General features: G+C 36.6%; 2 protein-coding genes and 1 long non-coding RNA gene across 5 annotated transcripts in view; all 3 read right to left on the bottom strand.

The window, feature by feature from the left end:
• The window catches only part of LOC140160949 (uncharacterized), a 25,115-nt gene extending 12,317 nt beyond the window's left edge, over positions 1-12,798 (bottom strand). The window contains exon 1 of the mRNA XM_072184298.1: positions 12,721-12,798. Within this exon, the coding sequence (XP_072040399.1) occupies positions 12,721-12,789 (69 nt within the window). The 5' untranslated portion in view covers positions 12,790-12,798. The remainder of the gene's footprint in view (positions 1-12,720) is intronic.
• A 35,252-nt stretch (positions 12,799-48,050) lies between these two features.
• LOC140160948 (uncharacterized) lies at positions 48,051-64,458 on the bottom strand. Of its 3 annotated transcripts, XR_011860045.1 has the most exons (7): positions 64,113-64,198; positions 53,779-53,957; positions 52,777-52,830; positions 51,901-52,128; positions 51,451-51,544; positions 50,437-50,503; positions 48,051-49,701 (listed from the first exon to the last, which is right to left on the bottom strand). It is a non-coding gene; the product is annotated as an uncharacterized lncRNA (long non-coding RNA). The 3 variants fall into 3 exon arrangements; XR_011860044.1 differs by lacking the exon at positions 64,113-64,198 and adding an exon at positions 64,357-64,458 and having other exon boundaries at positions 51,901-52,830; XR_011860043.1 differs by having other exon boundaries at positions 51,901-52,830.
• A 2,704-nt stretch (positions 64,459-67,162) lies between these two features.
• LOC140160068 (uncharacterized) lies at positions 67,163-68,353 on the bottom strand. Its single transcript, XM_072183337.1, has one exon. It carries the CDS (start codon positions 68,351-68,353, stop codon positions 67,163-67,165), a length of 1,191 nt encoding a protein of 396 aa, XP_072039438.1.
• Between the last annotated feature and the right edge of the window lie 3,736 nt (positions 68,354-72,089).

Genomic DNA, 72,089 nt, shown 5'->3' with positions numbered 1-72,089 from the left:
TGCAAAAAAAAAATCAATGGGTGTAGTACCCCTTAAACATGCTAAACTTCATTACTTTTAGTATACGCAAAAACTCCAAAATCAGAGTTTTTGCGCCCGTCGCAAAACCTCCGATATTGCAGGGTTTGCACATAAAAACTAATGCTATATAAATATAGAACGATTTTAACTCTTGATCACAATACAAAATATTTACCTCCGAAATTTTCAGCTGTTGCTACTACAGCTTTCTTCAGCGGACTGACCCAATCGAATCGAGTTAAAATGCTGACATTACTTACAATTATTTATGATGATGTGCCTGATTATTTATGATGTTGTGTCTGATACTTTACCCTAAACCCACTCGGTCCATGGATACCAGTAACGACTGGTAATGTACATGTAGACTAAGCTATTTCAATCAACCACCCCCCTACCACGCGAATGGATGCAGTTAATGTTATTTTTAATTAAGCCTAACTCAAAAAGACCTCCCGGGTCGCGATATTTTTTTCGTGCATGTACATCGTGCAATTTTGTAAAATTAAATCAGTTGATTACAATGGATAACGACTGGTAATGTAGACTAAGCCATTTTCATTCAACTCAATACACCCTCCATGAGCCGGTGTATAACGACTGGTGATGTAGACTAAACTTTTTCCAATCCCCCCCACTCACCGTGGCGATGGATAACGACCTGTAGGCCTAGGCATAGTTAATATTATTTTTAATAAACCCCAAAACACCCTCCAGGGTCGGAATGTTTTTATTTAACAGCATGCAATTTTGTAAAATTAGCTATTTAAAAATGTTTAACGACTGATATTGCAGACTAAGCTATTTTTGATAACCCCCCCCCCGCCATGGATAACAACATGTATTTATGCCCGGTATTTATGTTATTTTTAATTAACCCAAAACACTCTCTTGGGTAGGGATATTTTTTAGTTAACCAAAAATATCACTAAAAATACAGGCTCAATGGTTTGTGGGGTTTTAGTCCTTTAGACAAAAAAATAAATAAATAAATAAATAAATTTTGTTGTTTTGCTTTTGATCATCATGCCGTTTCAAAAGAAACTACGCGCGGTAAAGTTTTGCACATTTTATTTCAAACATACCGCCAATGAATGAACCTACGTGAAAGAAGAAACTACTTTAGTCATCTTAAGGGTACATTCTCTTGGGTCATGACCTTGACATAGGGAAAATGTTTTTTTGTGTCAGTTCCTGCAGAACTGACACCTTTAGTACAGGTTTGACGATCACGTGACAAATTGAATCTGTGACGTCAATATTAATATCGATATCAATTTAAGGCTGTTCTAGTTAAATTACATACGCATTGGCATTTTAGCTGTTCCATTTAATTTACATACTCAACATTTCCTTGTGTACTTAGTCCATGAATTGATCCTGATTTGCATTGTCGTATAGAGTTATATTTTTGTACACAACAGGGATGTTACTATTGTTTTAACTAATGAAGCATGCTTTTGCTTTTATCTTTCTTTGTCCTTTATTAATTAAAAATTAGGTGATTTAATTAATATAGTTCTTTGTTTCAGCGACCCAGGGGTAAACAGACAAACAAAAACATAGGTCAGAATCCTTCAATTTCTGTGAAAATTGAACAAAAAGTACCCAAATCCCTACATTTTATATCTCCCTGTGTTATAGACAAATTTTATACGTCACATTTAAAATCATTTAAAATGACTTGTAAATTGCCTTATGCTATAATGGGGGTCTTTTATATTTGTATGCAGCCCTCGAATTAACCCACGGCACCCATGGCATTTTGCCGTGGGTGCCCAACCCCACTGCCGCAATGCCCTCAAAATATGACCTTTACCCAAGGCAGTCACTTGCCGTGCCCTCTAATGAAGTTGCCGTCGGTGCCCCAGCCCTGCCCCTTCTTTATAAAATCATCTACCTATGTTTGTGTGTGTTTTCTTCACTTTTGAGAAATTGCCTTGGTGCCCTTCTCAAATTTTCAACAGTTGCCATGATGCCCTCTTGAAATATTACAACCTGCTGTGCTGCCTTGCCATTTCAGTGAAAATTCAAGGCAATTATCAACTTGCCCTAAAAAGTTGCCATGCCCTTCAGATCCTTAATTCGAGGGCTGTTTGTATGTGAACTTTGTTTTTAAATGCCTTTGGCTTCCAGATTAGTTTCTCGGAGCTGGTGAGATGTATCTGGGTGTAACTTGGTAGGGTGGTGGTAAGTGGCTGCCCTAAGACTTGATGCGCAATTTTTGGCGCAAATTAGGTAGCTAATTTGCATATTTAACTTAAAAATTGTTTTTGGGTGTTTTTTTTTTGCCATTTCAAGAACTGGTGAGGCGATAGGGATGTAACTTGATGAGGTTGTGGTAAGCGGCAGTCGTAAGATCCGATGCAATTTTTGTCCCAAGATATGCAAATTAGTCACCACATTTGCCTTTTTTTTTATTTGTCGAATTGCTTTTGGCCATTTTTCGAACTGGTGAGGCATATAGAAATGTAATTTGGTGGGGTGATGGTTAAGAGCAGTCTTAAGATCAGATGCTATTTTTGTCACAAAATATGCAAATCAGCCACCTCATTTCACTTTTTTTTTCTATTTTAAAACGCTTTTTGCCATTTTTCGAACTGGTAGGGGGTATATATTTTATTTTTAATAGGCTTTTTGCCATTTTTTGGAACTGGTGAGGCGATAGAGATTTAACTTGGTGGGATGGTGGTAAGGCATTCTTAAAATCCCATGTGATTTTTGTCGCAAAATTTGCAAATTAGCTACCTCATTTGCATATCTTTTATTTTTAAAAACGTTTTTAGCTAGAATAGAAGGCTGACGCTGCGCCAAAACACATGTATAAGTGTATAATTATTTAATGATAAATGAACTGCCACTAAATGTTCCTGTCAGTGTTGCAGTGCAAAACTTCTAATGCAATTCCATCTTAAAGATTACATTCAAATAATAATTACATTGTAAATTGGAACTGACACCAATTTTTTTCAGGAATATCTTGTTTAATTTTTGACAAGACATACATACCCTTCATATAAAATAACATGAATCCTGAAAAAAAGTGCCGATGTGTAATTTCCCCCTATTTTGTCTCCCTTTGCTAATGAAAACAAACTCCGATTGTATTGCGTGAGGTCCATTTATTAAAAGCTCCATGGTATGCACCAATTTCTCTCTTAGTTTCGAGTCCAGACTGCATATTGTAAGGACGAACGACGTAAACCACAGCATAAACCGATTGTGAAGGAGACTAACTCTCAAGTTGAAGCGTTTCCAATTAGAACGTCAGTCCGGCAAACTCGTCAAATTGGGCATATAATATAAAAACGGGATGTACGAACGGGAATCGGGATATCACTGTGCTTGAAACCGTGCGCCCAGCAGGGCCCAGTAACTTGCAGTAGTGTTTTGTTTTGCATACAGCCCGGGCATGCAAGAAGTGCTATGAAAACATATTTATATGGAAGATATGGGCCTATATATTTGATTTACTGAAACCCGGGGCTCACAAAAATGATTATTATAAATGATCAACCAAATATTGTTGAAGGTCTATTGATCATTATTCAATGACAATGGACATGCCTATTGCCTCCGGCAAGGGGGAGGGGGGGGATAATCCCATACTGCCAAATGCATACGGGGATTGCGCTTTTGCAAATAATCCTTATAGACATGGGTCCCTATTTTTGCTGAAAATCCTTATGGGTCCGTTAAACCCCCCGTACCGTAAATCTCGATCGTTTCGGGGGAAATGGGTCTAGGCCTATAGGAAAGAAAATTTAGACATGGGTCTATATTTTTGAGAAAATCCTTAGAAATGGGTAGGCCCCTCCCTACCTGTCCACGGTCAAATGGCAATGGGTAGGCCTACGGGTTTCAAGTCTGGAGCCTCCACCCCGCCTAAAAATATCAACTTGTTCCCCCCGCATGCCTAGGGCCGGTTTTAGGTGTCACTTACCGAAACCATAATTATACGCCTAACGACCATACCCGTCATACGCGTAGGCCTATGGGGGGAGGGGCTTTTGGTGGCAAAAAAAGAAGGGCAGCAGAGGCGGCAAAGGGATAGCACGCAGTGGTGTAGATTTCTTTTTGACATTTGGGGGATGGGGGTTGGAAGGTTTTTTTTTAAGTAGGCCTATACGGTGAATCCAGCACCTTTTGACGACAGCATTATAAGCAAAAAAATACTAGAAGATAACTTGTGACATAGGCCTACTAGATGCAAAAGTGGAATAAATTACGTTGAGCGTGCAAAAATTTGCACTTTGGGGCTAGCTAATATGGCCAATGAGGTTAATTTGGTCAGAAACCCCTGGCAGAAACCCTATACAGGCATCAACATTGGGAGGGTGATTGTATGGAACATCTACCCTGGCAAAATATTAGTGGGATTTATACTCCATCCCACCAGGATCTACGCCACAAAAGGGATCCGAAAATCTAAACTTCAAAAATAGTCCAATAGGCCTTCTGATTAAAATACAAAATAACAAAAACACAAAATAACTTCCCATGACAATATGTCGGTTCATAAAATACAAATTTTGTATTAGATCCAACACAAAGGTTTTTACTGCTTTTGGAAGGGTGGTCCGAAATTTAAAAAAAGTTGGCGGCAATGAAATTACGACCCCCTTTTTTCGGCAACAAAAAAATTATGACCCCCTCCGCTGATTGGCCTACACCTTAGGGGCTGTGCAATAATTATGACCCTGGGGAGGGTAAGATTGGCGGGGGTGGGGGAAGAAATATTTGGCGAGCCGAAAAAGGGGGGCAAGCGATTTTTGGCACGCATTCATGGGGCGCCTTTTTAATAAAACTCTCTAAAATGGCTTGGGAAAACAGTACGGAAACGCTTAAATTTTCCTGCTCGGAGGGCTGATAGGCCTACATCTAACCATTTAAGGTTTGCAATTTGGGATCCCAAAAATTTGGCATGTTCAAGGGGGAGGGGGCAAAGAATTTTTGGCGGGGGCGATTTTGGCGGGCCGAGAGGGGGGGAAGCGATTTTTGGCGAGTCATTTGGAAGTTTTACCCCCCGGGGGGTAAATTGCACAGCCCCTTAGGCCTACCCCATAAACAGGCTAAAATTGTATTGAAATCATTCAAATCAGTCTTTTTGAATGAAATAACCACACTATCTGTCATCTTGTGACTCCCTACATCATCGAAAATGTTATGACCCCCCATATTTTTTATCCTTAAAATTTTTGAACCCTTCTGTATTATTTGGGACCCCCTTCCGAAGAAAATGATAGCCCCCCCCACCAGGCCTAATCATTATTTTGTTCTGGAGCAAAGATTGGTGAATCATATGATTTACACATGCATCGTTAAACCATATATTGTACTTTTGTTCTCAAAATTACAAAAAAAAAGTAAGGCAATTATCGTAGTAGGCTGACGATATCCATTCTTGTTCTAAAAGTGTTAATTTCGCCCTTGGTTTGTTCTGACTAGAAATATGAAACACTGGCCCTGTTCTGACCACAGCTTCTAACATTCAAACCCGGGATTCAAACATCGTTGGTCAATCATGTTCCAAACGGGATATACAACCGCAGCAGTCTTCTACAAGTGTGTACATCTCGATTTGCCGGATTGACCCATGACCTCATGAAACGTAAACACATGGCCGGGCGTGAAATATATATTTCTCTGTGTCTTCTTGCCAGGAAAATCAGGAATTTAACCAGTTGCAGTCATTTGATTGTGAGTAGCAAAGTACACAAGCAACCGGCCTTGTCGTGGCTTATGAGGGCTAATTTCGCTTGACACTTTGTTTTGGTGTTTTTGAAAAAAAATCCATATATTCAATACCAAAGGTCCAAATTTTCAATTGATCGTCGGCTTTTCATCCCACCTACATACATTTTAAGTATAAATCATCAGATTTATAAAGTTTACTTCGAGTACTGTTAAATATCAAAAATATCAATTTTTAATGATTTGCCATAAAATGTGTATTAAATTGAAAATTTCAAAAAATCTAAATTATTTGATATCAGAATGACATTCTTCGTATTCAGAATGCAATTCAATATGTCTGATGTGTTCTAATGTCCCAAAATAAATACTGTCCAAACGTTCATACCCCAGCCCTTAAGATGAGGTATAACTTTTATTTTTCCGATGATTATTTCTGGGTCAAATTTGATACTTAATGTGGCAAAATCATCCCATTTTTTTGCTCAAAACCTCAAAAGAGGCAGTAACCTTAATGCCACTTGTGAGAATTGATAATGGGAATATTCTAAGGATAATCCTGGGGCTTAAGACATCTTTTAAGATGTCTTAAGCCCCAGGATTATCCTTAGAAGCAATGTGCAAGTATAATGAGATGCGATTAAACATCCCCCTCCTTGCGCGTGTATCGACTTAAAATGTGTTTCCCATTGTCATACTTGGATACACACTGAACACAGAGTGTTTTCTTTACTGAATTACTTGTTTTGTTCTTTTGCGTTGAAGGACCATTGAAAGAATATCCAATTTAATAATTTTGAAGTCAGCTTTTCAGAAATCGCCCAATATGTATTGGATTTAGCATTGTTAAGCATGTTTAAACAATTATTATAACACTAGCGGGAGACCCGCGCTTCGCGCGGGTCCCCGCTAGTTGAGTAAACGGGAGCGGTTAGTAAACGGCAGTGGTTAGTAAACATGGTAAACGGTGATGATAATCATGGTGTCTTGGTGTAGATCATCTTATTCATCCAGTATAGCAATGATCATGTTAGCTTGATAATCATAAATATCCAGACCTGTGATAATGTTGTTACTCATTCAATCCATCAGATAACTTTTGAAACAGCTTGTGACAAAATGATTGATTTTAACTTTATCCCAACAAACATAAAACATTAAGGTTAGAAGAGGTTGCTAGAAAACGCTTTCAATTTCGGTTATAATCGTAAGCAACATTAAAAGTTGCTGCAAAACATTTTAAGCGATTCCGTGTTGTTAATAGCAAGGCTTATATTCTAGCCAGGATTTAATTGCGGCGGGGCCGCAGAATTTCCAAAATGTGGACATTCACCCACACCCTAACATTTAACCTTTTCGGGCTATACTGAACAGTTCTGTCCCTGTTGGCTACATTTTAACATTCCCTCTGAAAAGTGCACTTTCTTGCAAATCTGTCACCCAATGAACCCCTTTTCATCAGCTTACACCCATGATCCCCGAAATGGCTTCAAGGCCTTTACTCACCAAGTCTGAGGGGACACAATTCTGAGTCAATTCTGAGGGGACACAATTCCCCCTGCACGGCGCGCGACACAATGGTGCTTCGTGGCCATTCAAAAGGTGGCGGCAAAAACTTCGAGTGTGCACCCCCCTTCGCCCCTGCCTAGGCCTCCGCCGCGACGCCAACATTAAATGCGGCCATACCATGCGCGGCAATACGCGTGAAACTATGGTGCCGTGTACGCGCAGGTGCGTGACTCGCCACTTACTGCATTTGACGCGTTTGCTGTCATGACCTAATCCATAAGGTTATTGACCTCAACGGCCTAGCAACCAACCATTTTTTTTGTTATTTCCATAGTGATTGAATAGTTTTGCAAAAATGAACGCCAGATGGTTTAATGGCAATATGTACCCGATCAATGTACGCAAAAATCAGAGCTGAAAGTGAAAGTATCTCGCCTGCTTCTGGACAAGATTTAGCGACTTCCTTTTATTTATATAGATTAGTTTTGATGCGCACGACCGACGCAAAAACTCAGATTTTTGAGTTTTTGCATATACCGGTACTAAAAGTAATTAAGTTTAGCATGTTTAAACAATTATTATAACATTAGTTTTGATGCGCAAATTCTCCAATATCGGAGGTTTTGCGACCGGCGCAAAAACTCAGATTTTGGAGTTTTTGCGTATACTAAAAGTAATTAAGATTTAGCATGTTTAAACTATTAGTATTATTATAACATTAATTTTGATGCGCAACTAGTCCTTTCGGACTTATCTTACTTAAACTTGAATGCACCTTTATACCAAATTTGAGCAAAATCTAAGAGGTATGGTGCCAAAATTATTGAACTGGGCTGGAATGACTCAAAAGTAATTAAGATTTAGCATGTTTTTAAACAATTATTATAAGATTAGTTTTGATGTGCAAATCCTCCAATATTTGATATCAGAAAGACATTCTTCGTATTCAGAATGCAATTCGATATGTCTGATGTGCTCTCATGTCCCACAAAAAATACTGTCAAAACACTCAAAACGCTCATTCCAGGTCCCTTAATAGTCTGGTATCTACCAGGTTTTAATGTGCATCCCCCCAGAACTCTACCAAACCAACTTTTTTAGCTTCCTTTTATGGTCTATAACACATTCAAGATGTTAACAAAAAATTTGAAGCATCAGCATTCTTTAACCCACAAGCACACCAAATTATTCCTCTCATTGCAAGGATTCAGAAAAAGTATAGTTTGACCTACCTATGACATAACGTTCTTGAGTTATAAGCAAAAATGTCCCAATTTTGGGCGATGGTCAGTTTTTTTGGCCACAGAGGGGCCAAAAATTATAAATGCTCCGATTTCAACGCAAATGCTTTGTTATTGACAAAATTGGCCATAAAGGTCAATCCCCCATTACAGCCTATTGACAACAACCTCTGTTATGATGTTTCCTAGGTAACGAAACATCCTACATGGTTACAACTATTCCTTATTTGACTTATTTTTACATAACAAGTAATTTGAGACCAATTTCGTTCAAATCGGAGCATTTTTTAATTTTTGGCCCTTGTGTGGCCAAAAAAAACTGACCACCACCCAAAGCGGAACGAGCGTAGCGAGTGAAGCTCTCGCCCCTCACGGCCGGGGGTCCAGGGGCCCGCTTAAGTGCCTGTGGTGGGGGCCAGGGGCGAAGCCCCGGCAGGGTCGAGGGGCGGAGCCCCCGAAGCCAGAGGGCTTCTACACTTTTTAGTACAATGTGAGTGAAAATCAAATACTTAACCTCACTTGTTACTTATTACAGAGGGTTTCTAGATGGTCCGTTAAAGCAATTCTTCCCTTGGATCCATAAGATATCATGTCCCCACACAGTGAGCAATAAGCTTTACCGGCGACAGCAATTTTTTTGATACCATGTTCCTCCACCGTACAGCTCAATTCGCGACCATCTTTAACATGTATTACTTTCACTTCATGATCCAGCCAGCTCCAGCTGAACTTGTTTTTCAGATCTTTATCAACTACGCCGACGTTCGCGTCATTTTTCTGAAGCGTTTTCATCTTGATTTTGGTTCGATACCGATAAACAAATCCTGTCAATCACGCAATATCAGCTGTCAAAATTAAAGATGAATATCCGAACAATGTTGATAGAATGCAAGCTTGTCAGTGATTGGTTTATATCGGCAAGTGATGTCATGATGGACCAATTATAGAAATCCTTACTAAAATTACAATAGCGTTTCTTTGGGCGACTTTTAAAATAGTAATTCATGAATAATCGGCAGTTTTTCCCCTCAGGTATAATAGTCTCAGGTTTTTCCATTCATGTTCGCAGGAAAAACACATTGGGCGAATTTGTGCGTGTTTTTTCAGCAGGTATTTGCCTTACGACTTGGCAACCACGGCGCACACAGCCGAAACAAGAAGTTTGTTAAAAAAGAGAGAGGAGTACCTTTAGAATACCCTACCACATCGACGGCGCCGCGAAGCTGCACCTTTTTTTTGTTAAACTACACCGACGTCGGTAGCTAATTTATACTTATTAATGGGATAGATTTAAATTAAGTTAGAGGTATATGAGTCAGGTGTTTAATAAAGTATGTCGGCGTTTGACTTAATGAAGTTTGCATTCATCAAGGTAATAAGTGTTAGTATGATTAAATTATTGTGGTTACTTCTAGATAGTAGATAGTAATAATGTCATTTGAATTTAATTTAAGCATAATGAAATAACTATATTGCATTATATAATGGCTTAGAAGTATTAATTATGCGTAATAGATTTTAATGTATTCAAGTAATGATGACCGCATCAAAAGATGATGTTAATAAGCATGATATAATTAGTGTGACGTATAAGGGGCCGATTGTAATTGGTTATGAATGATTATATAATTCTAATTATTATGATGGATTAGAGGGCGATGGTAGTTAATTAATAATTATGACATAATAATAATGAGTGTGAGGGATAAGAGGGTTGTTGTAAGTAATTAACAATGATTGTTAATAGTGATTAAAGTTATATTGATAAGAGGAATGTTAATTGTTAATGAGTGGTTTGATTAAGAATGAGTAGCATTTATTTCATGGAGTAAATACGTTAAGTATCATATATTGAATAATGATGTGATGGTGAATGAAGGTATCGTTGTTGCTGTGCTACAGCGACGGTATAAAGCTAGACCTTTTACAGGACTACACCGACGGGCGCGAAGGTATCGCTGTTGCCGTGCTACAGCAACGGCGCGAAGCTAACCTTTTCAATGGGCTACACCGACGGCGCGAAGGTGTCGTTGTTGCCGTGCTACAGCGACGGCGCAAAGCTAGACTTTTCGAGGGGCTAAATCGAGGGCGCTAAGGTATATCTATTTCCGTATGCTAACACCGACGGCACTGAGATATACCTTATTTGGTCATGTCACCAAATGGAGGTAGGTATCGCTGTTGCCGCGCTACAGCGACGGCGCGAAGCTATACCTTTTTACTGGGCTACACCGACGGCGGGAAGGTATCGCTGTTGCCGTGCTACAGCGACGACGCGAAGCTACATCTTTTTACTGGGCTACACCGACGGCGCGAAGGTGTCGTTGTTGCCATGCTACAGCGACGGCGCGACGCTAGACATTTTGAGGGGCTAAACCGACGGCGCGAAAGTATACCTATTTCCGTATGGTAACACCGACGGCACTGAGGTATACCTTATTTGGTCATGTCACCAAATTAATGTAGGGGAGGAAGGTATCGCTGTTGCCGTGCTACAGCGACGGCGCAGAGCTTGTCCTTGTTGCAGGACTACACCGACGGCGCGAAGGTATCGCTGTTGCCGTGCTACAGCGACGGCGCCGGTTATACCTTTTACTGGGCTACACCGACGGCGCCGGCTATCGTTGTTGCTGTGTTACAGCGACGGCGCAAAGTTTTTTGCGCATTTTGTAATGACTTGATCAAATAAATGTAATGAAGAGGATGAAGGTATCGCTGTTGCCGTGCTACAGCGACGCCGCGAACCTATACCTTGCCATTGGGTGAAGGTACCGCTGTTGCCGTGCTACAGCGACGCCGCAAATGATTTTTTTTATTATTTCATTATTTAAAGATTAAAAATAAATGACCAGCTTGGTTTTAGGATTAAGCAACACATGTTTATTTACGCTTCGCACGCCCGGGCCCGACTTAAAAGCCGTTAAAAAACTGATCCCTATTATTCAACATGCACGTATTGAATCATATATTTGCATATTGATACAAGTGATCGTTGGATTGTAGATGATTATGCTTGGCGATATACATATGATGCACATGTGAAATGGGGAGTTGCTTGTTTGTTGACAAGAGGAAATATTAAGTTAAGTTGTCATTGGTTAGCGCATAATGCACATAACTTAGTTTGCACCTGGTTGTCACTGGTTGGGGCATTTTATGAACAGCATTTAATACACTGGTTTATGTGATTTCATAATTTCCAGATATTATAAATAAAAACAGGACCGTGACCACTGAAAAGTAAATTAAGAAGAAACAGAACTTTTGCACCTGGTTATCACTGGTTGGGGCCTTTTATGAACGACGTATACACTGGTTTATGTGATTTCATACTTTGTAGTTGTTAGTTGTTATAAATAAAAACAGGACCGTGACCACTGAAAAGTTAATTAAGAAGAAAATGGTCATACAGTCCCGACTAATTAGGTGAAAAAATAAGCATCATAAGACATTTCTTTTACAAGTTCAACAAAACATTGTGAATGAAACAGAACTGTTATTTTCCATCTTTATTCAGATTTGTATTGAACGTAAGAACGCGGTCAATGTAAAGTAAAGCTTGTGAGTGGTAGGGGCATTTTATGAACGACGTATAGTCATGATAATTTTTATCATTTGTCGGTGTAGCAGGGCTAAAACTAGGGTAGCTTCGGTGACGGCCAAATGTGGTAGGGTATAGTAAAGCTTAGCCAAGAGAGAGATGCTCTCTTTGCCAAATGTTCAGGAGCTTAGTTAGAGGGGGCCCTAACCCCCAAATGTCTCAACGGATTTACATTGATCTCAGAGACTCAGGGGGGTCGGATTTTGGTCTCAACCGCGGAAAAATCACATGTCTGGCTTGTTAACCAGATTTGAGCAACTTTGAAATTTGACCACTGTGTTGACCTTTGACCTTGAATATGGCCAGAGACTGCTGGGAATGTGTTACTGTTATATAGGACCATAAGGAAACATTAAAACCTGGTAGATACCCGACTATTTAGTCAGTAAGAGTGATACCATGATACACCTAGTCCGAGGAGCTCTGACGATATAAACACTTCGATCGCCAGTAGGCCAGTGGGACAACGAAACCGCTGCGTGAACGAGCTATGATACACACATGTTGAACATGTTGAATGTACAGGCTTGCTGCACAGATAATACGGTGCAATTTTGGAATGGTCCGACACGTTCAGGAGATAACCAAATCGCCCAATAAATAGAGAATCATAACATAAATCCTGTGAGTTTGTTTAAATTATCATTACATTACCTGGTTTTGACTCAAAAGCCGAAAATTAACAGCACAAGTCTTACACACACTCCTCATGTAAGTCGCCATCTTGTTTGACTACTTTAGCAAGAGGGCGCTAGTCCACTAAAAAAAACTGGAGTCCAGGCACCTGCTAGACAGTTATTTAGCCTAAATAACTTTTCTTTTTATTATTAGGGACCGTTCACAAACACTTGTAAGGGGGGGCCTGATGCAAAAAAAATTTATCGCAAAAATTTTTCGGGGCCCTCCTTTACAGACCTCAAAAATTTCAGGCCCCCCTTTTTGACATGAAAATTATGGGTCAACCCCCCATGGAAAAGCATATAAACTCAATTTTTCCAGGATAATTTGTGGTCATTTTTTTTCAGGGCCCCCCTTAGGAGGGTCAAAAATTTTCAGGGCCCCCTTTTTGCATCAGCCCCATCAGCCCTCCCCCTTACAAGTGTTTTTGAACGGTCCCTTAGGCCTATACTGAAAAGGTTATTATTATCTTTTATTTTTGTCAATTATACCAATGTCAGGTAATTTACATGTAACTCAATGACCAGAAAAAGATGTGTTTCCCGCACTTCAATTTTTCAATTTGTATCATCAACAACTCTATGCTGAATGTGGTGATGTACGTCCTCATCCGTCATTATCTACAAGCGAAATTTGACTTGATGATTCTGTGACTGATAGTGGAATAATAATAGACGGCTACTGTGTTATAAGAAAAGACAGAAAATGGGGATGTGGTGGGGTTTGCACTTTTATCAAAAATGGCATTGCCTTTTTCCAATAGAGATGACTTGACCGATGATAGTTTAGAAACCCAACGGTTTGAGCTTTTATTACCAAAAACCAAACTAAGGTCATTCCAATCGGCTTGAGTGACCATTTTATAACATTTAAGAAAAACAGTCAAAGGTCCAGATCACTGAAAACTTATGATGCTGTTTCATTTATCTCAGAACTGTCAACTGTAAATTTAGCAAGACATTTAATCTATTAGTAATGTTTTTACCAATTTTAGACAATTAAGTTGCTAAATGTTAATTTGTCAGATTATACTTTTCCTTTTCAAATTTTTCTCTCACTTCGTGGTCAGGTAATTTGAAAAATAGTTTCAGAAATTAACAGGTTTAATATAACTAATTTAGCTTATTTTATTTACCTTGCAAAATGAGAAAATTTGGGGTCACCTGGCCTAAAGTTGATTTTGTAAATTAAAGGAGTATTTCGTGATCCTAGCATCCTCTTTTTATGACATTTTTCTGTACATATCCACGAAAAAAGCATATTCCCAAAATTTCAGTTGATTCCGATTTTGCGTTTGCGAGTTATGCATGATTATGTGTATTACACTGCTCCATAGACAATAGGCCTACGTTGTAGCCTAATTTCGTTCTGGTGCACCAGAACGAAATTCAAATTTCGCGATATCTTTGCTAAACGAATTAATCTGCAAGAAATATTTTGTACATAAACATTATGTAGCCAGAATATTCCAGTGTTATAAAAATCTCAACTTTTTTTTTGTGAAAAGTGGGGGGAGGGGGGGATGAGGCTGTGGATCACGAAATGCCCTTTTAAATATTGCATTTTTGAAATTGTGACTATTCTGATATTTTCATGAGCATGTTTGTAGATTTTTAATTGTGCATGTTAGCATATTTATGTCAGATAATTATTGTAAGGATAGTGGCATAATAACTTTCATATTTGATACATTGTAACAATTTTTACCACTGTTTTATGGTAAAAATTCTGAAAACAAATGTGTTAAAACATGAAAATTGTTGAAAGAAGTAGGCCTAATGTGTTTTCTGAAATTTGGTTAATTATTAAAATGACAAAGAAAATGTTTTGTATGTTGGTATACGACAATTGTATCACTAGGCAGTGCATATAATCATATTTTACGAAAAATGGTGTGGGAATGAAAATGTACCATGTTTTGATTGAAATCACATTAAACATGTCACATGTTCAAGATCAGGTATGTGATTGAAAATAAATTCGAAACACTTCTTGGCTAAACACATTGTCCATAAACATGTCATGTGTTGAACAGCATGTTTAGAAACTAAACACTATAGTGTCTAGGTCAACTAAACTTTATAGTGTTTAGTTCAGTTCTAAACATGGTGCTGACTGCGGTAGAAACTAAGCGTGTCACAGTGTGTAATAAGTGTTACAGGTGATTAAACATGTCACCATGTTTAGTTTGTAAATGCTGCGACATGTTTAGTTTTTACAGCAGTCAACATCATGTTTAGAAACTAAACACTATAGTGTTTAGTTGACGTGGACACTATAGTGTTTATTTTCTAAACATGGTGTTGACTCGTATAGAAACTAAACACTGTGACATATTTTGAAAATAAATACTGTGACACGTTTCATAAGTGATACAAAAAAGTGTTTAGAATCTAAACGCTTGAATTTTGCAGTGTAATAAAACAACACAGAAAATATTTCACAAACTTAGAAAACCTCTGTTAGGAAAGTTTGTTTTGATGTTTTTTGTTTGTTTGTTTATTTGTTTGTTTGTTAGTTTTGCCGTTATGATAGTCCAAGCGACTGAACTTCGAGGCTTGCCCCACGTACCTAGGAGTGAAACTGGACAGAGCCCTCACCTACCGGCGGCAGCACTTGGTTAACCTAAGGGACAAGGTCACAGCAAGATGCGCATTGATTCGTCACCTAGCCGGCACCAGCTGGGGAGCAAGCGCCAAGACCCTCAGAACATCAACCCTGGCCTTGGTATACGCACCAGCAGAATACTGTGCACCAGTATGGAGCAGGAGCTACCACACTCACCAGGTAGACACAGGTCTAAATGAAGCTATGCGCACTGTGTCAGGATGTCTGCGACCAACTCCAACTGAACAGCTTCCGGTTCTAGCAGGAATCCCTCCGCCGGACATCAGAAGGAAAGCAGCCTCCGTAGCTATAGCACTCCGGTCTGAAGAACCAGGACACCTCCTTCACGACACCCTGTCAAGAGCTAGGAACAGTGAGGGTGAAAGCAGGAGATTGGATCTAGGAAGCCGTTTGCTCAACAAGCAATAGACTTGATGAAGACAACACAGTCTAACCAGACAGCCAAGGAATGGACAGCTAAGACATAGAAAGACCAATGGCTTCAGACTTCCTCACCACTCCAGCGCTTTGTCACAGACCCAACAGACACCATCCCAGGCTTCAACCTACCCAGGTCTGCTTGGACAAAATTAAACCGCCTGAGAAGTGGAGTTGGACGCTTCAATGCCAACCTGTTCCAATGGGGCTTAAAGGAAAGCCCAGCATGCGAGTGCGGTAGGGAGGAACAAACAGCCGACCACATCATCTCATCCTGTCATCTCCATAGACCACCGAATGGTATCTCCGGCCTGATTGAAGTCGACGAAGCCACCAGGGACTGGTTGATGCGTACTGGGCTTGAAATTTAATGAAATGTCTTCATCAAGTTTTGGCTTTTATATCTTGTTTCTTCCTGACATACGCAAGAAGAAGAAGCCGTTATATACTTAAGATATAGTATTTATTTATAAAATACAATGAAACTGAGAAAGGATGAATATATTTTGTTATTTACTGATGAAAGCGTTTTGAACCTAATGAAATATTGAAAAAAATGAAAGAAATCACAGGTTTAGCATGAGATGAATCAGAAAGGCCATTTGGTATATTTTTATGTATTTCATGTTTGTTTGTCTGTTTGTTTGTTATCTACTCAAGATAGCATTTACGGTGCGATTTCCCAATCATTATAGGCCCGTTGAGACATGCATCATCTTCTGTGAACACACGCAAGCATATTATAGCCGGCCCACTTACGGCCTCCATCATTTTCTCGGAACGCGCAAACAGCTATTCTGAAGATAGCATTGCGGACCTAATAAAACAACAGCAAATATTTCACAAATTTAGAAAACGTCTTAGGAAAGTTTGTTTTTGGTGGTTTTTTTTTGGTGTTTTTTATCTACTCAAGATAATAGCATTTACGGTGCGATTTGCCAATCATTTAGACCTGTTGCGACACGCATCATCTTCTGTGAACACGCGCAAGCATAACCCACTTACGGCCTAAATCATTTTCTCGGAACGCGCAAACAGCTATCTTCTGAAGATAGCATTGCGGCCCCAATAAAACAACACAGAAACTATTTCAAAAATGTAGAAAACGTCTGTTAGGAAAGTTTGTTTTAATGTTTTTAGTTTGTTTGTTTATTAGTTTTTCCGCTATCTACTCAAGATAGTATATATTTGTAAAATACAAATAAATTGAGAAAGGTTGAATTATTTTGTTATCTACTGATGATAGCGTGGATGAAGTAATGCAAAAAAGAAAGAAATCATAGATTTAGCATGAGACGAGTCAGAAAGATCATTTGGTATATTTTTTATATTACATGTTTGTTTGTCTGTTTGTTTGTTTGTTATCTACTCAAGATAGCATTTACGGTGCGATTTGCCAATGCATTTAGGCCCGTTGCGACACGCATCATCTTCTGCGAACACACGCGAGCATAGCCTGCATCATTTTCTCGGAATGCGCAAACAGCTATCTTCTGAAGATAGCATTGCGGGTCTAAGAAAACAACAGAAAATATTTCACAAATTTAGAAACCGTCCGTTAGGAAAGTTTGCTTTTGATGTTTGTTTTTGTTTGTTTGTTTGTTTGTTTTTCTGATATCTACTCAAAATAGTATTATTTGTAAAATACAAAGAAATTAAGAAAGGTTGAAAATATTGTTTTTATCTACTGATGATAGACCTAGCATTTGGAACCTTATGAAATCATTAAAAAAAATCATAGATTTATCATGAGACGAGTGAGAAATTTAATTTAGTACATTTTCTATATTACATGTTTGTTTGTTTGTTTGCTTGTTTGTCTGTTATCTACTCAGGATAGCATTTATGGTGCGATTTGCAAATCATTATAGGCCCTTTGTTTCATGCATCATCTGCCGTCAAACACGCGTAAAGCACACAAGTTTACGGCCTGCATCATTTTCTCGCAACGCGCAAACAGCTATCTTCTGAAGATAGCATTGCGGCCCTAATAAAACAACACAGAACATATTTCAAAAATTTAGAAAACGTATGTTAGGAAAGTTTGCTTTAATGTTTTTTGTTTGTTTGTTTATTAGTTTTTCCGCTATCTACTCAAGATAGTATATTTTGTAAAATACAAAATTGAGAAAGGTTGAATATATTTTGTTATCTACTGATGATAGCGTGGATGAAGTAATGCAAACAAGAAAGAAATCATAGATTTAGCATGAGACGAGACAGAAAGATCATTTGGTATATTTATTTTATTTCATGTTTGTTTGTCTGTCTGTTTGTTTGTTATCTACTCAAGATAGCATTTACGGTGTGATTTGCCAATCATTTAGGCCCGCTGCGACATGCATCATCTGCTGTCAAACACACTCGCGCATAGCCCACTTACTGCCTGCATCATTTTCTCGGAACTCGCAAACAGCTATCTTTTGAAGATATCATTGTGGTCCTAATCAAACAAAACAGAAAATATTTCACAAATTTAGAAAACCTCTTATATAGGAAAGTTTGTTTTTATGTTTTTTGTTTGTTTATTTATTTGTTTGTTAGTTAGTTTTTCCGCTATCTATTCAAGATAATGTTTATTTATAAAATACAAAGAAATTGAGAAAGGTTGAATATAATTTGTTATCTCCTGATGACAGCGTGAACCTAATGAAATAATACAAAACAAGAAATGTCTTTAAAAAAGACAATGCCTCCAAGATATCAGTGGGCACCTTTTGTTATTAGTTAAGGAGACACTTATAATGCTAGCTTTAAGGTAACGCCATTGGATATAGATTTTTGTCTGATTGAAATATGTGAGTCCATTCTCTCCTGATTACAAGACTGAAAATTTTATTTTAATCGGATATTCGGTTACCAAAATATATGGCCTGTCAAAATGGCGCGAAACCAAGAAGTTGGCAACAAATTTCTTTTATTTTTGTTATGCAATGTTGTCAGGTAGGCCTTATTTTCTAATTATATATGCAAGAATTGTACAAAGTAAAATGTTCAGATCGGCTACAAAATAAGATATAAAACCCATGGATGTTTTTTCATGCAAATTTCCATTTGCATAATTAATTAGGGCCTTAATCAACTTTTCTAAGTGGCCCTAATTAATTATGCAAATTGAAATTTGCCAAAACGCAACCGTAATTTTGTAGTAGGTCTACAGTGTGTGTTCTACCCATGTACCATGCCTCAGTAGGCCTAATATAGCTCTTTTAATTGTATCTGAAATCTTTACTTTGCATAATTCATGCATGTATTAGAAAATCATCTGGCAACTGGAATATTGTCAAAATATAGAAAATAAAAAGAGAAAGTTGTTGCCAATTTTTTTTGTTTTGGGTTCGCACCATTTTGTCAGTCCATATCTCAAGAACCGAATGTAATCTACAGGGCATAAGCTTTAACATATTATTTAAATAGAAAGAAAATCTAAATTTGTGCATTAGCCAATAGGGCCACGGTCACCTAAAGCCATCTTGCAATCTTGCAGATAATTCTGATGTATGAAATAAGACCTTCAAACTTTCAGATAGGCCTATGAAGAGTTCCAGATGCAGGCAGCCGTTTCTGTTTTTTAAATGCATATATATGCCCAAGTTGTATCAAGAGTCATTTCTATTGGATTTTTTGACTGAAAATTACGATTGTAACGTTTCAGAGTAACAAATTTTCGTATCAGATTTTTTATGCTTGTTTATTATATTTTGTATTCAGGACTAAAATAATATTAATATTATTATATTTAGGGGGTTCTTTTTATAGGCCATTACTCTTTTGTATGTGTAATTGAATAAAAAATCAAAAACATTATTGTTTTGTTTTGTTTCCTTCATTTGTGCTTTGTCTTGCATCGAAAGGGCCAATATCAACACCTTGTTTGTAAGAAGTATTGTGTGGGGAAAGATGATTCTTGCATTTCATTTTTATTTTTATCTTAACAAACAAAAAGCAAATTTCTCAGTCAAAGTCTTGAAACGGTCATGGGTATGCATGCAAAAATATTGTAACAGTACTCAGTAGAACATAAAAAACTGATACATGACCAACCACGCATGGGAATTGGGGAAGCAAATACTTTAAAACGAATTATTCCGAATTATTGCAATACTTTAGTACATGTATTTGAATAGCAATGAAGCCGGCCATAAAATTTTCAAGTTTATTTACTCTGTCCTTTAGCATCTGGTTTTCCTTCTCTGCGCTTGCTTTAAGTTCAGCAGCATTCAAAGCTGACCGAATCAAAGCTGATCTTGTAGGCTGCAATGATCTGAGGAGATTGCTGGCATAGATGTTGCAGTCCGCATGCTATTGAATGGAGTTAAAGTATGTATTGGCTTTGAATTTTGTATGAATGGAGTTGAAGTATGTAGTATTGGCATTGAATTTTGTAGCACTGGAGTTGATGGACACATATCCACATCATTTGATTGATAATTCGTGGAGGATGTTACAACCTTGTCTGCAAGTGATGGAAGTACCTTGTTAATCCACATGGCGTATCCAAAACCTTGAACACGTACTAACAAGGTTGACTTATAAAAGGTGACAGTCACTTGTACCGCATTCCCAGATGTATATAGCTAATAGTCCTCTATAAATGTTCCCATTATTGGCCATATTTTGAGGCGATCCATACAAATCTTTCACTTCCGCTTTGACTTTGAAGAAATGCTGTCCAACGTTCCCGGTGGGAATCAAGCGGCCAGGAATAGTGTGCGCCTGTTGTTGGTTACTTAGTCTTGCTTATATAGGTGGCTTGTAATTGCTGTTTTAAATGCTTGAGGTTCTTTAATGTTGGCTATGCTTTCTGGTATCGAGTTCCAATCTCGAATTGTTCTCGGAAAATATGAGTTCTTATAACAGTCTTCTGTAGCCGTTATTGTTGCAAATGCTGAAGTATTGGTATGCCGTGACGTACGTGGGGCGGGCTGAAGGAGGTTTCCGACAGGTAGGGATAGGTGACCGGTGATGGCTTTCTGCAATATGGTCAGTCGCTTACACTTCCTTCTAATCTGAAGTGACTCCCAATCCAGCTTCTGGAGCAACTCTGTCATACAACCTTGTGATTTATTATTGTAGCGGAACCGTCCTTCGGTATATATGGTAGCGATTTGCAAAGCGAGGCTTAGAATGTTGTGGGTGTACGAACAATATCGTACCTGACACTGGCAAATGAAATACTCTCAGACACACACAGATATGAGAACAATTGGCTCAACACCTTTATTGGGCTTTGGGCTGGTCCAAGATCGGAGTGGAATCAGGAGCGGAGAGCGGTGGTTTAGATGCGTTCGGAGCGAGAGAGGCTAATTATCTAGTCGCCAACCAACTGCACTCACGGCTACAGACGAACTGGCCACACTTGGTCTGAATGACTGGAACAGACGGTCCGGCCCGGGCGCACTGGCCCGGCCGACCTGGCGAGCTGGCTAAGAGTTTTTTGTTTGTTTTTGGTTGATTTGTATGGCGCTTTCAACTACTGAGGTTATTTGCGCCAGTACACACTCCTTTGTCAAGTTGCACCTGTATAACTCCATTCAGTCACAATACGTAGTTTTCTGCTTCGCTGCATCTTATTTATATCTATCCTCTTCAAGCCTAGCTCGTTGATATCTCCTGCTGTATCTGCTCGTACACTAATATCCATATTGTTCCTCAACCTGTGTGGTAAAAACCAAACGGTGTCTCTTCAGAGCCACACCAGGCTGAGTCAGCCGAGGAAGGGCTAAAACGTGGTCAAATTACTTTGCATGATCCTACGCTAGCTTGACTTCCTCGCATCCAAGCCTGTTCCCCAGAGCCCAAGTTAGCGTTATCCATCCGACACCACGTGGAGGTTTGAGTTGAGTTGCCCGCGAGCAAATACTTTGCCAGCTCTACGGGCCTTGTCGGACCATGACCACGGAATAGGCCTGGAAGCGGCACTAGAAATTAGCATGAAGCCGCATTCATATGTAAATAGCGTATTGTTATTTAAATTTGCGCCCAGACGTATTGAGGGCGACAGTCATGTTATCCGGCCAGACAGAGAATGTCTTGATGCGCCAGGCATGTCAAATTGCTGAGTGAATGTGTATAAATCCCCTTTCTGTATTGGTAATAAGCTAGTATATTTCGTGTTCCAGTTTGTTATAACCAAAAAATAAGTATTATATTAAATATATTAAGTGTATAAACTTTGAAGTTGACGTGAATTTGAAGTGCAGAGCTCCAAATCTAGCTAAATCGTGTAGTGTGAAATTATGCTGTGTGACCCCATCTGCGTGGTAGAATTATATTCATAAAACATTGAATTTAACATATAATATGGGCAGCCAACCACGATTTATCAGCATTTCAAAGATATATTAATTAGCAAAGATAAATAATCAATAATACAAATGTCAATTTAACTAGTAAACAAGTCTGAAATCTTAAAATGTTGCCACGTGATTTCCCGAACACATGATATTTCAACACGTGACCATTATTCAGATTTACCGTAAGTATTTAGAGTATGGTACACGGCTTGCAGGCAACTGTGTATTTCTTTACTTCCGTATAAAATCAATAATTCATGCAGGGAGCCAAGTAACATTCTGTCTGCTTAGTGCAGATTGTATTTTATTTTACTTGAGAGCATAATAGAAATACATAAAGACGAATAAGGCGCCATGATGGAAAGCTATGGAAGGTCAGGTCGGGTATCAAAGGTTATTTTAACTTCAAATACTACTTGTGTTTCACACCTTGCCTCTGTCACGTATTTCCTTCATATTATTGACTTCAAGTCCTAATTTTGACTTTGCTATTGCAAAATGTCATTTCATATCAAATTAGTAGACTTTCTTTGAAAGAACATATCACTGGTGCCTGATGGGAATACCCGTCCGCCATTTCATTAAACTGGATCGTTTTCGCGTGATTTGTGCCCAGATGTATTGGGGGCGCGCTATACTCTCATTGAACAGGCAAAGTTCGCAAAACTAACAACGTTGTTATTTGCCAATATTAATTAACATGATCCAAGGGGTCGAACATGAATTATTCATAACGGATCGATAACTGGCCTCACTTTCTAGCTAGTAAACCAGCGGAATTTTCCATAGGTTTTGCGTTGCTAATAGAACAACCGTGAATTTAGTGTCACCCCCTTGCCATGACACTGGCTAAGAGTGCTCTTGCACTCGGCTTATATAGCCAATGAAACCACGTGACTGAAGGAGGCCCTCTCTCGTCGATATCCATTTCCGCCACATTATTTAACACGTGTGTATATGGATCCCATGTGGGAGATGAGTATTCGACCAAAGGTCGAACCAGTGTCTTGTAGGCCGACTCTTTAACATGTTGAGGGCAAGAATATAAATTTCTGCGGATGAATCCTAAGGTGCGGTTAGCAGATACCGTTATATTATCAATATGTTTGTTCCAGGTGAGCTTATCAGTGATCGTAACGCCAAGGTATGGGTGACTGTCACTGTTTGCTTGCAAGATGGAATTTCCCAGGGTGTAATCAAAATGGAACACAGATCTTTTATGTGTGAGTCTCATAATAAAACGCTTAGCTGGGTTGAAATGCATTTGCCAGTCTTTTTCCCATTTTATGAGTGTGTTTAGATCTTGTTGTAAAGCATCTGCATCAAACTGGTTCTGTATTTGTCTGTATAGTACACAATCGTCTGCAAATAGACGGACTGTGGAATTAATGTTGTATGGAAGGTCATTTATGTATACAAGGAACAGCAGCGGACCAAGCACCGTGCCCTGAGGGACGCCCGAAGCAACGTTGGTCCATGTCGAGTGTTCACCACCGACTACGACCCTCTGGACACGATGCTTGAGAAAGCTGCTGATCCATGTATGTGTTTTGTTGTGAATACCATATCTGTTTAATTTGTTTAAAAGCCTATTATGGGGACTACATCAAAGGCCTTTGAAAAGTCCATGATTACCATATCCACTTGGGATTTATTATTCAATGAATGAGCTAGATCATGAGTCGTAAGAATTAGCTGAGATTCTGTTGAGTGTTTAGTCCTAAATCCATGTTGTTTTTCAGTTAAAACTGAAAACTGGTCAAAATGTCTCAATGTTAGAATGTATTATATGCTCTTAAGGTTTTGCAGCATATAGACGTTAATGAAACAGGGCGATAATTTGACGCCAACGTCCTATCTCCTTTTTTAAAGATAGGGATAATATTTGCCTGCAACCATGAATTTGGAAGAACCTCAGTGTCATAAGATCTTTGAAAAATAACACAAAGGGCAGGAGCTAACTCCTCCGTAGCCAATTGGAGGATACGCGCTGAGATCCCGTCTGGGCCACTGGCCTTTTTTGGATCAAGCTCCCTAAGTAATTTGGCTACACCTTCAGGCGAAATGGTGATAACTCGATATCTGGCATGGTTGGAATTTGAGGAATTGGCTCTTTGGGTGGATTATTATCTTCCTTTGTGAAGACCGATCTAGATTGCTCATTCAGAGTTTCAGCTTTACAAACATTGTCCGACTCAAGCTTACCATCTTTCTGTGTTGGAATTCCCGTAGCATCAATCTTGAGGCTTTTTATGAAAGACCAAAAGCTCTTAGGTGAATCAGAACAAACGTCAGCAATGTGTCTCCTGTATGAGTTCCTGGTTTCTTTTACAGTTTTTCTTATTTCGGTGAAATTCTCATGATTGCTTGGGTTTGGTGATTTTTTATGCTCTCTGTTTACGCTTATGAAGGCGTTTGATTTTCTTATTTATCCAGGGGTTTGGTTTCTCTTTGAAGCCATTTTGGATGGTATGTGTGTATCCATTGCTTCTTCTATAGCACACTGAAAAAGTGAAAATCATTGTCTGTGCTGTTGGAAACATTTTTACTCACAAATAAATCTGACCAATTTTTTAGGTCACATTAGAGAGCCTCTAAATCAGCTTTGAGGTACAAGAAAATACAAGAGATTTTAGGTTTGCAATTAACAATGATCAAGGGGATGCTGTCATGGTCACTTATACCTGGGACCACAGTAGATTTTTCAACCAAGGTAGGGTTGGTGGTAAAGAATAAATCAAGTGTGTTGTTCCCACGTGTTGGCTCACTCACAACTTGCTCCATACCAAACTCAGCCTGTATTTCCAATAATTTCTTGGAGAGGGATGGGTATTGGCCTCCTGGTTTGAATGAGTTATTTTCCCATTCAATATCTGGGAGATTGAAATCTCCCGCCAAAATTATTTGACCTTTGCATGTAGCTCTAAGCTTGGTCAATGAGGCATGAAGCTCATTCATATACTCAATTGAATTCCCAAATATCTGGGATCGGTAAAAGGCACCTATATGGTGGTGTCCCGAGCTCCCTGGATCTTAATAGTAACCCAAACCACCTCACAATTTGTGTCTAAGTCCACTCTGTGAGTTCCTATCAGGTCACTTTTCAGGGCAATCAAGACCCCACCACGCTTGGCACCTACCCTGTCTTTACGCACTATGGTGTAATTTGGTGGTATTAAAGAGCTCACTGCTGTTGATATTACTGTCAAGGTGAGTTTCAGTTCCAATAATTATGTCTGGTTCATAATTCTCAATACGGACTGCAAGGTCTGCAACTTTGCTACGAATACTGCAAAAGTTGATTACAAGTGATTGAAGAGTCTGTCTTGCAACTCTTGGAGCTTTGGGCTTAGATTTGTTTACACCTGCCTTACCGGTACTATTTTTAGGTCTACTTGAATTTGACCCAGTTTGTGAGTCACCTAATTTACAAGGTGAGGAGGCTGCCAACGGTGGACTGAGTGGCCCGCTGTAATCACTAGCAAGACTAGAGAAACTGTTACTGAGCTTAAAGGTTGAATTGGAAAAAAGACTGCTGGCAAAATTTGGTATGCCGCACTGGCAGCAAATCCAAGAAATCTGACTGCTCTGAAGAGCTTCATAAATTGGTGTTGACATGCCCATACACTCAACGTGGTACCATGAATCACAACTATCACAGCAAGTGGCACGCTCATAGTGCACTTACGTCCACGGCGAATTCACCGTGACCTTTCCAGCCATAAACCCGTTTATTGAAGATTAAACCGATATATGCAGTACTTAACCATTATATAGTAATCTATTGTCCAATGCAAATTTATTACCACCTGATAATACTGATCCAATGAGCGACCGAATTGTCCGCTACGGACGACTAATCCAATCGATAATGACTCTATTGACATGTACGATCGTATCTCCACTGACCGAGTTTTGGGATATTTTTCACTGGTTTCCCAGCAAACACAAAAACGTTTTAAAAACGTTTTAAATAAGTTATATTTTGGCTTTTGGTTTAGGTAAAAACGTTTTAATAACATTAAAATGTCGGGTTATATAAAGGTCATGATAACGTTTTAAAACGTTTTGTATGAAAACACACTACAACAATATTTTTAATGTTTTCAAAAAATGTTATAGTAAACTATTTTTGCAAACATTTTTGCCAAATATTGTGTCAATACTTAAATAACATTATGTTAAAATGTTTGAACCCAGCAAACACAGAAATGTTCTTAAAATGTTTTTTTCAAAACCTTTTAATAACATTTAAATGTCGGGTTATAAAGGTCATGAAAACGTTTTTAAAACGTTATTGAAAATATTTTGGGCAAACATTTTTCGCAAAATATTTTTTCAACCCCAAAATAACATTCTGTTTAGAATGTTTTGTATCAAGTTTTCAAGAATCTTTTTGGAATGTTATTAAAACGTTTTTATACCCTTTATATAACCCGACATTTAAACGTTTTCTGTAAAACATTTTTGTTTGCTGAGCAGTATATTATCAAAAAATGTTTTTTAAGGTTATGAAAACGTTTTATACTCTTAATATACCCTTTATATAACCGACATTTAAACGTTTTCTGACAACCTTTTATAACCTTTTGCGAATGATGTCGAAAACGTTTTGTGTTTGCTGGGTTGCAGCTGTTCGCTATCATTTACTCATCAAGGCGGACGACCGTTATTATAAGAACTATGCCAATTATTTAAAGATTGACATGTAGAGAATAAGCCATAATTGATTGACAGAAAGTACTAAATTTGTACCTATGACGGTTTTATGACACCAATCTTCAAAATACGATCAAAAATGGCTGCCCGGTGAAGTAAAATGTGCATTGGAATAACACGGCGAGTTTGGATAGATGGTAGGATTTCTTTTTAATAAAAATGTATGTTCCCCCGTTATTAAAGCTTGTACCGGGTTGAAGATTCAGATATTTGGAAAAGAAAAAGTAATTGAAACATAGAGAAAGTACTAAAATCATAGCTTTTATACTTTTTGATATATGATATAACTAGTTCAACCTGTATGGCTACAACACAGCGCTACCAGTAGGGTTCAATTGCCTATTGTGAGTGCCCTGTGTTGTGTGCATACATGTAGTTAACAATAACTGCATGATGCTGGTTCCACTTGGCAGCTTTCCCACATATTCCACAAGGAAATTTGGGTGTATAGTGCCCAGGGTTTGGGTGAAGATCACCCGCTTGCATCAAAATCAAGGTATAATACAACAAAGACCATGTTGAAATACTAGAACTACACAATTTGGTATTACTAGAACATTTGGAAAGTAATGATGTGATTTGATTTGATTTGAGTTTATTAAGCATATCATCGTAAGAGTCAAATAACATATTGCACAGAACATATATACAAAAACATAATTATTATAAAATACAAATTAAAACATAAAAATTGACACGATAATACGCAGGGGTCCTTATAAATAACAATGAAAATATATATATGTGACGTGTCATGTCAAAAGGAGACACTTTTGGGCAGGGTCGTAAATGGAGAAATAGTCAAATATCTGCTCGTGGGTGATTTTTTTACAATTTGGGTTTGTTGCGAATTTGTGATGTTAGTAATAGTAAAAATAGTGTCTGATAGTTTCAGACCGGAATATAACTGGCATCTTGTATTTTTTGAGACATTTTTCAAGATAATTCGTACTCTCAACATTGTCAATAATATTTTTAAAAGCCGATATCTCAATTTCTAATTTTATAATACCATAACTTATGACCTCAATATCTTCGCTTAGGAATGTCTGATTTCATTGGGGAAAACGGCATTGTGGGGCAAAATATCTCTATATTTAAGATATGTTAAAACCTCAAAATTGATAACCTGCCCAAAAGTGTCTCCTTTTGACATGACACGTCACATATGGTCAATTCCAGCCAAAGCGGGCCAAAATTCTCTCTGGGGGCCATTTTGAAAATGTTTTCCTTTTCAATTCTAGACTTATCAAATGAGACGATCATGTCTAGTGAATCATCAGGTGGAAGTGCCATCGGATTAAAAAATAACTTTTCTTGCTAGACCAAATAAAGTGTTAAATGCGCATATGCATGTTACCCACGAATTCAAGCATTTTTCACCTGTTGTACGCCATAAAATTTCACTTTCTTTAATATCTTTCAATATTTTATGTGTGACTCATATACACTAGAAATCGGTGAAGACTTTGAACGTAAAATAGAATTTTATTACATATATCTATACAGAAATATGTTGGTTATTACAAATTTTAAGAAAGAACCAGGTGTACAGTTAAGATTGTGTCAATTCTTCGAACCCTTTCCAAAGTGGCTGTCATTTAACATTACTGTATTATTTCGAAAGATTAGAATAAATGCTTCATATAAATATAAAGTTAGATTTTGTATCTCGTCGCAGGATGAGGATCTCGGATGGATTCGTGGGTAACAGCGTCTGGAAAATAGCAATTCCTATTAATTTTTTTAAATAAAAATAAAAAATACTTTTCAGTATGTCAATAATTCAGGCTGCAATGGCACTAAAATGAATTTTAATCAAAATACAGACTACATGGAATATTTAGAATGGATCATTATGGCATTTTGGGTATAAAAATTTTGAGAATAATAAAGTTGCCAAATTCAAATAGACAGAGCAAACAGTTTTATATTATTATTTTAGTAAAATCATTCCATATTTTCATGCAGCAATATTCTATTAACTCGTGTTTGACAGTTCCTATGAACTAAAACACTATCAATACATTGTTAACTATAATTTAAGTAGGGATTCGTGGGTAACCAAAATGTTCGTGGGTAACACATATTTGAAGGTATGTATTGGTAAGCGGCAAAATAGAAAATATTACAGAAGGTTGGAAACCACCATGCGGTTATTCCTCCATTGTGTTTCAATGATTCCCGTTTCTCTAACCAATTGCATTTATCCAAAAAATGGTAATTTAGGATAATCAATCAAAACTTCATGATGCAGCTTCAGTATACCTTCAAGAGGACGCTATTAAACAGGACTGTTTTGGAACCTATTTCGCATGTTTTCAAAATGTGAAGATGCATAAGAAACATATAATTTACGAGTAAATCCTTGGATTCGTGGGTAATGCCGAATTCGTGGGTAAAGCTATAAGTACTATAGTACCGTTTGGGGTTTGCGTTTCTTAGGTGTATAAAGTGTAAGTACTGTCAAAATTATAGCATACCCATGGCTTGAATATGTGCTGATTTAAACTTAAAATAAACAATCTCCTTATTTTTCAAGGTTAGCATCTATTCGGGATTCGTGGGTAACAAAAGTTTAAACCGTCGTAGATTCTTTTTTAAAGCGGTGAACGTATTTTTACGATTTACAATTTTAAGCGCTTGTCAAACTAAATTCAGTGTCCAAAGTCATTAAATGTTAATTTAAGTTATGGTAATTATATTTGCTGGACTCGTGGGTAACAGTTGATACGTGGGTAACGTCAAATTTGATTTTATGGAATTTTATGGGTAAAACGTATTTGCATCAAATAATCACTTGGACCTCAGAATTATAGAACGAAACTTCGTTTCATGATATAGTCATTTATGGCATATTCACTTAACATTTTTCAGAACGATCATTTTATTTTTGATACGCGGGTAACAAAATTATTAGCCAAATTGACTTAATGGCCTCTAGAGTCCACAAACTTTGGTGGAATTCAATCGTTTTACATATGATGAGAGATCATGCAAACGTCTTTCTAACGGTAATATTTTCATTTTGATTGAAGGACATTCAATGACATATATGGTGCTTTATCTTTGAATTCGTGGGTAACGCCAATTCATTTAAGCTATCATAACTTGTCCCCTGGTATGACTTGCTAGTAAAGGCCTATATGCACAAAGAGAGCACATTGGACGTGACATGATATGCTCAATCAATAACGTGATTTCCTTTATTAATGACATTTTAAAGTGGAAAGTTAACATAGAGAGAATTTTGTCCCGCTTTCGCTGGAATTGACCATATATTACAACTATTTAAAACATGTATATAACCATGTGGTCTAAGAGGATAATTTTAGCATCTTTTTTAAACCATGATTTTATATTGCACAATTTGACATTTTCGGGAAGTTTGTTCCAATCATGGATTGCATTGTAAAAAAAGGAAGCAGAATCTGCTGTTTTGATTTTTGGAACTTGGAAGTTAAAATTGCTACCCCTAGTGTTATAACGATGAAGATGAGATAATTTGACAAAGTTTTCTTTCATATAGCTTGGGCAAACATCATGAAAAACATTAAAAACATGGTTCAAACGGAGCTGCTCAGCCCTTGTCCTGATATTTGAAATGTCTAAATCCTGAAAGTCAGTTTTGTTAATATGATACATGTGATCTTTGCCCAGAATAAATCTGATAACTTTGTTCTGAGCTCGCTGCAATCTGAACGACTGATATTTAGAAATGGCACAGTACCAGGAGGAAATAGAATAATCAAACTGGCACAAGACAAGAGCTGAGCAGACCATTTTCTTCACTTTTTGATTAAAAAAATTTGCTTGTCTGTAGAGGAATTTCAAACGAGAATTAACTTGTTTCACAATTTTGGTTGCAATTTCCTCACCATCAAGAAACTGATTAAGTTCTAGACCAAGATAAACAACAGTATGCTTAGACTTAATTATTTGACCATTGTTAAGAATTATAGAAAAATCAGAAACGTTATTGACCTTACGCTTCGATCCAAAGAGAATCAGTTCAGTTTTGCCTGTGTGCAGAGAGAGATTATTTTCTATAAGCCATTTATTGCAGCTCTCCAAGTTATCACGAAGAACATGACTGATTCTCTCTGGATCTTTGTCGGAATATATCAAAGCACTATCATCAGCATACTGCAACATAATATAATTAATAGAAGTGGACATGTCATTAACATAGCATAGGAATGAAAGAGGACCTAAAAAGAGGACCTAAAATACTGCCTTGGGGAACTCCGCATGTTATGACAAGAGGATCAGACTCAACCCCATCAATTTGAACAGTTTGTTTACGATCACAAAGATAAGATTCAAACCAGGCTGTGGACTTAACACCCATGGCAGACAGTTTGTTACACAAGATTTTATGGTCAACACTGTCAAATGCCTTCTGGATATCTAATAAAATCATCCCGGTATAGAAGCCAGCAGCAGTTTTCTTTCTGATATGATCTTGAAGGTGAATGAGGCAAGTGTCAGTTGAGTATGATACTCTGAAGCCAGATTGGAGTTCATAAAGAAGTTTATTTTCAACCAGGAATTTGTTCAATTGGAAAAAGACAGCCTTTTCTAAAATTTTGGAGACAACTGGGAGAATGCTAACATATTAGGTCTATAATTACCTGCATCCAACCTACTCTTTTTTTTGTAGAGAGGGATGACTTTTGCCAATTTCATTTGAGTTGGAACAATGCCGGCCCGAAGAGAAAGGTTGATAATGTGTGTAGAAAATTGTTAAGTTTGAGTCCTGCAGTGATGTTAATTGAGGTACTTGTACTCAAAGGATGATGACATGAGTAATGTTTGGTTAGGTTTAGCACTGGCAAATGCACCCAGAAACCTGTCATGCACGTTTTCAGATTCAACGTTGTTGTTGGATATCTTCCCATGTATGAGTCCTAATAACGATACGATGGAGAATTAATATGCTACACAAATTCATCTTGCAAGACAAAATAATACACTGTCACTGGAGAAGGCCAAAAGGGTCACCTATCACAAACCTATGGTACTAACTCACGACAGCTACCCCGTTGTACGCCACGGCAATGTGGACATCACACCACTCCACGCCATACATAAATTCTCCCAGTCACATTTCCCCAATATGAAATTTAAAAAAAGTTAAATTTTAATTTTAATTTTACTTTTTTAAAGTTTGGCAGAGGCGAGGTTCGAACTCACGGCGCACCACGCCGCTTTGGATATGCTCTACGAGCCTAGCGCCTTAGACCACTCGGCCACTTGTCTTGATGGAATCCATTTGAAACTTATTTGAAGATATAATCGCAACTTCAAAATAGGCTTACCACGTGACAAGCAAAAGCAGAAAACGTACCATATTTTGGAATTTTATTTGCCTAAAAACATTAATGTGTATTAATAGCGCTTAATTGTTGTTAATCCGACAATAAACATGATAAATAAATTAAACGGTCGCAGCACGGTCAGAGTAAGTTAGGTTTTTTGTGTAAATTGTGCTTCATACTGCAGTTACTGTCCGTTTTCCTATACACAATACACAGTGCTCTTTCCCATTGACGCGTGACCCTACAAATAGCCCTACGTTAACAGTATGGGGATATGACTAGTTAACGTCGCTGTGTGAAAAATAACCGGCCAATATAAAAAGTACTCTTCTAAAGTTCTAGAAAATATAGTTTTTAACATGTCCTAAATTTTAGCTAATTTAGATGTTTGGAAATATTCGTACTTTGGTGTTTTAGTTAATGTTATAGGTAATAGTACATTGCCTAGTTAACGTCGCTGTGTGAAAAATAACCGGCCAATATTAAAAGTACTCTTCTAAAATTCTAGACAATATAGTTTTGTAACATGTCCTAAATTTTTAGCTAATTTAGGTGTTTGGAGAGGGTCGTACTTTTGTGTTTTAGGAAGGACATGTAAACGACAGATAACACCAAAAATATGAAGAAATTATTTCCAAACCATGTTAAGTCAAAAATCATTATGTTGCTCATTTTCAAGAATGCTGGTTTACAAAAAGCACGCCATTGTCTGATTTCGTGAACAAAGCCACACATAACATTGTTTCCTTTCGTTTCCTTTATAATCGGTTACCCAACTGAAGCTATGAATACCAGCTTTATTGCGATATCGCACATGAAAACAGTCACTTGTGCACAACCAGAGAAGATCCGATTTAATCAGTTGAGCTGTTTCAATGAGTGTTATCTTGGTTTAATAGCTTTTAATGGGGTTAAGTCCTGCAAAGGTCGAGATGAATTCTACTGTAGACATGACTGCATCATGTCTTACTCAGATTCCTGCAAATGTTGGGCTGGCAACATTTCTGTCGGGCTAGTAACTTTTGAGTTTAAACTTTTTATAGTTTATAGTTGTAGTTGTAGTTATAGTTGTAATTGTAGTTGTAGTTATAGTTGGAATTATAGTTGAGTTTATAGTTGTAGTTGTAATGATAGTTGAGTTTATAGTTATAATTATAGTTGTAGTTGGAGTTATAGTTGAGTTTATAGTTATAGTTGTAATCATGTAGTAGGCCAGTGGGACAACGCAAACACTACGTGAACGAGCTACCCAGAAGGTACATACATCAAATGTATGGAGCCGGTATATAAACCATAAGGATTGTGAAAAGCCGTAACTCACAGTCACACATACGATGGGTGTACCCAGAAGGCAGCATCAAACCCTGAAGTAAAGGAATGCCGATATCAATAAAACATGAAAAAGACCAGACATAGACCTTAAGGTACTAATTTGGAGGAGCATAACAAACACCAAATTGGTGTCGTATGACCTTTGGCATGCATACATTCTTTTGTTGAGAGTTGACATAGTCTTTCAATTTGTCCAATGAGTCCAATTAGGCCCTATATTCACAGCAATTTCAGTGATTCAACTTGGACACTTAAATTTAAAATGATAATTATTTCAAATCGATGAGAATTGGACATATGGTGAGGAAGGAACAACTTGGGCCATGATGTTTCGGGCTATAACTTGGTATTTAGAGCGAATTGCTATTTGTAATTAGAGGGAAATAGGCCTATGCTATCTTCAGTAGATAGCATTGTTTCATTGGGAGGCAATTATGCTATTCAGTAGATAGCATTGTTTCATTGGATGGCAATATACATAAAATATTCAGTAGATAGCATTATTTAGCTACAGGGCAATATAAGCCTACTCTCTTCAGTAGATAGCATTATTTCATGAGAGTAAATTAGGCTATTTTCAGTAGATAGCATTTGTAATTTAAAAATAAAAAATAAATGTAGATATTTATATAGCGCTTTATGCCGTAAACAGCCTCAAAGCGCTTTACATTTATTCCGCCGTTATCAGAATATGTCGGAACCACGTTTGCTGCCTACAAATGGCGCAGGGTTCATCAGTACAACGACTGTGACTACCCCTAACAGCTTCCCATTGCACCTGGGTGGGGTGAGGCAAGCGTGACAAAGCGCCTTGCCCAAGGGCGCAACACGGTGGCGGGACGGGGACTCGAACCCACGCACGTCAAGCAAGCTCTCAGATTATGAGTCCAAGGCCGTAACCACTGAGCCACCGTGCCCTCTAATTTAGTTTAAACTTAATTATTTTATTGCAAATGAATTTAACAAAAAACAAGTAATTTTCATGTAGGCCCTAGTGTTCATACAACTATGATGATGGATTGAACTTTATAGGCGAAAAAACTGATATCAATTCAAAAAATGGGAATAAAATAAATTAATGAATGAAAAAAATGTTGTTGAAGAACACATCTTGAGTAGACAGCAAGACATGGATAGCAAGTTGTGAAAATAAAGCTATCTTCAGTAGATAGCGAGATGTACTACACTACAGTCCCATTATGTAGCAAGGTATGAGTCCTGTGCCGAGAAGTAACTAAACACATCAAAAGAAGTAAGTCCCCTCTGAACATGTCGTCATAACATTGTAAGGTTTCGTTTTGTACCAATAAAACTAACTTTGAAATAATTATATGACTGTTTACTAAGTGCTGTGTGAAAATGAGAGATTTCCATGACTTCAGGGCTGAATGAGCCTAAATTGAAGGCAAAAACTGCCATTTTCAAAAGTCTCAAAGTAGGCCTATGCTTGTCACAAAAGTTGGTTCATGGCTTGTTACTAATGGAAAACCCCATGTGTTTGAGTGCAGTTTAAAATCCTCACCAAGTGAACATTTACTGTAATGTGTATCGATTCTTGATCATTCAGCCATGCAAACCCCCTTGGTGCAGTGTTCAGCACAGTTTAGCACTGTTTAGCACTGGCAAATGCACCCAGAAACCTGTCATGCACGTTTTCAGATTCAACGTTGTTGTTGGATATCTTCCCATGTATGAGTCCTAATAACGATACGATCAGATTCAACGTTGTTGTTGGATATCTTCCCATGTATGAGTCCTAATAACGATACGATGGAGAATTAATATGCTACACAAATTCATCTTGCAAGACAAAATAATACACTGTCACTGGAGAAGGCCAAAAGGGTCACCTATCACAAACCTATGGTACTAACTCACGACAGCTACCCCGTTGTACGCCACGGCAATGTGGACATCACACCACTCCACGCCATACATAAATTCTCCCAGTCACATTTCCCCAATATGAAATTTAAAAAAGTTAAATTTTAATTTTAATTTTACTTTTTTTAAAGTTTGGCAGAGGCGAGGTTCGAACTCACGGCGCACCACGCCGCTTTGGATATGCTCTACGAGCCTAGCGCCTTAGACCACTCGGCCACTTGTCTTGATGGAATCCATTTGAAACTTATTTGAAGATATAATCGCAACTTCAAAATAGGCTTACCACGTGACAAGCAAAAGCAGAAAACGTACCATATTTTGGAAATTTATTTGCCTAAAAACATTAATGTGTATTAATAGCGCTTAATTGTTGTTAATCCGACAATAAACATGATAAATAAATTAAACGGTCGCAGCACGGTCAGAGTAAGTTAGGTTTTTTGTGTAAATTGTGCTTCTTACTCAGATTCCTGCAAATGTTGGGCTGGCAACATTTCTGTCGGGCTGGTAACTTTTGAGTTTAAACTTTTTATAGTTTATAGTTGTAGTTGTAGTTATAGTTGTAATTGTAGTTGTAGTTATAGTTGGAATTATAGTTGAGTTTATAGTTGTAGTTGTAATGATAGTTGAGTTTATAGTTATAATTATAGTTGTAGTTGGAGTTATAGTTGAGTTTATAGTTATAGTTGTAATCATGTAGTAGGCCAGTGGGACAACGCAAACACTACGTGAACGAGCTACCCAGAAGGTACATACATCAAATGTATGGAGCCGGTATATAAACCATAAGGATTGTGAAAAGCCGTAACTCACAGTCACACATACGATGGGTGTACCCAGAAGGCAGCATCAAACCCTGAAGTAAAGGAATGCCGATATCAATAAAACATGAAAAAGACCAGACATAGACCTTAAGGTACTAATTTGGAGGAGCATAACAAACACCAAATTGGTGTCGTATGACCTTTGGCATGCATACATTCTTTTGTTGAGAGTTGACATAGTCTTTCAATTTGTCCAATGAGTCCAATTAGGCCCTATATTCACAGCAATTTCAGTGATTCAACTTGGACACTTAAATTTAAAATGATAATTATTTCAAATCGATGAGAATTGGACATATGGTGAGGAAGGAACAACTTGGGCCATGATGTTTCGGGCTATAACTTGGTATTTAGAGCGAATTGCTATTTGTAATTAGAGGGAAATAGGCCTATGCTATCTTCAGTAGATAGCATTGTTTCATTGGGAGGCAATTATGCTATTCAGTAGATAGCATTGTTTCATTGGATGGCAATATACATAAAATATTCAGTAGATAGCATTATTTAGCTACAGGGCAATATAAGCCTACTCTCTTCAGTAGATAGCATTATTTCATGAGAGTAAATTAGGCTATTTTCAGTAGATAGCATTTGTAATTTAGTTTAAACTTAATTATTTTATTGCAAATGAATTTAACAAAAAACAAGTAATTTTCATGTAGGCCCTAGTGTTCATACAACTATGATGATGGATTGAACTTTATAGGCGAAAAAACTGATATCAATTCAAAAAATGGGAATAAAATAAATTAATGAATGAAAAAAATGTTGTTGAAGAACACATCTTGAGTAGACAGCAAGACATGGATAGCAAGTTGTGAAAATAAAGCTATCTTCAGTAGATAGCGAGATGTACTACACTACAGTCCCATTATGTAGCAAGGTATGAGTCCTGTGCCGAGAAGTAACTAAACACATCAAAAGAAGTAAGTCCCCCTCTGAACATGTCGTCATAACATTGTAAGGTTTCGTTTTGTACCAATAAAACTAACTTTGAAATAATTATATGACTGTTTACTAAGTGCTGTGTGAAAATGAGAGATTTCCATGACTTCAGGGCTGAATGAGCCTAAATTGAAGGCAAAAACTGCCATTTTCAAAAGTCTCAAAGTAGGCCTATGCTTGTCACAAAAGTTGGTTCATGGCTTGTTACTAATGGAAAACCCCATGTGTTTGAGTGCAGTTTAAAATCCTCACCAAGTGAACATTTACTGTAATGTGTATCGATTATTGATCATTCAGCCATGCAAACCCCCTTGGTGCAGTGTTCAGCACAGTTTAGCACTGTTTAGCACTGGCAAATGCACCCAGAAACCTGTCATGCACGTTTTCAGATTCAACGTTGTTGTTGGATATCTTCCCATGTATGAGTCCTAATAACGATACGATCAGATTCAACGTTGTTGTTGGATATCTTCCCATGTATGAGTCCTAATAACGATACGATGGAGAATTAATATGCTACACAAATTCATCTTGCAAGACAAAATAATACACTGTCACTGGAGAAGGCCAAAAGGGTCACCTATCACAAACCTATGGTACTAACTCACGACAGCTACCCCGTTGTACGCCACGGCAATGTGGACATCACACCACTCCACGCCATACATAAATTCTCCCAGTCACATTTCCCCAATATGAAATTTAAAAAAAGTTAAATTTTAATTTTAATTTTACTTTTTTTAAAGTTTGGCAGAGGCGAGGTTCGAACTCACGGCGCACCACGCCGCTTTGGATATGCTCTACGAGCCTAGCGCCTTAGACCACTCGGCCACTTGTCTTGATGGAATCCATTTGAAACTTATTTGAAGATATAATCGCAACTTCAAAATAGGCTTACCACGTGACAAGCAAAAGCAGAAAACGTACCATATTTTGGAAATTTATTTGCCTAAAAACATTAATGTGTATTAATAGCGCTTAATTGTTGTTAATCCGACAATAAACATGATAAATAAATTAAACGGTCGCAGCACGGTCAGAGTAAGTTAGGTTTTTTGTGTAAATTGTGCTTCTTACTCAGATTCCTGCAAATGTTGGGCTGGCAACATTTCTGTCGGGCTGGTAACTTTTGAGTTTAAACTTTTTTAGTTTATAGTTGTAGTTGTAGTTATAGTTGTAATTGTAGTTGTAGTTATAGTTGGAATTATAGTTGAGTTTATAGTTGTAGTTGTAATGATAGTTGAGTTTATAGTTATAATTATAGTTGTAGTTGGAGTTATAGTTGAGTTTATAGTTATAGTTGTAATCATGTAGTAGGCCAGTGGGACAACGCAAACACTACGTGAACGAGCTACCCAGAAGGTACATACATCAAATGTATGGAGCCGGTATATAAACCATAAGGATTGTGAAAAGCCGTAACTCACAGTCACACATACGATGGGTGTACCCAGAAGGCAGCATCAAACCCTGAAGTAAAGGAATGCCGATATCAATAAAACATGAAAAAAGACCAGACATAGACCTTAAGGTACTAATTTGGAGGAGCATAACAAACACCAAATTGGTGTCGTATGACCTTTGGCATGCATACATTCTTTTGTTGAGAGTTGACATAGTCTTTCAATTTGTCCAATGAGTCCAATTAGGCCCTATATTCACAGCAATTTCAGTGATTCAACTTGGACACTTAAATTTAAAATGATAATTATTTCAAATCGATGAGAATTGGACATATGGTGAGGAAGGAACAACTTGGGCCATGATGTTTCGGGCTATAACTTGGTATTTAGAGCGAATTGCTATTTGTAATTAGAGGAATAGGCCTATGCTATCTTCAGTAGATAGCATTGTTTCATTGGGAGGCAATTATGCTATTCAGTAGATAGCATTGTTTCATTGGATGGCAATATACATAAAATATTCAGTAGATAGCATTATTTAGCTACAGGGCAATATAAGCCTACTCTCTTCAGTAGATAGCATTATTTCATGAGAGTAAATTAGGCTATTTTCAGTAGATAGCATTTGTAATTTAGTTTAAACTTAATTATTTTATTGCAAATGAATTTAACAAAAAACAAGTAATTTTCATGTAGGCCCTAGTGTTCATACAACTATGATGATGGATTGAACTTTATAGGCGAAAAAACTGATATCAATTCAAAAAATGGGAATAAAATAAATTAATTAATGAAAAAAATGTTGTTGAAGAACACATCTTGAGTAGACAGCAAGACATGGATAGCAAGTTGTGAAAATAAAGCTATCTTCAGTAGATAGCGAGATGTACTACACTACAGTCCCATTATGTAGCAAGGTATGAGTCCTGTGCCGAGAAGTAACTAAACACATCAAAAGAAGTAAGTCCCCTCTGAACATGTCGTCATAACATTGTAAGGTTTCGTTTTGTACCAATAAAACTAACTTTGAAATAATTATATGACTGTTTACTAAGTGCTGTGTGAAAATGAGAGATTTCCATGACTTCAGGGCTGAATGAGCCTAAATTGAAGGCAAAAACTGCCATTTTCAAAAGTCTCTAAGTAGGCCTATGCTTGTCACAAAAGTTGGTTCATGGCTTGTTACTAATGGAAAACCCCATCTGTTTGAGTGCAGTTTAAAATCCTCACCAAGTGAACATTTACTGTAATGTGTATCGATTCTTGATCATTCAGCCATGCAAACCCCCTTGGTGCAGAGTTCAGCACAGTGAGTTGTAAGATGGCCAGTTCCATTCCTTGTCCCAATACACCTTGCAGTTAACAAGCATATAGGCCTACTTTGTGATTTTAGGAAAGGGTAGTTTTTGTCTTCAATTTGGGTTTATTCAGCCATGAAGTCATGGACATCTTTCATTTTCACAAAACACGTAGTAAACAATCATATAATTATTTCTAAGTAAGTTTTATTGGTACAAAGGTTTACTTTGCGATGTTATGACGAAATTTTCAGAGGGGGACTTATTTCTTTTGATGTGTTTATCTCAGTATACATATATAACTTAGTAGGCCCTATTGCTATTTGTAATTAGAGGGAAATATGCTATCTTCAGTAGATAGCATTGTTTTACTGGGAGGCAATATGCTATATTCAGTAGATAGCATTGTTTCATTGGGAGGCAATATACATAAAATCTTCAGTAGATACCATTATTTAGTTACAGGGCAATATACTCTCTTCAGTAGATAGCATTGTTTCATGGGAGTAAAAAACTGTTTTCAGTAGATAGCATTATTTCATGAGAGTAAATTGCTATATTCAGTAGCTAGCATTTGTAATTAGAAGGAATTGTGCGGTCTTCAGTAGATAGCATTGTTTCATGCGAGTAAATTGCTATCTTCAGTAGATAGCATTGTTTCATGTGAGTAAATTGCTATATTCAGTAGATAGCAATGTTTCACTGGAAGGCAATATGCTATTCAGTAGATTAGCATTGTTTCATTGGAGGGCAATATGAGAATAAAATGCTATCTTCAGTAGATAGCATTATTTAGTTAGAGGGCAATATACTCTCTTCAGTATACAGTAGATACCATTATTTCATGAGAGTAAATTGCTATTTTCAGTAGATAGCATTTTTAATTGAGGGAAATATGCTATCTTCAGTAGATGGCATTGTTTCATTGGGAGGCAATATGCTATATTCAGTAGATAGCATTGTGTCATTGGAGGGCAATATCCCAGCAAACACAAAACGTTTTCGACATAATTCGCAAAAGCTTATAAAAGGTTGTCAGAAAACGTTTAAATGTCGGGTTATATAAAGGGTATATTAAGAGTATAAAACGTTTTCATAACCTTAAAAAAACATTTTTTGATAATCTACTGCCCAGCAAACAAAAATGTTTTACAGAAAACGTTTAAATGTCGGGTTATATAAAGGGTATAAAAACGTTTTAATAACATTCCAAAAACATTCTTGAAAACTTGATACAAAACATTCTAAACAGAATGTTATTTTGGGGAGTTGAAAAAATATTTTGAGAAAAATGTTTGCCCAAAATATTTTCAATAACGTTTTAACAACGTTTCCATGACTTTTATATAACCCGACATTTAAATGTTATTAAAAGGTTTTGAAAAAAACATTTAAAGAACATTTCTGTGTTTGCTGGGTTCAAATATTTTAACATAATGTTATTTAAGTATTGACACAATATTTGGCAAAAATGTTTGCAAAAATAGTTTATAATAACATTTTTGAAAACATTTAAAAATATTGTTGTAGTGTGTTTTCATACAAAACGTTTTAAAACGTTATCATGACCTTTATATAACCCGACATTTTAATGTTATTAAAACGTTTTTACCTAAACCAAAAGCCAAAATATAACTTATTTAAAACGTTTTTAAAACGTTTTTGTGTTTGCTGGGATGCTAATAAAATCTTCAGTATATAGCATTATTTAGTTAAGAGGGCAACATACTCTCTTCAGTAGATACCATTATTTCATTGCTATTTTCAGTAGATAGCATTTGTTATTAGAGGGAAATATGCTATCATCAGTAGATAGCATTGTTTCATTGGTAGGCAATATGCTATTTTCAGTACATAGCATTATTTAATTAGAGGGCAATATGCTATTCAGTAGGTAACATTTTTTCATTGGAAGGCAGTATGATATATTCAGTAGATAGCATTGTTTCATTGGAGGGCAATACAATCTTCAGTAGATAGCATTATGTAGAGGGCAATATACTCTCTTCAGTAGATAGCATGGTTTCATGAGAGTAAATTACTATTTTCAGTAGATAGCATTATTTAATTAGAGGCGGGATTAGATGTTATATTCAGTAGAAGCAATGTGTCATTAGAAGGCAATATGCTATAGCCTATTCAGTAGATAGCATTGTTTCATTAGAGGGCAATATACTCTCTTCAGTCTCTCTCTCTCTCTCTCTCTCTCTCTCTCTCTCTCTCTTTATCTTCAGTAGATAGCAACAATGATATTTTCAGTACATAGTATTATTTAAAAGGGCATTTCGTGATCCACAGCCTCATCCCCCCACTTTTCTCAAAAACTGTTGAGATTTTTATATCGCTGGAAACCTCTGGCTACATACAAAATATTTATTGCAGATTAATTCGTTCAGCGAAGATATCGTGAACTTTGAATTTCGTTCTGGGTATACGGTAACCAAATTACAACACATTGTCTATGTAGCGGTGTAATACACATAATCATGCATAACTCACACACGAATTGTCTCGAGACAGCAGGAAAGGACAACAACACAAAGAATAGACTCCGCATTGCCCCCACGATCATGAGGACCATTTAATACACATAAGCTTATTTATAATAATTTCACAATCTCATAGAAATTAATACTATATTGAGATAATAACAGATTTCATATCAATTAAACAAATTATATACATTGAGATGATTAATTGCATTTGGAATTATTTATCATCTTCATATAAATCAATAAATACACGAATTATTGGAAAAATGTGTACAAGCCAACCATATAGGCTGGACAAACAAAAGTTGACTTCTGAATCACATTTAACCAAATTTCATCTTAAGCAAATCTTAAGCATATCTTAAACAGATACATCTTTGGATCAAACAGAGGATTGGATTGGAAAACAGCATTTTTAACCGCAATTAAATAATTAGAAATCTCCAAAAGAATAAACAATGCCAACACTATCAAACGAACATTTTGTATTCAGCAGATACGGCATCAATGCTTAAACCATTTACTGATATATAATCCACTGATATTTACAACCAAGTAAATAAAGATACTCCAAATAAGCAACAAAGCATTTATAACCCTGGTATAAAACCGCAGTAGAAAGGGAGGAAAGCATGAAGGCAACCAATAGCCCACTATAAAATGCAGTAGAAAGTGGAGACAATCTACTGACGAGATTCTTCAGGTTTTGAAGAAACTCCACCACCCTCAATAAAAACGCAGTAGAAAGTGGAGACAATCTACTGACGAGATTCTTCAGGTTTTGAAGAAACTCCACCACCCTCTATAAAACGCAGTAGAAAGTGGAGACAATCTACTTACGAGATTCTTCAGGTTTTGAAGAAACTCCATACAAAGCTTTCAATAGCCCAATAAACATATTCAATACCATAAAACGCAGTAGAAAGTGGAGACAATCTACTGACGAGATTCTTCAGGTTTTGAAGAAACTCCATACAAAGCAACCAATAGCCCAATAAAACCAACATACCATAAAACGCAGTAGAAAGTGGAGACAATCTACTGACGACATTCTTGAGGTTTTGAAGAAACTCCATGCAAAGCAATCAATAGCCCAATAAAACCAACCAATACCATAAAACGCAGTAGAAAGTGGAGACAATCTACTGACGAGATTCTTCAGGTTTTGAAGAAACTCCATACAAAGCTTTCAATAGCCCAATAAAACCATTCAATACCGTAAAACGCAGTAGAAAGTGGAGACAATCTACTGACGAGGTTCTTCAGGTTTTGAAGAAACTCCATACAAAGCATTCAATAGCCCAATAAAACCAATCAATACCATAAAACGCAGTAGAAAGTGGAGACAATCTACTGACGAGATTCTTCAGGTTTCGAAGAAACTCCACCACCCTCTATAAAAACGCAGTAGAAAGTGGAGACAATCTACTGACGAGATTCTTCAGGTTTTGAAGAAACTCCACCACCCTCTATAAAAACGCAGTAGAAAGTGGAGACAATCTACTTACAAGATTCTTCAGGTTTTGAAGAAACTCCATACAAAGCATTCATTCCCTTCTATAAAACACAGTAGAAAGTGGAGACAATCTACTAATGATATTCTTCAAGATTTCAAGAAATTCCATACAAAGCCTCTATTTTTAAGCATAAAGCAGCATAATTGGACATACCATTTCAAGGAGTATCTTTAACCATATTTAGTTACTGAATCACCCTTCCAGCTTTTGGGAGGGTGGGTGGGATTTTTTTGTCCATCAAGATCGAAGGAACAATTGCAAGTGCATCACTAGGAGAACTATGGACATAACAAAGGAATTAAAAAATAAGACAGGAGACCTGAATGGCTGCACACCACTAAAGTGACAGCTGACTGGACAGAAAAACTGAGCTTGTTGCTATAACAACATAACAACAACCCCTAAATTAAAACTGAATTGACCAGGAGACCAAAACACTTTAAGTGTACTTGAGAATGCTCAAGTGGGAATAAGAGGATAAGCCTCTACACCTAGATGCACATGACAGCCTAATGTCCCCTGCTGCTGAGACAATCTAGTTTTTAAAAGATTTGCAACTTTAAAAAACGGAATTAATCAATATGCTGATGATAGTTTTATTTCCCGCACAATTAAAAATGATTCTGATGTTGCTATTCTCCAAAATGATTTGAATACACTCGATTGGTGGTCGGAAAACAATGCTCTTCAGTTAAATCCTCTGACCTCTCTTGGAATGAACATGTGTCCAATGTTACAAAAAGTGCAATAGACTCATAGGTTTCCTCAGGACTGTTGTTGGTAAACAAAATCAAAACATCCTGCTCACACTTTATCGTTCTCTTGTTTTACCGGTCATAGATTTTTGTTCACCAGTTTGGTTTGTATATCGTAAAAATCACATTAATAATTTGGAACTTATCCAAAGGAGGGCATCAAGATTTATTTTGGGTCAGAGAAGCGGGGAACAATCTTACAGGGAGCATCATCAACAACTCAATCTTATGGATCTTAATAACAGGAGGAAATATTTATCCATTTGTTTTGCTTGCCAGTGTATTTCAAATTCAAATTCTTATGTCTTTCATTTCAGCAACTGGACTGTAAACCTTCGCCATCTTGACAATTTGCTTTTTAACAATCACATCACCCCAAAAACCGATAGTTTTAAATATACCATCAGTGTCAATTTTCCCCGTCTTTGGAATGCACTTCCAGTGTCCATCAGGGATCAGTTTATTTTGTATAAAAATATGAGGCCATTCAAAAGCCACCTTAAAACACATTTTATTGAAATGACTATGCAAGAGCTGGACCTGGACTCCTAAATTTTATGTTATTGTTGATGAAATGTGTGTAATGTGTAATATGTAACTTATTCTAAATGTGCAATATTTAATACTTAATATTTATGTTTTGAGTTCACTTGTCTCGGTGGGTTGGAGGGGTCACACCCCTTGGGTGATAGTGTTCACGCTCCTGGCTCCTCCTGGCTAGCCTACTGGGACAATCTTCTATAATTTTTATTTTATGACATGCTTTGTACATGTATGTGTATTTTTGATGTATTTTAACCAGTTATGTAAATAAATAATAAATAAATAAAAAACGCAAAATCGGAATCAACTGAAGTTTAGGGAATAAGCTTTTTTCGTTGATATCTACTGAAAATGTCATAAAAAGAGGATGCTAGGATCACGAAATACTCCTTTAATTTAGAGGGCAATATGCTATTCAGTAGATAGCATTGTTTCATTGGAAGGCAGTATGCTATATTCAGTAGATGGCATTTTACTCTCATATTGCCCTCTATTGAAACGATGATATCTTCAGTAGATAGCATTATTTAATTATTTAATTAGTTAACTTCGATGTATCAAATAACTGAGCGCCAAAATGTGGGCATTTCACCGCTTGGAGGTGGCGCACAATCAATGCTGAATTGGTCAATTCAGCATCCCCCCCCCCCCGACGTTCCCTCCTTGCTCTCCCTTAGCTATGCCACTTAAAAATCGCCAAAATCTGTTTCGTTTTGCACACATTTTTAATCACAATTTTAAGTTCCAGCCAAAAAACGACCACTTTTACATGCATACAAGAAATTAAACTAGTGGCAAATGGTGGTCATAGACCACAAACCTAGCTGGGGCATGTTGGTGTTGTGGAGGTATCTGACCCCAACAAAATGTTCCAAAAATGCTCCCCCGTACTCCTAACAGATGTCCAAAAAATTCAATTCTAAGATTTGACACCAGATGACCTTTGACCTGACCTATGCATGATGTTCCATAATGTTCCCCTGGTCTTGAGGTTTGTTGTCACCACGTTTGAGCCCCGTACCTCTTACAGATATCCAGAAAATGAAATTCTACGATTTGACCCCAGATGACCTTTGACATGACCCTTGCACAGTGTTCCAAAATGTTCCCCAGGTCAGTAAGTTTGTTGTTGTGGAGTTTGAGCCCCGTACCCCTAACAGATGTCCAGAAAATGCATTTAGAAAATTTGACCTCTACATGACCTTTGACCTGACCCCTGCAAAATGTTCCCCTGGTCATGAGATTTGTTGTCACTGAGTTTGAGCCCCATACCCCTTGCAGATATCCAGAAAATGAAGTTATAAAGATTTGACCCCAGATAACCTTTGACCTAACCCCTGCAAAGTGTTCCAACATGTTCCCTTGATCATTAAGTTTGAGCCCCGTACCCCTTACAGATATCCAGGAAATGCGTTTCTAAAATTTGACCTCTGCATGACCTTTGACCTGACCTCGCAAAATGTTCCACTGGTCATGAGATTTATTGTATCGAGTTTGAGCCCCATACTCCTTACAGATGTCCAGATAATGCAATTGTAAGATTTTACCCCCCTTAATGACCTTTGACCCCAATTTTGTGTGCAAGGTATGGGCACTGGGTAAAGCCGATGCACATGTGTAAGTGACGTCATTGTGCTATGTAATATGTGGCAGAAGAAGCATTTTGAAGATATTTGGTTATATACCGAAAATGACCCTTTAATGACCTTTGATCCCAATTCTGTTTGCACCATATGGGCACTGGATATAGGCGATACATATGTGCAAGTTACGTAATTGTAGGGTGTAACATGTAGGAGGAGAAGCATTTTGAAGTTTGTTGCCAGAAGAAGAAGAAGAAGAAGAAAGAAAGAAGAATCGGAGAGCATTACAGTACCTAGCTGGGGGGTGTAAACCCCCCAGCTAGGTAAAAAACAAACCCAAAGGACAATCTATGTTGGTCGGGGTCATGGAAGGGCAGTATTATCGGGTAAGGTGGTAGGGTAAAAGAGAAATTGAGCATAAAGGATGATGGGACGATTGGCGGCGCGGACAACAGGAAAAAAATCTGGAGGGGTAGCACCTCCGCTTCGTTAAAGCCATATTGTAACATTTCTTCAAAAATTATATATTTTTTTCACTGCAGGGTAATGTGTGTGTGTTTCGACTAATATTTCCATCATATTAATTAAGAAATGGTTTCATGTTTTATTCAAAACAACAGCACATAAAGCCTCTTGTTATTTTTGTTGGAAGTTACCATATTTCCTATATTGGTCAACCCCTTCTATTAAACACCATTTGTTCAAAGAAGATGTTGCCGAAATGTCTATTTGTGTAAGTAAGCTGAACACGGTCCACGTGTGATCGGTAATGGGCGAAAGTGACATCGCAAACCTGGAAGTGAACCGGTTCAACCGAACTCATTGATCCTAAGTTCATATTTTTTCCAGCATTTTTTTGTTGTAAAATTGACCTTTTAATAAACACCCCTTTTGGTAAATGCATTGCCCCCTGGGTCGTTTAATAGAGGAAATACGGTATATTAGTTTATTCAAGTACATTGCAATTGTGATGCGCTCAAGCAAAATGAGTGATGTCTATCAGAATCAAAATTTAGTTTTTGATCTCATTATAAATGAACCATTTTCAGAGCTTTATTTTGCTGAAAACCCCATCATAATTAGCTTATGGTTCCAGAGATATGGCCATTTTAGTGTTGCTCAGAACAATAAAATACAAAGTTGAATACTATTGTATTTCCAACTCATATTTCCGACATCCGATTCATTTTGCTTGACAGCATCACAATTAAATTGTGTAAAATGTTTTTTTGAAAAATCCTCAGCAAGTGTTACAATATGGCTTTAAATGAAGGTTTACCCAAATGCGAGTTTCATTTTCTAAACTTGTTGAGCTTTCAAAACAAAGGAAAGCAAACACACACACAAAATTTAAACTTAATTATTTTATTGCAAATGAATTTAACAAAAAAGCAAGTAATTTTCATGTAGTGTTCATACAACTATGATAATGGATTGACCTTGAGATAGGCGAAAAAACAGATCCAAATGAGAAAAAAATTCCTATCTGACCCCCGAAAGCGATCGAGCGATATAGCTCCAAGGTCACATAAAATGGTAAAAATTTCAATATAAAAATAAAAATTAATTAAAAACCATGTACATTTATAGAGGGTATGCAATACGACGTCACTCATAACAGAGTCATCCTCATTATTTAAAAAAAAATCATATCCTCCATTAAGGTACCACAGAAAAATTCGCATAATACAATAAAACGTGTGATAGGTATGAATGGTTGTGGAATCGATCTAGAGACCTGTCCCTCTGTCATCTTGAGTTATCTTGGAACTGTCCTCCAGCATGTCTGCCTTTCACACTTGCCAATTATATAATACAATACAATGCAAAGAGCATTTGCGCCATTTCCAAAAGGCTCAGAACGCTTACAAAATAAAAACCTTAATATTAGCGCTTAAAACTACATTTGAAGGTGCATCTTAAAATATAAATATACAATATCAATTTAAACAGGTTAAGGAAACATAAGTTTTAGAGCGGCTTGGCCAGGATTATTTTCTGTTAGTGGCTAAATGGTCCTAAAATTTTTTTTGAAAATTTTCGAAAAATTCATTCAAAATCAATCCACATCGGCGAAAAACGGCTGCTTTTATTTTCATATACTTAAAATATATCCTCAAAAGTTCCCAAAATGCAAAATCAGGGTAGGCTGAGCCTTAGAACATATTTTTGTCGCCTTACATCAAATCAATTTTTGAGCATACATTTTATTAGAATGCATTTACTACTAGACAATGAAATTATTAAAAACAACCAAATAAATTTTGAATGCCAAATATACAAGCCTGCATAATTATTAGGCTGTATTAGTTTTGGAATGAAGAAATAATCTCAAAGAGACACTTTACAAATTGAACAAAAATTAAAAATGTGCAGTAATTTTGAACCAAAGTTATATGTGATGCAGTACATGAAAAGTGAGAACTTCGCAGGTGAGGTCAATTTTGAGTTCAGTATTTCTGCTTTGAAAGCATTTTGCAAGCTTTAAAATGACACTTCATTTGCTAAAATTGATCAAGGCATTCATATTTTATAAGTGAAAAAGCATCCCAAATTCTTACTATTTTCCTTATTGTTTATGTCTTTTGCCACAAAGTCCTCCCTTTTGATGTATCACATTTAACATGAAGATCAAATACAATCAATTTTCAAATTACAGTGGCAGCAAAAGTACTGGATGAACAGCATCCATGCCCTCAGCAGCAGCCGCTATTTATATATCTCAGCAGCATTGTTCACAGAATTGCATGTGAAGTTATGTAATTATGCAAGTTACTCTTAATTGCTGAAGGTGACCGGATACGGCTATTTTTTTTACAAATGCTTCCCTGTTCTTGTTCTGTATGTTGATTATGGTACTTCCATTGTTCCAAGGGGATATTGTTCTTGGATGTTTTTGAAGCAGTCTTTTGTTTGCTTGGAACATTTGGTATGTTTTGCTGTGACAGGTGGTTGCATGGTTGACTAGAGATGGACCAGACACAATCAGATACCAAAACACTGATAGAGAAAGAAAACAAGTGATTATAACTAAAAGGACATAACATTATACTCGGTAAACAATGTTTGTTGTATCTGATCCAGAAACTGAACTAACTGGTCGTCGTTTGAGCAGGAAAATCCTCACGTGTGTCATTGGCCCATGAAAAGGCTTATTAAGTAAAACCTCCTATGTAACTGGTTGGCAGTTTTGTTTTAAAGATGTTCAGGGGCCACAAACACATGAGGTTTTTCTACCCAACGACGTTGTGTACGTTACAGCAAACACTGTTACCTTTGTCAACACTTGATGAACACTTGTTCAATCATAATATTATATTAAGACATATTTTGTGTGCAAAATTCCAATCATGTAGTCACTTTGGATGAGAGAACCCACTAGTTTTTTAGGTAGTGACCCAACAGTTCTTTGACATCCTTTAAACGAAAGATGTTTAGTTAGGGTGTCAAAATTCTGATTACTTTGCCTGTGATAAAGATCCGGCTAGGATCGAAAGCTCAGGCCATTAACGAAATTTGTACAAAAAATATCAGTCAAAGTTGATCTTCCTGTTTTGAATTGTCAACATTTCACACTCGGTTTAAAGGGAGGGGGTTGGCCTCCAAACAAAAGGAATTTTGTTTATAGGACATCATTGAACTTTCGGCTTGTTCCCTATGTGGATCCAAATTATTTCTGCTATGACAATTTTTTGATTAATACTGTCTGTGGAAATCTTGTAAAATGATACTTACCTCTGCAAGTATCAACATGCAGGCAAATCCAACTTCCTCAGATATACTTCCTCAGATCATGAAAATACTATAACAAAGAAAATACAGACAATTAATTTACTTGTCACAAAGTTGCTGTTTCTTATCAGACGTTAGTGTGATTTAAGGGGACATTAGCAGATTTATCAGTATTTGAAACAATTTTGTCAAATTCACAGCAATTTCCTCAGATTTTTCAAAAGTATGTAGTGATGTAGAGGATGTAGTGATCGGTAAAAATTTAGCAAGATTTGCAGTTATTGAATTTAACTCAATTTAACTCAATAGCACCATTTTATCAATCACAATTTGATGCAATTCAAAATATTTACCGCAATTATTTCCAGTGATTTATCAAAATTGAGCAATATTTGTTCAGCCACCATTCATAGCTTAATAGTTAAACAAATAAATAGTTAAAGCTATTTTTCACTAAACTGCAACTAACAGTAATTTATTTGATTAAGAGTGATTTACCATTTCCTCTTGTGACATACAGCTATAATTTTGGGAGTTTTAAGGTCCACATATTGGTTAAGTACTTAAAATGTGCCCCAAAAGGTTCTAATTTGTAAGTCTGAAACATCACATAGGATTTGATTTTTTAATGAAAATATTCCCAGTTGTATGAGCAGATATGTTTTTTTAAAGGTCCAAATTGAAGTTGAGCAATAATTAATCCTAGCTACAGGCAGAATTGTCCCAAAGCATAGAATCTGATGCAATACCGTAAAACCCCGTCTACAAGCATATATAGTGTTTTTTATGAAAGCTAAATTAATTCGAAGCAAGCGTAAATATACCAATGCAATAGATTGGTCTTAAAATAATACTTGTTTGTATATGCTTGGATCCGTAATTTATTTGCTCAAACTCCATAATGGAGCCTGGATTAATGTAGCTTTCATTAGGAGCACTCTATATGCTTGTAGACGGGGTTTTACGGTATTGCATCACTGTAAAATAAACATCCCATTTTCTGTTAACTGTACTTACATGGTTCAGGGACCTAAATTTCATTCATTGAAATAGGAAGACATCTAAAAATCGTTTACATCTAAACCATCTCATCCAATCCAGGTATTGATATCTGCAAAATGCAACAATCAAATTTAAAAATATTAATACACTGATTTTCTAAATCATGTCAGCATCTCACCAAGCACACAAAATACAAGGAATGTGACAACACACAGAACATTTTACCTTGATCACATAATAACCCTCTGCAAGAACAAAGACATACACAACATGCATACGTACAAACAATGCACATCACAATAGGTAATGGAATCATAGGAAAATATTCTAAGTTTAATGGGTAAAATTATCCAAGAGAGTGATAATAAGGAATCCTTGTTTTAAGACGTCGTAAATTCTCAGCATGAAATTTGAGGTTTCAGTGCTGTGAAACACACTGAACTTCATATCATAGGTGATGCTTACCTGGTAATCATTCTGTAACTTCCGAAGATGCCTATCATGGTAAACATGGTAACATCCTGAAGAGCTCATCATGAAGTATGTGGCCAATCCAACTACTTTTCTTGAATGGTCCTGGTTAGTGGTCTTTGGTGTACAGCTCATCACTGTTTGTTACTCATTTAATGACATTGATGATACATAGGCAGTTTCACTGATTTAGCAAATCCATGACCTGGCGGAATAAAATCACTTACGAACAAAAAAAAGTGTCAGTAAAAATGTAATGAAAACGGGAACAGAATGCTCCAATCACCAAGCATTGGGCCCACTTTCTGAAGACAAACAAAAGACAATCCAGGCAAGCACAACATATAGACAACACCCATACTGCTCACCGTGTTTGCACTAAATGCTTCTCATGAGTAGGTTCTATGTACTGATGCAAAAATGCAGGTTGGTATCTCTAACCTAACCCCAACCCTGGCCCTAATCCTAGTTCTAACCCTCCCCTACCTCTAACCCTAGCCCTAACCCCACATCTAACCCTATCCCGTGGCCCTAACCCTATCTCTAACCCTAGCCTAACCAGATACCAGGCACTGAACTCCCGATCAATATATAGATTTACTCACTTAAGTATTTCTTACAAGCATGGTGAATAGCAAAGATGTTATCTATACATTATGCAGGCTGAAAAGGCTCAGGAAGTCGACATGGAGTGGGCTTCATACTCAGCAATTCAAGTAAAATGCTCCTGCTATCCTCCTCCTTCACTTCATCCTCCTCCACTTCCTCATCCTCCTCCACTCCTCCTCCTCCTCCACCACTCCTCATCATCCTTCTCCTCAGGGACAACACAAACACATACAAAAAACATACAGAAGGCAAAATACTGACCATTTATTGCCTCCTCTTCTGTCGTAACTCCAATTCCCGTCTCCACAAACCCATCTGAAACACAAAAACAAAACAAAAAAAATATAATAGAAATGTTAGTACATAAAATAATACAGCTATGCGCACCCTCTCCCCCCTGCCACTTCCCTATACCTTGCACTTGAACACAACATGAACAAAACAAGATAGACGCAAACACAAACATACATAAAAACAAGACATAAAACATGAAACAAAAAACATTGACATAAAACAGACATATAGACAGACAAAGACTGGCACGATCTCGGGAGCCACTCCGAGACGTGGAAGTCTTGAGGAAGGAAGCCAACTCGATCTCGGGAAGCCACTCTGAGCCGAGAAAGCTGGGAGGAAGCCGGCTCGATCTCGATCTCGGGAGCCACCCCGGACGAGCCAGACAGCTAGATCTTGGGAGCTACCCTGGGATAGGTAGATACCCAAGATGGGGAAGGGGGCACCGATCGCCGACAGTACTGTCTTGGTGATATACAGTAGCAATTGTACAGTACAATTGGTCGGACAGGAATACATACATAAAAACATGACATAAAACATGAAACAAAAAACATAAAACATACATAGACAGACAAAGACCACAAAGTGCACAAACAAGACAAGACAGACAAACATACAGATAGACAGTACATACAAACACAAAAGAAAAAGAAGACAGACAGACAAAGACAAAGACAATAGACAGACAAAATGGGCACCGGTCGCCGACAGTACTGTCTTGGTGATATACAATAGCATTTGTACTGTACAATTGGTTGCAATTGTAGAGTACAATCGGTCGGACAGGAATTTATTTCTGCAAGAGCGGTCAGAGACATACAAGACGCATATAATCAGGAAGGAAGGAGTTAGGAAGGAGGAAAGACATGACAATGAAACAGAACAAACATGAGCACATAATTAAAAGCTTATTAAAGAATTTCAATTTCTAGATTTTGACTGCAAAACAGCAAATCAATTACTTACCAAACGCTAGTAAAATTTGCTTAAATTTAAAAGCCACTTTCTGTGCCATTTATGTTTTTACATACTAGTACTTGGAACCCTTCACCATTGTCCCCAAATGGTCACCACCTGTCATATAGTACCATTCACCATTGTCATCCATTCCATAACTGATATATTCATCTGCATGCATTGATCGTCTGAAATGTTAAGTGTCAAATTATCCTTATTGAAATGATTCATTTTGAATAACAAATACTATAAGATTTAAACACATCAAAAGAAATAAGTCCCCCTCTGAACATGTCGTCATAACATCGTAAGGTTTCATTTTGTACCAATAAAACTAACTTTGAAATAATTATGTCTGTTTACTAAGTGCTCTGTGAAAATGAGAGATGTCCATGACTTCAGGGCTGAATGAGCCTAAATTGAAGGCAAAACTGCCCTTTTCAAAAATCACAAAGTAATAATAATAATGGGGGATGTAGTGAAGTCGCTTGTTGGGTGATTAGGCCAAAAAAATTGTTTGCTTGCCCTCCACCGACCGACCGACAAATATTTCTTAAGAAAATCATTATTGTAAACTCATTATAACATTTATAACTATCCATTCATGCATCAATGTTTCCAATAAACTTGGCGTCTTATGCCTGTAAGTATGCAGTCATTCTAATTGAATCAATTTCTATGGTGTATCTTAAGGTTTGAAGTGAAATATGCATCTTTCCACATGACCAATGTTCATTGCCTACAGGCCTATACAGTGGTGAGTCATTAAAAAAATAAAAAATTCCGACCAACCGACCCCAAAAATATGGAGGGTAAGCAATCAATTTTTTTTTGGCCTTATAGGGGCCACGTTGTGCGGTTATTCTCGACCAAAATGAGAGCTGCACAGTATTGGAAGGAAGGAATGGCATGGGCGGTTTTGGAACAAATACGGCACCTGCTGATAATAGCTACCCATGCCATTGATATAAAAGATGTGGAAATGTTTTGTTATTTTATGAACTTAACGTGCTCAGGGTTGAAACATTACAAAATTACATAGAAAATGAAGTTTGTATATTCCATAAATACACTTAAAGGAGTATTTCGTGATCCTAGCATCCTCTATTTATGTCATTTTTCATTAGATATCCACGAAAAAAACCTATTCTCAAAATTTCAGTTGATTCCGATTTTGCGTTCGCGAGTTATGCATGATTATGTGTATTACACTGCTCCATAGACAATGCGTTGTAATTTCGTTCTGGTGCACCAGAACGAAATTCAAATTTCACGATATCTTTGCTAAACGAATTAATCTGCAAGAAATATTTTGTACATAAACATTATGTAGCCAGATGTTTCCAGTGATATAAAAGGGGGGATGAGGCTGTGGATCACCAAATGCCCTTTTAACTACATTAAACCTGTTTGATTTTGATGAATTTCGTACTAACGAGTCAAACATACACAGATCACCCTGTATAATATATTGATCACCCTGTATACTTAATATTTGAGTATTTGTGGGTAGATACCCATGGCCTATGTACCGTAAAAATGGGGTAACTTCGGTCAGCGGGGTAACTTTGGTAGCCTTTGGTCGGTCAAATATATTTTTTTAAATGGTCATATTTTCGTACAGCAATATTGTTTTTAGTCATATTTGGTGTCAATTTTATTAGAAATATATTTGGAAGAAATAATAGTCGGTCATGTCCAATTTCCTCGAAATTTACAAAAAAAATCAGGATTTTTGACCACAAATTAGCATTTTTTTTACATTTATTTCAGAAAAAATAAAAATCAGTATTTGTGAGCAAGGATGTGTGCTTGATTAATTTTGCAAGGGGTCAAATGTCACAAAAAAACATCAACTTGCCCATATACAGCGAAAATCAATTTTTTTTCTTCATTGAATGTAATACTCTGACCAAAGTTATGGGGTAACTTTGGTCAGGCTATTTTTAACCCCCAGGGCACCCTTGCAAAATTATTCAATAATCTTTTTCAACTTCAAGGTGTAGAAGGGAACCCTAATGTCACAAAAAAAGAGATAATTAGAAATATAATTGGTTTTGTTTGGAAGCAGTGGTTAAAAAACTCTGAAAAGTGCCCAAAGTTACCCCATTTTACGGTATTTCTCTTTCTAATTGACATTTTAAAGCCATTTCTGTAAAAATAGATTAGTATTTATTTTCCATAAAATGTTAGCTTTTTCTGTCAGATATAATGTCCCCTTTTAATTTTGATTTTAATTTGGACCCAAACAAGTGAGGTAAAGCCACAGAGGTCGGTAAAACATCTTTGGGTAAAGCATAGAAAATTGGAATTTACTACTACCGCCCATGCATGTTACTCCCGCGGTTGGAATTAGAGAATAAACGATAGTAATTTTTATTTTGCCTATCCTCTACCGTGTGAAAGACGACAGGCAGGTCCAATATTTTGAGTAGTGGATGCCGGTAAAATAAAAATATTGGACCTGCCTGTCGTCTATCATAGGTAGAGGATAGGCAAAATAAAAATTCCTATCGTTTATTCTCATTCTTAGTCAGTTAAATATTATTTTAATAACTGTAAACAATTTTTTTAAAGTAAAAACTAAAGCTGAATTTATACTCAATCGCTTTTGCAGAAAAGCGATTTTCACGCATGCTCAATGTTTACTTACATTTCCAGAGCGTCAAGCCGATCGATCGATTCAAATCGCGGAGGCAAAAACGGATGTCGCTTTTGCAAGTTGAAGAAATCTCAACTTCCCAGCGATATCGCTTGACACGTGAATGCGTCAACCAATCATATACAACCAGCTGGATCTATTATTTTGCTAATTAATTTACCTTTCTCGATTTTTAACTTTTGATGATGAATTAATTCAAAGCAATAATTATTGACAGCAACTGATGTTTTAAAAATGTATTTTGTGGCATTTAGAATATTTTAATTGTCGTATGCAATCGCTATCGCCGTGATAAGTATAAATGCAAAAGCGACGGGCGATGCATCGCAAAATTCGGCGATTGCATATCGCTTTTTCAAAAGCGATTAATCGCATCGCTCGGCGATTGAGTATAAATTCAGCTTAAGTTACCGTCATAAAAACTCTCCTCATTATAAAATGAACGAAACTTGTTTACAACTTCACGTATTCTGTTGGGCGTACTGCTAGCATCCAGCGCGATACATACGCGCATCTCTACACGTGTGTTACGCAATATCCAGACGCATGATGACGTGGGGTCGTCTACGGCCTGATAGACCCCAGACAAACAAGTGATAGAGGAGTTACAGAAGAGTAGACTTGAAAGTGAACTATACAGCAAGAAGGCTAATTTGCTCTTCTTTAATGTTCCCGAAGTAACCGATGATGAGGACACCGAAGAAGTCCTGAGGGATGTTCTATCAAAGACCAAGATCCCCAATTACCAAGGGATCATGTTTGTTAATGTCCATCGTTTACCAACCAAAGCGACTACCAATCAGATCAAACCGATTATTGCAAAGTTTGTCAGAATGAGAGATCGGGACTTGGTTCTGGACACCATAACGAAATCTGATGTCCACATGAAAGGTAAAAAGATCATCGCGGTCCCCCACCTTCCTGTTTCAATGCAGATGGAGAGAAAACGGCTGATGCCTATTCGCAAACAACTCAAAGCAGAGGGGAAAAACGCCAAGATTCGTGTGAGCGGTACCAAGGTACTCATTTATGTAAATAATGCTGTTTGGAATGAGAAGTGACTCATTTAATTATCATTTGACTTTTGATGAACTATTTTGTTTTTGACACTTGGAACTAAACTGTTGTTGTGATTGGCAAGATTTCATCTTGTCATCATATTTATTCTTCGCTGTACTTTGTTAAATAATCTTTGCATGTCATTTTATGCCGGACCTCGCCACGCCGTTAACTTATTTGATCAATCAACCCGTGTTGATAATTTCCATTGATTTCGCTATTTGGACACCTGGAACTCCATAATGACTCTTTACTGATTTTTGTGTCTGGACTATAACTTAAGCTTCTATATATTTTGCTGGTACCGTAAAGTTACTTTCTTAAAATGTTTCTAATAATTATTCATGTTTTAAATTACGGTCTAAAATTATAGTGTTTATTCGTCGATCTATTATTAGCTCGATGGTTTATTATTATTCACATGTTATGCTCTGTAATCTATCTTTGTTGCCATAGTGTATACGCCACAGCTCAGTTAATGGTTCACGCCTTGTCTGCTCACCTGTTGGCGACCCATTGGCTTTGTGTTGCGTTCATTTTGTTCATGGTTCGTGAGCACTGTTGTTTGTGAGTAGACCAGTTAACTTGGTTTCGATCGATTTTGACGTCTCACTACGACGGCAAAGAGTTATACAATCTTTTCTTTTTTTTTTTTTTTTCATTCATGGTTTTATTTATTGAAGATGATACCCACATTTCACAGCTGCCATAGTTCGAATTGTACCCCTTTTGCTTGGTCTCAATGCCCTTTTCGCTGTTTAGCTATCGCATCCATTCACTGGTTTTTAATCAGTGCATCTGTTTGTGGGACCATCGAGTTATTAATTGTAGCTCGATGGTTGGGACCATCTTTCTTTTTACCATGTTGTTTATTACACTGCTTATCCATGGATCAATTAAAAAATTTTGCACTCCTCCCTCTATATATATCCCCAATTTAATTATTTTATTAATTTAATTTAATTTGTGTATACTTTATATTGATTTTTGATACTATTGTTTCACTACTATTATTATTTTAATATTAATTTTTTTCCAACTCAAGACATGATTTATTGTGTGCTACAGTTGTATTCGTTCATGATTGAGCTTTGTTGAGTCAGCGGGTGAATCCTTTTCTCCTATTCACATTTGCTCCTGCTCCTGCTCGCTCTTCGCTCAGTTTGTGAAAACGATATGTTCATGTCCTAATCTATTTCTTATTTTAGATTTCTAATCTCATTAATTTCTTTTTCCCATTTGATCTGATGCGTTGGATTGAACTTCAATTGAATTGTTTAATTTATTTAACTCATCCATTTATCATTTAGTTATTGGTTAATTAGTTGATTATTGATTAATTAATTGATTGATTAATTGATTAATTAATTGATTAATTTATTTATTCATTTATCTAAATAATCTGATTTGTTATTTATTAATTTTCTGTTTATATTATCTATTTCTCCTTTTATATGATTTATGTTTTCCCTGGTGGTTTTTGCCGGGGCTCTCTATGGCTTTCATGATTTGTGGCCTTACTGTTTTAATTTTTCATACCCCTTTTGTTTAGTGTAATTTTTGTGTATTTTCGTGTTGACGTTGGTTTGTATGGCAAATTGTAATAAATGTTTCAAGAATATTGTTCATGAAAATGTTAAGATAACTTGTAAATACTGTAATTGTTTCTATCATAAAAGATGTGTTTATGGTAATACTCGTGATAATAACTGGATGTGTTTTAGTTGTACCGGTAATTTATTTCCATTCAATCACATTCTTGATGATAATGAATTTAAATTTAATCTTTTTTATTTTAATAACTCCATTGAATATAATAAGCTGCTAAGTTTGAAACTGAATCCTTTCTTATATGATGATATTGTTGATAATGCTATGCCAAAGAATCTGTTTAAACCCAACTGTGTTAACTCTTGTAACTATTACTTTGATAATTCACTAGATATTGATGCTTCGTTTAGTGACAGTTTTTCAATTTTACATTTAAATTCTCGTAGTTTTAACAAAAACCGTGACTTCATAGAAATTTTCTTATCCAATTTGAAACACAATTTTTCTGTAATTGCAATGTCAGAAACCTGGTTTAAGGAAGATCAATCTAATTTAATCGATATTCCCAATTATAATTTAATTAGTGTACCACGGAAAAATAGGAAAAGTGGTGGTGCTTCTTTGTATATTCACAATTCGCTTTCTTTTAAATTAAGAAAGGATCTTGATTTAGTTCAACATGACTCTGCTGTTAATGTCATTGATCATTCCGAGTCTATCTTCATTGAAATTTTGAATTCAAAGTGTAAGAATATCATTATTGGTAATGTTTATCGTGCTCATAGAACTGATGTTGATTTATTTAACTCTGATTTAAGCCGTTGTCTTGATGTTATTGCAAATGAAAACAAACATTGTTATATTTCGGGTGATTTTAACTTAGACCTTTTACAGCACGAGACTGATTCAAAAATTCAGAATTTCCTCACAAGTTTCTTTGATCATAATATGTTTCCGCTTATAGATCGCCCCACCAGGATTACGTCACATTCTGCCACACTTCTTGATAATATCTTCACTAATGTCTTTGATAAGAAAATTAAGTCTGGTATATGTGTGTCTGACATCACGGATCATTATCCTATTTTTCAATTTACTGATTCTATTTCATTGAAATATAATTTTGTTGGATCCACTCATGGTCGTTCATTTACTCAACGTAATATGCATTCTTTTACAAATCACCTGGAATTAACAAATTGGAATCGTGTTCTTAATGAGGAATCTGTTAGCCAAGCGTATAAGTTATTTATTGATAAACTGTCTGTATTATATAATCGTTGTTTTCCCATTAGGGATAAACAAGTGAAGCAAAGTTACAATCGTATTCCTCATAAACCATGGATCACAACTGCTATTTTAACATCCATCAGACGTAAGGACAAGCTGTATCGTAAATTCAAATCTTCTCCAACATATGCTAATAAGCGTTTACTAGTAAATTATAGAAATACTCTTACCAGTCTAATTCGTAATTCTAAGAAAATGTATTATTGTAATCTACTCAGTGAACACAAGCATGACCTCAAACAAACCTGGACAATTTTAAATGATCTTTTAGGAAGGAAGCGTAAGCAACCGTTTCCAGATTGTTTTAATATAAATAACACTCCAACAACTGATCCTAAAATGATTGCCAATGGTTTTAATGATTTCTTCACCAACATTGGTCCTAAGTTAGCCAAAATATTCCTTCTACTCACGTTCCTTTTGATAAATTTTTGAATAAAATTCCTTCTCCACAGAATTCACTATTTCTCACACCGACGGACACAAATGAAGTTATCAAAATCTGTGCTTCTCTTAGATCTGGTGCTAGTCCTGGCTATGATGAAATTAGACCTGATATTGTTAAATCTGTTAAACACCTGATTGCTTCTCCGTTGGTTCACATATTTAATTTGTCTATTTCTACTGGAATTTTTCCAGATGAGCTTAAGCACGCTAAAGTGGTTCCTATTTTTAAAGCTGGCGACTCCAATTTATGTAACAATTATCGCCCAATTTCAATCCTTCCTGTGTTTTCAAAGATATTTGAGCGTATTATTCATAAGAGACTTTATAATTTTCTAACATATCATGCATTACTTCATCAAAGTCAATTTGGTTTTAGAACAAATTATTCATCATACATGGCTGTCTTAGAGGCATACAATATGATCGTTTCTCATCTTGATAAAGGTCACCATACATTGGGTATATTCCTGGACCTCTCCAAGGCTTTCGATACGATCAATCATGATATTCTCATTGAGAAACTTCGCCATTATGGAGTACGTGGAAAGGCCTTGGAGTGGTTCATGAGTTACCTTACAAACAGAAAACAATATGTTGTGTTCAATAATTGTAAATCTCATTTAAGTACTGGTCATTGCGGTGTTCCCCAAGGTTCTGTACTGGGTCCCTTCTTTTATTATTTTCCTCAATGATATTGTATATTCTTCGAAAGATTTGTCTTTTTTTATTTATGCAGATGATACAAATGCTATTATGTCCAATCCGAACCTTGATGAACTTATCTGTTCTGTTAATAATGAATTAATTAATATTTCTGTCTGGTTTAAAGCTAACAAGTTGTCCCTTAATGTTCAAAAAACGAATTATATTATGTTTAAAAACCGTCATAGCAATCGCACATATCACAATACACATATATTTATTGATGACAATGAACTTATTAAAGTAACTCGTACTAAATTTTTGGGTGTTATTCTTGATGAATCTCTGACATGGTATGATCATAATTCTTATGTTACCAATATTGTTTCAAGGTATAGTGGAATCCTATTTCGGCTTAAGCATATTCTTTCGTGTAATACGTTATTTACCTTGTACAAAACATTAGTTGTACCTCATTTAAACTACTGTAATATAATTTGGGCAGATCCTAACAATTGTAATTTGAACTCCATTTTTGTTAAACAAAAGAGAATTATCAGGTTATGTACCAACTCTACGTGGCTGGCCCACACATCACCTTTATTTTCTCAGCTAAATACCTTGAATATTTTTGATATTCATAAACTTATCAAAGCTTTATTTATGTATAATTTCAGTATTAACAACATGCCTTGTAATTTTGCCAATTATTTTGTTAAAAATATGGCCATCCACAATTATTCCACTCGTTCATCGAGTTTGTTTCGTCCTGCAATATTAAAATATGATTTGGCTAGAAATACCATTAGAAGGCAAGGTCCATTGCTCTGGAATTCCATCCCCGATGATATCAAAATTGCCTTGTCTCCTAATTCTTTTAAACGCAGTTATAAAGATTACTTGATTTCTTTATACTCATAAATTTATTGTATTCACAAATGCCATGTATCATAAAATTGTATCATTGTACTGAAAGTTAAGACACTTACTTATACATTTCTCAATTGACTTTTTATATGTCATTGCCATTGCCAACGTCTTTGTCTGTCTGCACTAGTCCTGTCAGTCTGCCGTTTTTCACCCCCGTCCTTGTCTGTTGTCTGTAGGCGTCTTTTGTTTTTTTTGTCACTGAGGGCAATCACGTCTTTCGAGCTTTGCTCTTGTGATTGTCCTACCATCGTTTTCTCGACCTTTTGTTACTGTATATAATTATGATATGATGGTGAAATAAACTTGAACTTGAAAAAAAAAAAAAAAAAAAAGTGGTATGTCTATGTGATAGACGGCACCCGAAATCATGCGATTGTCCAATCAGAAATGTGTCTACGAACTAGACCACTCCCACTGACTAAGAATACGGTACAATCCCCTCTGGGTGTGTGTATGTATGTGTATCACGCACGCCGTGTACGTACTGTGCATACGTGTTCGACTAATATTTCCATCGTAATAATAAAACGCCGGTTCCATCGTTTTATTCAAAATCTCGGATTTTGACAAAACTACAGCACCTAAAGTCTTGATTTAGGTATGCCAGGTGAATTCAAATTTGCCATGAAACATCAAACTAAAGCCCTTGAGTAAAGAAAGCCAAAACTGAAAACCTTTTTGTCGTAGCAAAGTTATATCTTGTCAAAGATTGATTTTCATCAAAAAGATTCTGCTAGCAAAATTCCCCAAAACAGCATTTCGGGGTGTTTCTAGATCTTAGTCTCATGACGATAGCAGCTTTTTTTAATTGAATTGCTATCAAAATCCCTCTAAAATTCCATGTGCGAGTGTCTCATCACCAAAAAAATCATATATTTGTGTCAAGTGAAGTATAGACAACATATTTATGTAGGTTTCTTTGAGCTAGCAGGTCTTTTAAATTTCTATGTAAATATGTATTGCCGGTTTAGGCCATTTTGGCTGACGTGACTAGCAAATGTGTTAACTGAGGTTTCCCTCTCATACCTACTTATTTTTGCAGAGTATCTTTGTTGACTAAAGTACATTACAATCGTGTAAAAACCAGAATTTAAATTTTTTTTTTGGGTGTTCTGCCCACCAAATGTTATAATATGGCTTTAAGTGATGAAATATACAGTAGCAATGCTACTTGAAATATTTTTTTTGCATCAAAAAATTTAGGCGAATTTGACCACCCTGTATGTTCAACACAGAACACCAGCAGTCGCCCCCTTTATTATTTGTTTTGTGGGCCATTGTCATATCTTTCAAAATCCACATCTGTTTTGACTTGCACATTTTGGGAGAAAAAGATGACCCAGGCCTGGGACCCAGGTATATCAAAATTACAAAATATGTTACACCCTGTAGGAATTTTACCCACCCTGAATATTGGATCTCTTTTTGCCATATCTAACATCCTTGTCGTATAAGCTTTCCAAAAATGTATACTTGTATGTACTTTAAATGTTAGGAATAAAAGTTACGCTTACTCCAGTACATATTGGTGCAGTACATATTGGTGACGTTTAAATGTCATTTTTCATTGTGTATTTTTTGTACCCAGTTCTTGACATACTTGACATCTACTACTAGTAATTGCCCAAACAATTACCAATTTCCGAATATAGGCCTAGATTGAACAACTTGCAGCGAAGTTGTGAGTAATTCACTACTGTATCAACAATTATACAATAACAATTTTTATGTTATAGGCCCTATTATTTGATCATAAGCTTACCGTTTTATACAAGCAGTTTATCCGGGCTAATTGTATCATCACCTCTCTGTCTCTCCGACACGTCCTGTTGTATACGCAATCAGATGTACCATGTACTAGTAATTGCCCAAACAATTACCAATTTCCGAATATAGGCCTAGATTGAACAACTTGCAGCGAAGTTGTGAGTACTTCACTACTGTATCAACAATTATACAATAACAAGTTTTATGTTATAGGCCCTATTATTTGATCATAAGCTTACCGTTTTTATCCGGGCTAATTGTATCATCACCTGTCTGTCTCTCCAACACATCCTGTTGTATACGCAATCGGATGGCCTTTAAAAATTCGCGCGAATTTTTAAAGTCCATTCAGTTGATTGCTGACGTCATGAAGGATATTCCATTCAGTCACAAAGGGGGTTCAAGTTCACAGCTAGATCCGATGACGTACTGCGCATGCAACATTTGGCGTAACACATGCAACGCCACCACTAAATTTACACAAATTATTGATGTGTCTGATTATTTTTCATGGACTAGTAGCCTACCTCTTTAAATGATTACAACCGGTTGAGATGAGAAAAATATTATTACGCCAAGACTGTTCCCTCACGTCATAAAAGTGGCTTATGTATCAATCCGCAAAAAAATCAAACAACATAGGACCTAAAAGCTACCGGTCCATGATAATAGTTTTTTTCTTCTATGTTTAAGTATATAAGTTTAGCCTTGTCCAATGTCCAAAGCCTTTAAGGCCTACAAAATTGTTTGATTGGCGTAACCCGACCGACCCTAAAAATAGGCCCAACCCTAGACTTTTTTCTTATTTTTTTTGCAAAAAATTGTTTTGAAAATTAAAAAAAAAAAAATTAATAAAAAAAGAAACAAAAAAGTTCAAGGCCTTTAGCATACACAAAGTTACCGTGTGTGTAAAAAAAATGGCCGACCGACCTTAATTTTTTTTATGTTAGGCCTACGCCAATCAAACCCAAGTTCACTGCTGCGTTGAACTGGAAATGTTTGGGAAAAACTAAAAATAAAGCGCGCTTCAGACTCCGTATTGTACGTACAATATTGTATGTACAATATTTTCGTGACGTCAGAAAGTATTGCACGTACAATAAAAAGTATGTACCGGGAAAATATATATTTTGCCACAATCATTGGTTGCTTAATTGATACGGAGTTGCCAAATTTCCAAGAGTGGTAAATTTAGTGCAGTGTTCGTGCACGGAATGATGAACATCTTTTTATGTCTTCTTGTATTCAACTGTACTTGAATTATTATATAATCAATGGGCACCTTTAAAGTTAATAATATTAATACCGATATTAATATAAAAAATATTAAAATTGTAATAATAATATAAATGGCACATTCAGTTCTTATTTATTTATTTATAGATTATTTAGATTATTTATTTAGGCCTATTTGTTTATTTATTTATTTATTTATTGATTGATTGATTACTGATTGATTAATTGATTTAGAGATTCATTTATATTTAGTCATATATTGATTTAGTCAGTTTCTTAAGTATTATATGTAGGCCTATGTATTTATTCTGGTTTTGATTTTATTGATATTGATATTTTTAACATAACATAACATAACATAACATAACATAACATAACATAACATAACATAACATAACATAACATAACATAACAACGGCGCTTGATATAGCGCAATACCAAAAAAATGAACATTGCGCTTTACAAATATACAAAAATAACAACAGCAAAATACATTCGAAAATATACGTTTTAAGACCCTTTTTAAAAGATTCAACTGTGAGAGCAGTGCGAAGTGTAGCCGGTAACTGGTTCCAGAGGGTTGGACCAGACACACTAAATGAACCATCACCAATTTTTCTCTTACTCCTGGGGATGACAAGGCGAGTAATATCAAGCTCAGAGCGAAGGCCCTTCCTAGGTGGAATGTAGGTAGCGATGTAGTCAGTGAGATATATCGGTGATAGTCCATTTAGCACTTTGAATACGTGAAGAATAATTTTAAATCGAATTCGTTTATCAACCGGTAACCAGTGAAGCGAGTTTAACAAAGGAGATGTAGGATGACGGCGCGGAACTTGGTAAACTATGCGAGCCGCCCGATTTTGTAGGCGCTGTAGACAAACAAGATATTTTACGTTGCATCCAAACAGGAGTGCATTACCATACCGTAGTCAAGTTTAGATAAAATAAGTGCCCGCATAGCATTTGAGGAAGCATCATGATCTATGAATCTGCGCATCTTAGCCAAGTTCCACAGTAAGAAATTAATTGATTTGCACATGGATGTGATTTGATTAGACATAGTCATAGTCATAGCAGCGTCAAAAATGATACCCAGATTTTTAATGGTGGGAGATGGAACAATATCAGCGCAACCAATTTGTATTGTGATCTCAGACAATCTGGTGATGTTATATTTCGAAGCAGCAATAAAAAATTCTGTCTTAGAGTCATTCAGTTTTAGCATGTTGTTCAACAGCCAAACACGAAGCTCCTCGACACAAGATGTTATTTTGAAAATTGCGCACGCTGCATCCCCTGGTACCTTAGGATTGAAAACCATGTATATCTGAACATCATCAGCATAAATATGAAAATTTAGCCCATGACGACGAATTATGGGAGCAACATATTGTGCATACATGGTAAAAACCCTGGGTCCAATTATAGACCCTTGTGGAACACCGCAATGTAAAACAAATTTATCAGACATTATGCCAGCAATAGAAACTCTGAAATGACGATTGGTTATATAAGACTGGAACCATTTTAGGGCTGTGCCTTTGATACCAAAGCCATGTTCTAAACGATGAAGCAGGATATCATGGTCAATGGTATCAAAGGCAGCAGAGAGGTCAAGCATAATCAGGAAAGCAGCCATATCATCATCAAGGGCAAGTGTGATATCATTCTTAACTTTGAGCAATGCCGTTTCAGTGCTATGCTTAGTTTTGTAAGCAGACTGATATACTTCTTCAAGATCGTTTGCCTGCGTGTGCTCATTTACTTGGACGATGGCTGCCTTCTCAATTATCTTACCCATAAAAGCTATATTTGAAACAGGCCTGTAATTCTTAAATTCATTCCAGTCCAAAGTGGTCTTTTTAATGACTGAGTCACAATAGCCTGCTTTAAATAATCAGGAAATACACCACAAGTGATAGAAGTATTTACAATCTGGGTAATTCTTGGTAAAACAACATCAATATTTTCTTTAAGTAACCATGTTGGTAAGCAATCCAGATGACACGATTTGTTGGTACAACCCATAATGATATTACGGACTTCCTTTTGCGTAAGCTTTCTAAAGCAAACTAAGTCATTCTGAATAACAACATCAGTATACATATCATCAGTACAATAGAAATTACTATCAACATTACTATCAGAAATAATACTGGCTCTTATGTTGTCAACCTTCTCAGTAAAGAAGTGACCAAACTTATTACTCAGCACATCAGGGGTGTATAATGTAGGCAAGATTCTAACACTTTGATTTAAAAGAACACCTATTATCTGGAAGGTTTCTTTAGCCCCTGCTCCAAGCAACTTTTCATAATAATACTGTTTCTTTGAAGCCTCCACCGCTTTGATGTAATGAACGTGTTGTTTTCTGTATGCATCTCTATCATCATCTTGTTTACTTTTCATCCACTTTCTTTCGAGCCTACGGTGCTCCAGCTTCTCAGCTCGGATTTGCTCATCATACCAAGGAGGCCTAGGACGAACAAGACGCGATCTTGTGGCTGAAGGGGCATACTTATCAAGTACATTCAAAGAAACATTATTAAAATGCTCCAACATATCATTAACATTATGGTTTACATCACCAAACTGTAAGTTCATATCAGAATTAAGTTGCACATTAAGATCATGGTTAAGGGCTAGAGAGTCAGTGTTCCTGAAATCACGCATTGTACACTTTACTCTGAGGGGAGGAGGCTTTCTCTGTTGCAGGGTAGATCTAATTATTCTGTGGTCAGAGCCATGATAAAGACCTACATCACATAATCTGACTAAATCTTCATCATCACACGTGATGATCAAATCAATAATATGGTCCGATCTATGCGTGGGTTTATCAACATGTTGTTTAAGGCCGAAAGAGTCCAAAAGAGTGAGAAAAGAAGACACATCAGACCTTTCAGGCTCATCAACATGAAAGTTGAAATCGCCCAACAGAACTAGTTTTCCCGACAACAGAGTAAGCTCCTGTAAGAAGTCGTTAAACTCTTCCATGAACCAAGTTAGACTAAAACCGTTTTGTTTAGTTGGATGGGGTCGATACACAATGATATAATGCACACCGTTATGTGGGTCCAAAATACTAGCATGTTCAAAAGTAATCGTAGTCAAGTTCAATGGGTGCAATCGAAAACCGAGTTGTGACTTGTAAAGAATCCCTATGCCGCCATGGTAGCCACGATCGGAGTAGGTCTAGGCCGCGGAATATTAATATAGGTGTACCCATTTGGCTTCAGTTCACCGATAGCAACAGGGTCACTGGGGGCCAGCCATGATTCTACCAAGAACATTGCATCAATGTCATTATCACAGACGTAGTCGTTGCACGTTATTGTCTTGCCTCTAATCGATCTAGGGTTCCACAAACAAATGTTCATGAGAGGCTCACGGTGGATATAGGGGGTACTAAGAGTACGAGACGTAGGTGGTTTTTTACCTCATTATTTCGTTAAAACTACTCGAAACCCCTCCTAAGAGTTGTTACTAATAAACATTTCATAACTTTGGGCAAAGAATAGCCAAATAGTTGACCGAAATCGCGTATATTTGCACCAATATTTGACTGAAATCGTATATTAGCAATAGCATTACCGTCCCTTCGTGGCTTTATTGCATGCCAAAGTGCTGCTAAATGTGAAACGAGATTACTTGAAATATATATTTCAGAGTTGAAAGAGTTTCAACTGTACGAACATATTTCTGAAATATGTCTCTCTGATTGGTTGATTGTCAAGAGGATTACGGCATCCTCAAAGCCTCCTGCTGTAATTCTCTATTCGATATCTATTATAGGACCGATCTTTTGAAATCCATACAACCGTGTCAAATGAAATAATCTCGAATCATAATTTGTGCACGATACAACGTTGATAGGCCTACCGTACGTCAGATTTCGGAATTTTATCAAAAATAGGCATAAATTACATTGAACAGGTTGAATGCTGGCAAAAGTAGACAAAATTACTATGGGTCGAATTTACATTAATCAGTGTCCGGGGCCAGGATAACATTTAGGACTCCTTCGCATTCTAAAACAATACTTCACCAAATGTCCTTGTTTTTCATTTTCTCATTTAATTTGTTTTAATTTTAATTAATTTCTTTATCCACTGGCTCTGTGGTAAATCCGGTATTGCCACATATTTCCCGTCCGTTACCTGTGTTAATCTATTTATTTATTAAAATGCACCATCTATTAAATTCCTGTAATACAATGTATAGGCCTAGTGTATTTGATAACAAAGTTGTTTTTATTTTTGATTGGAATTTGGGGTTCCATAGATTTACAAGTGGTCTGTTTTTACACGATTTCATATATAAACTATGTTTGTATTATGACAAATTAGCTCAAATTTCGGCAGCGATGAGGGCGCACAGTACATAAACTCATTAGCTTGTCAAAAGTATCGAGTTATCATCATGATGAACCTTAATTGAACAATATCTAAGTTTGGGTCGAATTTCCCATACATCAGAAGAAACATAGCAAATTTCTTCATTGGTGAATCCATAGAAAATTGAAGAAGAGTCAAGATCAGTTGAATTGTGTAGATCAGCCATTGTATCCAACATGTATACAGGAAGTGACCATTCAGAAAAAAATCAATAATGATCCTCAATATACTGTCCAAAGTTGTATGTCTAGAATTCGAAATTTGTTATGAATTCTTGCAAAATACATCAAAACTTGAAATAATTAGATGAAATAAATTTTTCAGAAAACATCCTGGTGGTACGAGCAGTAAAATGATATAAAAATGAAGCACAAAATCTATCAAAAAACAATTCAAATTGATGCGAATTCAGAGAGCACAGAAGAACCATGCACAGTGTCGACGTCCTATACGATAAATATAAATTTAATACTCCGTTGGTGAGCGACGGGCGAGTGGTATTTCACCGAACACAAGAAAAGGAGTTCTATCTGATTGGCTAGCAATCGATCGCTTAGGTCGCTACAAACTACAAACTCAAAACTGAGCAATGTATTCAATTCGATTGAAATCGTTATTCTATTATTGACGTAGATAAAGAGAGTGATAGTGTGTCAATAATGTACATTGTATTGCACCTTGATTCTACATGCATTCCTTTATATAGTTATTTTCTCAAAGAGTTGAAATGATCACGATTTTTACCCAGGATTTCAAAAGTTTACCGCAAAATTGCAGTTAAACATATCCACAGCAAAATACCGGTCCTCACTAATTAGTGCATTTAATTTCCAGTTAGTGTAATTAAGATAAAACCTGTGATTTATCTGACAACAAATAAAATTTTCTTGCAATAGAAATATCATATGGGATACTGATATGGTAGGCCGCAACCGCCACAAAGTGGAGCTGCTACGCGTAGCTGACTTTTTGCTCCGTGGAGCCAAATTGACCAATCATGATCATGTTAGAGTTTTTCATTACTCGGAGGTAAAACTGACCAATCAAGTACGACTTACTCATAATTTACGTGAAGCGAATTTATTCATTAAGAATTTGCCAGACGAGCGTCACGTACTTGCAAGATATCCTCGGTCACGAAAGTTATGATTCAAAAAGTAGTTTATGAAAAGTACGAACCGACTTATTATTAAGATGGACATGCACTCATAAGAAACTCATACCGGGACTCATACAGTATTGTACATAACTATATAGGCAGAGTGGTGGTAAACCATACTGCAGTTACTGTCCGTTTTCCTATACACAATACACAGTGCTCTCACCATTGACGCGTGAACTCTACAAATGATGTACGTTGGAAGAATGGGCACATGCCTAGTTAACATCACTGTGTGAAAAATAACCAGCCAATATTTTAGCTATTCTCCAAACTTCTAGCAAATATATTTCTCTAACATGACCTAAAAATTACAGCTAGGTTAGATGTTCAGAAATAGTCGCACTTTTGTAAAATATGAGTGAGGGCAAGGCATAGCTAGCCAACTCCCCGTGTTAATTGAATGGAGATTTGACCGAAAATATTAGTATCGGACCGCTCACTTCTGAAGGATGCCACTAAAAAGGGTATAAGCTACATTTTAACTATTCTAAATAGGTTCTAGAAAATATAGTTTTGTAACATGTCCCTAATTTTTAGCTAATTTAGATGTTTGGAGAGGGTCGCACTTTTGTGTTTTAGGAAGGATATGTAAACGACAGATAACACCAAAAATATGAAGAAATTATTTCCAAACCGTGTTAAGTCAACAATCATTATGTTGCTCATTTTGAAGAATGCTGGTTAACAAAAGCAGGTCTTTGTCTCATTTCGTGAACAAAAGTACACATACCATTGTTTCCTTTCGTTTCCTTTATAATCGGTTACCCAACTGAAGCTATAATACCAGCTTTATTGTGATGTCGCACATTGAAAACAGACACTTGTGCACAACCAGAGAAGATCTGATTTAATCAGTTGAGCTGCTTCAATGAGTGTTATCTTGGTTTAATAGCTTTTAATGGGGTTTAAGTCCTGCAAAGGTCGAAATGAATTCTACTGTAGACATGACTGCATCATGCCATGCACACAGCAAACTGCAAACCAGTTCGGATTTACTTTATATACTAGTAGTAGGCCATACATACTGTAGTTACTGTCCGTTTTCCTATACACAATACTCAGCCTGCGCTCACCATTGACGCGTGACCGCTACAAATAGTGTATGTTAGAAGTATAGGCCATTGCCTAGTTGACGTCACTGTGTAAAAAATAACCGGCCAATATTTAAAGTATT

Source organism: Amphiura filiformis, chromosome 9 (assembly GCF_039555335.1).
Source record: "Amphiura filiformis chromosome 9, Afil_fr2py, whole genome shotgun sequence".
In the NCBI taxonomy this organism is placed as follows: Eukaryota; Metazoa; Echinodermata; class Ophiuroidea; order Amphilepidida; family Amphiuridae; genus Amphiura; species Amphiura filiformis.
This window is presented reverse-complemented; position numbering and strand designations above follow the sequence as displayed.

Bases quoted from the DNA above. Each gene is read 5' to 3' on its own strand.
- LOC140160068 (XM_072183337.1), bottom strand. From the start codon at position 68,353: ATGGAAGAGTTTAACGACTTCTTACAGGAGCTTACTCTGTTGTCGGGA.